The sequence below is a fragment of the Rhinoderma darwinii genome, chromosome 1 (assembly GCF_050947455.1).
Source record: "Rhinoderma darwinii isolate aRhiDar2 chromosome 1, aRhiDar2.hap1, whole genome shotgun sequence".
Lineage (NCBI taxonomy): Eukaryota > Metazoa > Chordata > Amphibia > Anura > Rhinodermatidae > Rhinoderma > Rhinoderma darwinii.
Window position 1 is genome coordinate 201,797,319 of NC_134687.1, and position 72,089 is coordinate 201,869,407.

A 72,089-nucleotide genomic window follows, 5' to 3' on the forward strand; every position below is an offset into this window, starting at 1 on the left:
TGCAGTTTTGAGAAATATCCCACATGTGGCCCTCGGGCGGTAATGGACGGAAGCGCCGGCCTCCGAAGCAAAGGAGCACCTAGTGGATTTTGAAGCCTCTTTTTTATTAGGCACCATGTCCGGTTTGAAGAGGTCTTGTGGTGCCAAAACATTGGGAACCCCCCAAAAGTGACCCCAATTTGGAAACTAGACCCCTTGAGGAATCCATTGTAGTTTTCTTGGGGTGCATGCGGCTTTTTGATCAGTTTTTATTCTATTTTTAGTTGGCGTGGTGACTAAAAAACAGCAATTGTACTATTGTTTTTTTTTTTCGTTTTTTTTTACAGCGTTCACCGTGCGCTATAAATGACTTATTCACTTTATTCTGCGTGGCGATACGATTACGGCGATACCAGATGTTTATAGTTTTTTTTTATGTCTTATGGCGTTTGCACAATAAAATACGTTTTGTAAACAATCATTCACTTTTTGTGTTGACTTATTCTAAGAGGCAGAACTTTTTTATTTTTTAATCAATAAAGCCGTGCGAGGACTTATTTTTTGCGTAACGAACTGTAGTTTCGATCAGCACCATTTTTAGGTACATGCGACTTTTTGATCTCTTTTTATTCCATTTTTTGGGAGGTGAAGTGACCAAAGAATTGTGATTGTGGTTCGGTTTATTATTATTTTATTTTACGGCGTTCACCGTGCGGCATAAATAATGAAATAATTTTGTAGTTCAGGCCGTTACGGACGCGGCGATACCAATTATGTATAGTTTATTTGTTTGTTTATATATTTTTATTAATAATAAAGGACTGATAAGGGAAAAGGGGGGATTTTTACTTTTATTACTTTTAAATCTTTTATTTTCTTATTTTTACACATCTTTTTTTAACTTTTTTTTTACTTTATTACTTTGTCCCACTAGGGGACTTGAGGGCAGGAGGCCCTGATCGCTATTCTAATACACTGCACTACATGCGTAGTGCAGTGTATTAGAACTGTCAGCTACTCACTGACAGCAAGCATAGTGGGTCCTGTCGTTGTCAGGACCCACTAGGCTTCCGTCTATGGCATAGCCGGACGCCATTGTTTGGTGTCCGGTTGCCATAGTCACCATCGCCGGCCGCTATCGCGTAGCAGGCCGGCGATGGCAGCTTAACCCCTAAAAAGCCGCGATCTCTATAGAACGCGGCTTTTAAGGGGTTAATCAGCGGGGACACAGCGATCGGTCCCCGCTGTAGGAGCTGTGACAGCTGCTGAACAAGACAGCAGCGTCACAGCTCCTGTATGTGTCGGGAGGACGGCCGAAACGGCCGTTACTCCCGAGACGTACTATTACGGCATGGAGCGCGAACGATACAGCTGCCATGCCGTAATAGTACGTCAAGGAGCGGGAAGGGGTTAACTGCAGTGCCAGTCTTTTGGCGCTCGGGCCGTCTAATATCCCTGTGGTTATGTTGCAGTGCACCCCTTTGTTATACCTTTTTTCCCGTGAAGAGAACCTTTCACCTGCCCATACATGCAATAGGCACTGCTGCACAAACCTTGTCTCACTTTAATTTTTTTTCTATTCTACTCCGTTATTTGGACATCGGTGCGGTTATATTTGGCGCCCGATATGTAAATAACCCCCTGAACTCTCAATGGGTCGTGTAAATGGCATGGGGGCGTGTTACTTATCGCTGTGACACTGTCCAATCAGCTACGGACAGTGTCACAGCGGCTTGTGCTGAATGATCACTCTCGCGAAATCACACAGTCTTTCCTTCACTGTCTGACAAGAGCTGGGGATACGCTGTGTGCTTTTACGCAGCATATCCATCCTGTGTGAACATAGCTTAACAAGCCATTCACCTGTTGATCATTTTATGACCAGGACAGGTTTTATCCCCTTTAGGATGCCACTAGTTTGGGCCATGAGGACACAGCTATATCTATTTTTTTTTTCACTGTGTTGCGAGGCCATAACTTTTAAATTTTTCCGTATTTTTTTTGGTATGATTGCAGCAATATAAAATATATATATATTTTTTTCATGTTTTACTGCTTTTGCACAATAATAGCACATTTCATTGAAAAAAAAATCATATTTATGTTGCCGGATTCAAAGAGCCATACCTTTCATTTTGCCGTGCATGTAGCCTTATAAGGGCTAGTTTTTAAGGAATGAGACATTTTTTAATAGAACCATTTTGCGGTACATATAAATTATTGATAGACTTTTTAAAAAAAATAAAATAAATGAGTAGGGGAATGGGAAAACGAAGTGATAGCGCCATTGTATTTTGCATTTTTTTATGTCATTCACTGTGCCGTTTAAATAATGTGTTAACTTTATTATACAGGTCGTTAGAATTGCGGTGATACCATATATGTGTATTTTATATAACACATACAGTATATGCTATTGCCGCAATTGTATATAGCACATTTTCAAAATAGTTTCATTTTTTTATTTTTTTTTACGGTAAACACTTTTTTTTAAAAAAACAAAAACTTTATTAAACTGTGTTTAATTTTTTTTTTTTACTCCCACTAGGGGACTTCACATTGCGTTTGATCGCTTTTATAATGTTCTATAAGGTGCTAGTTCCTGCTTCGTGATGGATATATACGTAACTCTGATCTCGTGGGTACTGCCACTGTACCCACGAGATCAGCGGCAGGAGCACGGCTGTTATACACAACCAGATTCCTGCCGCAAAAAAAGAGATCTCCAAGTACGCCAGTTTAACCCCTTAGATGCCGCTGTCAATAGCGACGACGGCATTTAAGGTGTTTGACAGAGGGGAGGAGCTCCCTCTGTCACTCCAATTGTACACCCGTGACGCAATCAGTTTTACGCTGACAGGCAATAATGCTTACTAGTTAATAATGTATACTAGGTATAACAAAGCATTATATCTGCAATCAGAAGATCGCAAAGTGAAGTCCCCTAGTGGGACTAAGAAAAAAAATGTAAAGCAGTTAAAGGGAATGTGTCGCTAGAAAAAAATGTTTTTTTTAAGTTAAACAGTTAGTGTATACATGATTAGACATTGTTATAATTTATTTTTATTTTTTCACAAGTCAGGAAATATTATAAATTAGATTCTAATTTATAACATTTTCCTGTGCTGGTCACTAGAGGGAGCAATTCCCAAAATTGCAGCATTGGCATGTGGTAAAGCAACCACATTGCTTTATGCGGCAAATTTGGTGTAAACACACTCGCTCTAGTGAGCTCACAGAATCCCCCCTCCCTTATCCTGGCTAGTGCCAGGAGAAAGGAGGGGATTGAATGTTCAAGCCTCCTACACTGTGTGCCGCCATTTTTTGAGCGGATACACAGTGTAGTAGGCTTACATACAGTGGTAATCACACACTAAAACACGAACATACACAGACATAACTTACCTGCTCCGTCTGCTCCCTCTGCTCCTAGTGCTTGCTTCAGAACACGTCTGGAAGCCGCGACCGGAAGTAGTCATCTTACTGTCCGGCCGCAGCTTCCGGTCCACAAGAAAATGGCGCCGGATGTCGCTTGGCCGAAGACCTTCCATTTTGACTGTGTGGGAGCGGCGCATGTGCCGTTCCCACACAGACGGCGTACAGCATAGTGAATGGTACCGCTCCCGTTCGCATTCTCTATGGGGCTGTATGTGCCGTATTCCATGTCTGTATGTGTCGTTAATCGACACATACAGAGATGAAAAAAAAATGGCAGCCCCCATAGAGAAGAAAAAGTTTGAAAAAAAAAAAAGTAAAACACAAACACACAAATAAATCATTTTTTAATAAAACACTAAAAGCAAATTTATCTAAAATAATTTTTTTCGCGACACCCGTCCTTTAAATAAAGTTCATGAAAAAAAATAAAAAGATTACAGTAAAAATACAGTAAAACCACTTTTTTCCCATAAAAAGTGGTTTTATTTAGTAAAGTGTAAAAATAAAACATACACATATATGGTATCACCGTAATCGAACGGCTCGAACAATAAAGTTAACACATTAATTAAACCGCTGGGTGAACGGCATAAAAAAACCCTGTAAAAAACAATGGCAGAATTCCTTTTTTTTTCCATTCCCCCCAAAAAAATGAAATAAAAGTTAATCAATAACTCCCATATACCCCAAAACATTACCAATGAAAACGACACCTTCTTCCGCAAAAAACAAGCCCATATATGGCTACATCGACAGAAAAAGAAAAGAAAAGTGACGGCTCTTGGAATGCAGCAATGGAAAATCCAGGATTTTTTTTTGTTTTTTTTTTAAAAAAGGGTTTTTATAATGCAAACGTAGGAAACATATAAAACCTTTACATATGTTATCTACGCTGCATAGTGAACGGCGCAAATTTATAACACGAAAAACAATGCTGGAATAGCTGCTTATTTTCAATTCTCTCCTAAAATAAAGTTAATAAAAGTTCATCAATATATTATATGCGTCCAAAAATGGTGTAATTAAAAAATACAACTCGTTTCGCAAAAAAACAACCCTCATACGGCTATGTCGACGGAATAAAAAAAAAAGTTATGACTCTTCGAATGCGACAGTGAAAAAACAAAAAATAATCCTTGGTCATTAAGGTCAAAAAAGGCTTGATCATTAACCCCTTCCCGCTATTGTGCGTGACTGTACGTCCAGCTTCAAAGTACTTTCCTGCACAAGGGCGTACAGTCACGCCCTGTAGATAAAGCGGGCACAGGAGCTGTGCGCGCTTCATCTTCAGCGGCTGTCAGCTGTAATACACAGCTGACATCCTGCTGCAACGCCAGCAACGGCAGTTAGGGTATGTGCACACACACTAATAACGTCCGTAATTGACGGACGTATTTCGGCCGCAAGTAGTGGACCGAACTCAGTGCAGGGAGCCGGGCTCCTAGCATCATACTTATGTACGATGCTAGGAGTCCCTGCCTCTCCGTGGAACTACTGTCCCGTACTGAAAACATGATTACAGTACGGGACAGTTGTCCTGCAGAGAGGCAGGGACTCCTAGCATCGTATATAACTATGATGCTAGGAGCCCGTCTCCCTGCACTGTGTTCGGTCCGGTACTTGCAGCCGAAATACGTCCGTCAATTACGGACGTAATTAGTGTGTGTGCACATACCCTTACCGCCGATTGCAGCCATTTAACCCCTTCAATGCGGCTTTCAATGGCGTCCGCCGCATTGAAATGGTTGACAGAGGGAGAGGGCTCCCTTCTTAACCCCCCCCCTAGATGGATAGCGGGTGGCGATGGTTGCTATGGCAACCAGGAAGCCGTTGCTAGGCTTCCTGGTTGCCCAGGTACGGAAGCCTAGGGGCAGGACCTAATACGCTAAGGGTATGTTCACACGACAGCGACCGTAACGGCTGAAATTACGGGGCTGTTTCTTCCTCTTTCTTCCACACGCAATGAATGTTCCCTGGTCCTTTGTAGAGTCCTTGGAAAAAACAGATTATGTGTTAGTTCTTTATACTACACTGTGTAGTTCATATGAGGCGTATTATTAGGGTATGTTCACACGCCCTATTTACGGACGTAATTCGGGCATTTTACGCCTCGAATTACATCCGAAAAACGGCTCCAAACCGCTTTTTTTTATGCACGTAAAAAGACGCCTGCTTCAAAGAAGTGCATGTCACTTCTTAGGACGTAATTGGAGCCGTTTTTCATTGACTCCAATGAAAAACAGCGCAAAATTACGTCCGAAAAAGACGCTGCGAAAAACGCGAGTACATGCAATTACGTCAGAAATTCAGCAGCTGTTTTCGCCTGAAAACAGCTCCGCAATTTCAGGCGTAATTGACGTTTCCGTGTGAACATACCCTTACGCTGCTGAATTACAAATACGCCTCGTATAAACAGAAGTGACATGTTACTTCTTTAGAGCATTTTACAAGCTAGTTGATGGACTCACTCACTGGGAGTCCAGTGGCCGGCACATCGCTTCAGATCCTGTGATCCCTTTATGTCATATGTTAACTATTTTAATGGTGGAATTTTCAATTTAGGGGGGGATTTACACGAGCGTGTGCGTTTTTGCGCACGCAAAAAATGCAGCGTTTTGCGTGCGCAAAAGGCACTTAACAGCTCCGTGTGTCATCACATAGCATGTGCGGCTGCGTGATTTTCGCGCAGCCGCCATCATTATGACTCTCTGTTTGGATGTTTGCAAACAGAAAAGCACGTGGTGCTTTTCTGTTTTCATTCTTACTTTTGACTGCTGTTGCGCGAATAACGTGCGTCCCGTGTACTTCCGTGTGGTGCGTGTGATTTTCACACACCCATTGACTTCAATGGGTGCGTGATGCGCGAAAAATGCCGAAATATAGGACCTGTCATGAGTTTTACGCAGCGGACTCCCGCTGCGCAAAAATCACGTACAGTCTGCACTGCCCCATAGACTTGCATAGGTCCGTGCGACACGCGTGAAAAACACGCGGGTGGCACGGACGTATTACACGTTCGTGTAAATCCGCCCTAAAGCCGTGACCGACCCTGTTCACCAAAATAATTCTTAGTATATGTGTATTATTTGCATCTAAGGGAAACAGGAGGTTCAGTATTGGTTTGTGGGCATTTATGGTCTGTGTATTCAATGCCAAAATACTCTGGAAATGCTAACTAAATGGTGTGCTTTGATTTGTTTGATAGATGAACCCTTTGTTATGTGAGGGGTATCCTGCACAGGATGCCATCTGACATAAAGCCAGACCTGTGTAAAAAAATGCAGGATAACTGCTGGGTTCAGTAATTAACCCCTTAACGACAAAGGACGAAAATGAACGTCATGGTCGGCTGCTAGTTCCCGCACCATGACGTTCATTTTCGTCCGCATTTCAAACTGTCACTCTGTGTAAACACAGAGTGACAGACCCGCGCTGACAGTTGTGCCCGACAGCTGAGACATCAGTCTTGCCGGACAGCGGACCATCGCCGCTGATTTCGGCAGTTAACCCCTTAAGTGCGGCGATGGATTGCCGTCGCCGCATTTAAGTGGTTTGAAGCACATCAGCAGCCCCCACTAAGTGATCGTGGGGGCTACCGATGCTTGTCACGGCAATCGGAGGTCAGATAATGACCCCCGGGTTGCCATGCACGGAAGCCTCGGAGGAACAGCCTCCGGCCGGTCCTCCTCTGCTTCCTGTCAGTGTGACAGTCACGTCACAATGACAGTTAGAGTACATTACACTACGTGTGTAGTGTAATGTATTCCAGCAGCGATCAAAGCTGCAAGTCTAAGTGTCCCCTAGTGGGACAAGTAAAAAAAGTAAAAAAAAAGTAATAAAAATGTTTTAAAAAAAGTGTAAAAATAAAAGTTATAAGTTCTATAAACACAAAATGCTTTTTTTCCTATAATAAGACTTTTATTATAGAAAAAAAATGAACACGTTAAAAAAGTACACATATTTGGTATCACCGCGTTCGTAACGAACCCAACTATAAAACTATAATGTTATTTTTCCCGCACGATGAACACCCCAAAAAAAATCAATAAAAAACTACGACAGAATCGCAATTTTATGGGTCACCACCGCTCCCTAAATAAAGAATAAAAAGTGATCAAAAAGTCGCATGTACCCGAAAATAGTACCAATAAAAACTTCTATCTGTCCCGCAAAAAACAAGCCCTTACACAGCTTTTTTGACTAAAAAATTAAAAAATTATGGCTCTCAGAATATGGCGACACAGAATTTTTTTTTTTTATAAATAAGTCATTTTATTTTGCAAACGCTAAAAAAAAGGACCAAACCTATATACATCTGGTATCGCCGTAATCGTACCGACCCGCAGAATAAAGTAAAAATGTCATTTATAGCGTACGGTGAGCGCCGCAAAAAGAAAACCTAAAAAACGGTGTCAGAATTCCGGTTTTTTGCTCAGGATTGCAAAAAAATGGAATAAAAAGTGATCAAAAAAAATCGCATGTACCCCAAAATGGTACCAATGAAAACTACAGATTGTCCCGCCACAAATAAGCCTTCACACCACTCTATTGATGGTAAAATAAAAAAGTTATGGCTCTTGGAAAGCGGGGAGTGAAAATCTAAAATATGAAAGCAAAAAATGGATCAGTCCTGAAAGGGTTAATTCATTTCTAATGAAAAAAACGTATGACAACATGTTGGGTATTTCCGTACTCGGGAGAAATTGCTTTATAAAAAAATGGTTGTTTTTTTCCTCCTTTATCCCTTGTGAAAATGAGAAAATGCAACATTTTAGTGGAAAAAATGTTGATATTAATTTTCGCGCCCTAATTCTAATAAACTCTGCAAAAGACCCGTGGGGTCTAAATGCTCACTATACCCCTAGAAAAATTCCTTGAAGGTTTTTCCAAAATGGGGTCACTTTTGGTGGGTTTCCACTGTTTTGGTCCCTCCAGTGCATTGCAAATGCGACATGGCACCGAAAACCATTCCAGCAAAATCATAAATCCAAATGGCGCTCCTTCCCTTCTGAGCCCTGCTGTGGGTCCAAACAGCAGTTTATTACCACATATGGGGTATTGTCGTAATCGGGAGACATTGCTTTACAAATGTTGGGGTGCATTTTCTTCGTTATTCCTTGTAAATAATAAAAATTTCTATGTTGTTTCAGAAAAAAAGTACATTTTAATTCTTACAGACTAATTTCAATATATTTAGCGAAAAACCTGTGTGGTCAAAATGCTAACTATACCCCTAGATAAATACCTTAAGGGGTCTAGTTTTCGAAATGGGGTCGTTTATGAGGAGTTTCTATCATTCTGGCAGCTCAAAGCTTCTCCAAATGTACATTGGGGCCTAAAACATTTTCAAGCAAAATATGAGTCCTGAAAGCCTCCGGGTGTTCCCTTCCTTTGGGGCCCTGCCGTGTGTCCAAACAACGCATTAGGACCACAATGTGGGTATTTTTGAAAACAGGAGAAAGAGGGTGATAGATTTTGTGGTGTGTTTCTTCATTTTCATGGTCGCTTTACAAAGAAATCGGTCTTCAAACAAATACTTTTATGAAAAAAGTGACATTTTTTTTTTTTTCACCTGATATGCATTAAATTTAGCAAAGAACTGTGGGGTCAAAATAATTACTACACCCCTAAATAAATACCTTATGGGGTCTAGTTTTCTAAATGGGGTCGTTTATGGGGAGTTTCTATCGTTCTGGCAGCGCAAAGCCTCTCCAAATGTACAGTGGGGCATAAAACATTTTCAAGCAAAATATGAGTCCTGAAAGCCTCCGGGTGCTCCCTTCCTTTTGGGTCCTGCCGTGTGTCCAGGCAGCGCATTAGGGCCACAATGTTGGTATTTTTGAAAACAGGAGAAACAGGGTGATAGATTTTGGGGTGTGTTTCTTCATTCTCATGGTCGCTTTACAAAGAAATTGGTCTTCAAACTGATACTTTTATGAAAAAAAGTGAAATTTTTTTTTTTTCACCTGCTATGTATTACATTTAGCAAAAAACTGTGGGGTCAAAATACTTACTATACCCTTAGGTAAATACCTTAAGGGGTCTAGTTTTCTAAATGGGGTCATTTGTGGGGGTTTCCACCATTCTGACACCTATGAGCCTCTGAAAACCTGGCTTGGTGCAGGAAAACAAAATGTACTTCAAAATTTATAAAATTATTATTCAATTTGTAAGTCCTCTAAATTGCTGAAAATTTATTTTATTTTTTCAAAAGTGCTGCCAAAATGGAGTAAAGAGATAGAAATATATATTTAATTAAAAAAATTGTACAGTATGTATGTACATATGTGACATATTGCAGTTAAAAATAGGGGAAAATGGTAATTTTTACAAAATTTCTTCCATTTTTCTATTTTTTAATTAATTTCCGCAAATCGTATCAGTCTACTTTTACCACTAAAATAAAGTACAACATGTGACGAAAAAACAATGTCAGAATTACTTGGATATTCAAAACTTTCACAGAGTTATTCTCTGATAAAGTCAGACATACCAGATTTGACAAATCTGGCTTGGTCATTAAGGTACAAACATGCCCGGTCATTAAGGGGTTAAAGTGGGTCTCCAAGCATTTATCAATAACAGATCGTTGGGGGTCTGACTCTAGGCACCCCCGACAATTAGCTGACTTAGGCCTGATTTACACGAGCGTGTGCGTTTTGCGCACGCAAAAAACGCAGCGTTTTGCGTGCGTAAAAGGCACTTAACAGCTGCGTGTGTCATCAATGTATGATGCGCGGCTGCGTGATTTTCGCGCAGCCGCCATCATTATGACACTCCGTTTGGATGTTTGTAAACAGAAAAGCACGTGGTGCTTTTCTGTTTACATTCAGAGTTTGACAGCTGTTGCGCGAACCACGCAGTTCGCACAGAAGTGCTTCCGTGCGACCTGCATGGTTTTCACGCACCTATTGACTTCAATGGGTGCATGATGCGCGAACAGCGCACAAAGAAAGGACGTCGTGAGTTTTAGCAAACGCACTCGCGCTGCGCAAAACTCATGCACTATATGCACTGCCCCATAGCCTAATATAGGTGCGTACGACACACGTGAAAAGCACACGCGTCGCACGCGCTTATATTACGCTCGTGTAAATGATGCCTAAGGCCTCATTTACACGAGCGTAATATACGCACGTGCGACGCGCGTGCTTTTCACGCGTGTCGTACGCACCTATATTACTCTATGGGGCAGTGCAGACGATGCGTGAAATTTGCGCAGCGCGAGTGCGTTGCGTAAAACTCACGACATGTTCTATAATCGTGCGTTTTTCGCGCATCACGCACCCATTGAAGTCAATGGGTGCGTGAAAACCACGAAGGTCGCACGGAAGCACTTCCGTGCGAACTGCGTGATTCGCGCAAGAGCTGTCAAACTGAATGTAAACAGAAAAGCAACACGTGCTTTTCTGTTTACAAACATCCGAACGGAGTGTCTTAGACATGAGCGAACCGAACTTTACCGGGTTCGGCCGAACTCGTTTTGACCGAACCCGGCAGGAGACAGTCACTGTGCAGGGTGCTGAAAGAGTTAAACTGGTTCAGCACCCTGGACAGTGACTTCCGATTCCAATATACGTGAACGTGTAAAAAAAGTTCTGACTTACCGATAACTCCCGGCTTCTTCCTCCAGTCTGAACTCCCGGGATGACAATTCAGTCCAAGTGACAGCTGCAGCCAATCACAAGCCAAGCACAGGCTGCGGCGGTCACATGGACTGCCGCGTCATCCAGGGAGGTGGGGCCAGATGTCAAGAGAGGCGCGTCACCAAGGACGCGTCACCAAGGCAATGGCCGGGAAGTTCTCGGTAAGTACGAACCTCTTTTTTTTTAAACAGGTTACTCGATATGGTGATCGGAATGCACTGTCGAGGGTGCTGAAAGAGTTACTGCCGATCCGTTAACTCTTTCAGCACCATGGACGTCGACTAGCGTCATCTCTATGATGGCGGCTGCGCGAAAATCACGCAGCCGCGCATCATACACGGATGACACACGGAGCTGTCAAGTGCCTTTTGCGCACGCAAAACGCTGCGTTTTTTGCGCGCGCAAAGCGCACACGCTCGTGTAAATGAGGCCTAAGGGTGATGCGGCGACGAACACTGGGGACTTTTCATAGCTTACCAGGATCAGCTCCATACACATCCATGGCGGCTGTGCCTAGGATTGAAGTTACGGTCCCATTCAAGTGAATGGGACAGGGCTGCAACTTAAGCAGAGTCGCTAAGGATGTATATGGCGTTGTGCCAGGTAAACATTGAAGAGACCGCTATGTTTATCGCCGCAGCCTCTTCAGTCAGCTGATTGGTGAGAATGCCGGGAGTCAGACCCCCACCGATCTGATATTGAGGACTTATCCTAAGAATAAGAGAACCTCTTTAACCATCTGCATTTCCTCACTTATTCTTTCACTTGGCAATTACTTTGCGTTAATAAACTGACAGGAAACCAAAGTTAAACAGTGATACAATGAAACCACCACTGCATTTTCTTTATAGAAGAGTAGAACTATTTCTGAAATGACATTTTACATTGGTTTTCAGGCCCGTAGGTCATGGCTGCCCTGAAGAATTCTAAGGAGGTTGGTGTAGCTTCTGTGGAAGGAAAAGAGGAAAAGAGGAATCAGACCTTGCATGACATTTACTCACTGAGTTCAAACTATTGCGCAACAAATGGTGTGTTGGTGCCCACAATGGACATTTACATGCATTACTTCACACAATTTCACATAGGGTGGTTTAAGGGCTAGTGATACTTTATGCGTGCAGCCTTTGGGACACCAGGACAGGACCCCTGGAGAATGAGCCGCTATGTTCGTTGTGGGAATGAGGCTGGGTGAGTATTCGTTTTATTTTTTTGTTTGGCCATTATTCCTATTCCTGTGCGGGGGAACACTAAGGAAAGGTCATTATTGAGTGGGGACACTTAGGGTATATTCACACGGAGTGTTTTCAGACGTTTTGCGGGCCATAAACTTCCCGAAAAACGGCTGAAAAATCGGAAGCAGAACGCCTCCAAACATCTGCCCATTGATTTCAATGGGAAAAACGGCATTATTTTAAAAACGACCGCGTAAAAAATCGGCCGCGAAAAACGCAGTGAAAATCGCAAGTGGCTTAAAAAACGTCTGAAAATCAGGAGCTGTTTTCCCTTGAAAACAGCTCCGTATTTTCAGACGTTTTTGGTTAAGCGTGTGAACATACCCGAAGGCCGGATTCACACGAGCGTGTGCGTTTTGCGCACGCAAAAAACGCGGCATTTTTCGCGCGCAAAAGGCACTTAACAGCTCCGTGTGTCATCACCATATGATGCGCGGCTGCGTGATTTTCGCGCAGCCGCCATCATTATGACACTCTGTTTGTATGTTTGTAAACAGAAAAGCACGTGGTGCTTTTCTGTTTTCATTCATACTTTTTACTGCCTTGCGCGAATCACGTGCGTCACACGGAATTCCTTCCGTGTGCTGCGCGTGATTTTCACGCACCCATTAACTTCAATGTGTGCGTGATGCGCGAAAAACTGAGAAATATAGGACATGTCGTGAGTTTTACGCTGCGGACTCACGCTGCGCAAAAATCACGGACTGATCAGGAGATCAGAGAATTGATGTCCTCATTTAGACACACAGCGTGGTACGCAAGAGAACACCTTAGTGGTTCCTTGGGAGCATTGGAAATTCCCTAGATGTATTAGGGAGAAGGATACTGGGACAATACCAGGTATAGTTAGACTACTTGCATAGGTGCTTACGGGGGGAACGGAGGGTGGGCTATGTGTCGGAAATAATTGTAACATCTTATTTGTATGGACGTTCTAATGTGTATTATTTTGTGTAGGATAATGATGTCGATACATTTTGGCAAATGTTAATTTGTTGTTCAATGTTCAATGTTGTATTGAATTGTTATTATGTAAAATTGGAAATCACGCTCATGTAATTCTGCCCTAAGAGTGCACCATTAATTGGGGGCACAAAGGGGCATCATTACTGAGTGGGGAGCACAATTACTGCGTGGAGGGCACTAAGGGGCACCAATAGTGGAGGTGGCACTTTTACTCAGTGTGGGGGGCACTATTACAGGGGGGGATTAAAGAGCAAATAATACAGTGTGGGGGGCACACAGGTAACAACATTATTGTGTGGGGGCACCATTACTGTGTGGGGTGCACAAGAGAGGGTTCTTTAATCTATGGCACACTAAAGAGGGCAGAAAACTCGGTAGAGACAAGACAAAATGTATGGCTTCCTGGGTGCAGCCACTGTTCCAGGTATAATCAGGTTAGCACTTTACCTTATGTTGCAGCTAAAAATCCAATTATGCATCCTTGTAGTTTTGGTGAATTTTTTGTGTGGACGTTTGTATAAACATACACATATATTTTATGTATAAACTCCGTGCTGTGAACTTTTTTTTAAAAATGGCTTTTGGGTGCCTACCCACACAGCGCTTTACGGTAACATGTTGACAGAAAAACACTCGGGACAGGTTTTTATGTGGCATTTTTTCTTTTGTATTGCATTTTTTGGGTAGGTGGCAATTTTTTCAATCACACCAAGGTTTTGATTAGGGTTTTTCCATGCAGTTAGTGGCGATTTTCTCCCATAGAATTCCATAGGTTTTTGTTTTTTTGCCTGATCCAAATAAACGCACATGTCAATGTGTGTAGCCTTTTTTAATGGAGTTTTTGAGGCATTTTTTCAAAATCAAGTGTGGAAAAAGGAATCTTTGAATCACATGATTTGCAATGTGATAAACGCCACATAAAAAATACATGTAAAAAAAGCAAGTACTGAAACACGCCAAAAAAATGCTGGAAAAAGCTTAAAATAGCACGTGTATCATAAAAAAATGTTGGCATTTAACATGAGTTTATTTAACGAACAAAAAACTGGACTTATGGCTACTAGTCTAGCTCCACTGGAGTCGTCACTTAGCTTTCTTAGGCCCTGTTCACACAGAGTTTTTTGCAGGCAGAAAGTTCTGCCTCAAAATTCCGTAGATATGGCAGGTCGCTTCTTTTTCCCGCGAGACGGTTTTCCCTCTCGTTGGAAAAAACGCCTCCGCCTCCCATTGAAATCAACCGTTTCTGCTTGTGAGCATTGTTTAGGGGTGGCCGAATAATAGCTTTATGCACACTTGCAAACCTCTGGAGGATCCTACACCTTGAGGTTCGCGGGACTCCAGAGGCACCAGCGGCTTCAAATACCTGTTTGCTGCTTTGAAATGGCATTTTAGCAGCTGCTCTCCTAATCCTATTAATTTGTCTGGCAGAAACCTTCCTTATTATGCCTTTATCTGAACGAACCCGTCTGTGCTCTGAATCAGCCACAAATCTTTTCACAGTAGGATGATCACGCTTAAGTAGAGATGAGCGAACCGGGACAACCGAACCCAGTTTCGGTCCGAACATCCGGAAAAGTTCGGTTCGCAGCGAATCCGAACTTCACCGGGTTCGGCCGAACCCGTTTTGACCGAACCCGGTCAAAAATATTATACAAATCGGCAGCCACTTGTCTCTATCAAATACTGATAGAGAAAAGAGGCTGCTGATTAAAAATAAAATAAAAAGCATTTCATACGTACCCGGTCGTTGTCTTGGTGACGAGTCCCTCTTCTTCCTCCAGTCCGACCTTCTTTTCTGATGCGGCAGCCTGTGATTGGCTGCAGAGGCCTCTGCAGCCTGTGATTGGCTGCAGAGGCCTCTGCAGCCTGTGATTGGCTGCAGAGGCCTCTGCAGCCTGTGATTGGCTGCAGCGATCACATGGGCTGTATCGTCATCCAGGAAGGTCGGGCCGGATGTCGAGAGGGACGCGTCACCAAGGCAACGGCCAGGAGACCGGACTGGAGGAAGCAGAAAGTTCTCGGTAAGTATGAACGTCTTTTTTTTTTACAGGTTACTCTATATTGTGATCGTTAGTCACTGTCCAGGGTGCTGAAACAGTTACTGCCGATCAGTTAACTCTTTCAGCACCCTGGACAGTGACTATTTACTGACGTCGCCTAGCAACGCTGCCGTAATGACGGGTGCACACATGTAGCCACCCGTCATTACGGTAATATATTTTATAATGGGAGCACGGCTCGGAAAAACGACCGGCTGCCCGTGGCCGGCCGTGCTCATCTCCTTAAATACTCTGTACTACCTTAAACTCTGTGGACAGGTCAGGATCCTGTTTCTTTTAAATGCTGCTGGGGAACCCGCTCGATCCACTATATAAGGCTGCGCTACAGTGCAGCATTTAAAAGAAACAGGATCCTGACCTGTCCATAGAGTTTAAGGCAGCACAGAGTATTTCAGGAGATGAGCGTGCAGATTCAGTGCTGCTGTGAACTCTGCTCTTACCATTACGTAGCTCAGTTGTACCTCTCCTCCACTCCTATCCTCAATAACACCTTCACATGATTGGCAAGTCACCACGTAATGGTAAGAGCAGAGTTCACAGCAGCACAGAGTATTTCAGGAGATGAAAGTGCGGCTCTTGTGCGGCGTGGTGACTTGCCAATCATGTGAAGGTGTTATTGAGGACAGGAGTGGAGGAGAGGTAACAGACTGAGAGCTACGTAATGGTAAGAGCAGAGTTCACAGCAGCACAAAATCTGCACGCTCCTCTCCTGAAATACTCTGTGCTGCTGTGAACTCTGCTCTTACCATTACGTAGCTCAGTCTCTTACCTCTCCTCCACTCCTGTCCTCAATAACACCTTCACATGATTGACAAGTCACCACCCCGCACAAGATCCGCACGCTCATCTCCTGAAATACTCTGTGCTGCTGTGAACTGTGTGTGTGTGTGTGTGTGTGTGTGTGTGTGTGTAGATGTTTGTGTGTGTGTGTTTTTGTATATGTGTGTTTGTGTATATGTGTGTATATGGGTGTGTGTTTGTGTGTTTATGTGTGTGTGTTTGTGTATATATGGGTGTGTTTGTGTATATGTGTTTGTGTATATGTTTGTGTGTGTGTGTGTGTGTTTGTGTGTATATGTGTGTGTTTGTGTATATATGGGTCTGTTTGTGTACATGTGTTTGTGTATATGTGTGTGTTTGTGTATATGTGTGTGTTTGGGTATGTGTGTTTTTGTTTGTATATGTGTTTGTGTATATGTGTTAGTTCGTGTATGTGTGTGTGTGTGTGTGTGTGTGTGTGTGTATGTGTGTCTTGTTGTGTTTGTGTATATATGTGTGTGTTTGTGTATGGTTGTTTGTTTGTGTGTGCGTGTATATATGTGTGTAGGTGAGTAGAAGTATTGTTATTGTTCACATTGATAACTGTTTTTTTATGTTGTTGCAGATTTTAATGTACCGATTGGACTACATCTTCGATTCGTTGGACTACTGCGTAGATCTAAGTTTTTTCAAATTTTAATAAAATGGTTAACGAGGGTTTTGTTGGGGATTTCTTATTTCAATAAAAAAGAATTGTCTTTGTGTTTTTTTTTAAACTTTATTAGTGCCTAGATAATGGCAGTTGGCTGATTGACAGCGTCCATTATTAAGGCGGTACTTAGTGTTAGCCGGTGCAGAGGCTAGCACTAACCACCCATTATTACCCCGGTACCCACCACCACCAGGGGTTCCGGGAAGAGCTTGGTACGATCCAGTACCCGACCATCTGTTGTGATGGTCGGGTACTGGGGCGGCCGTAGGCTGGTATTATGAGGCTGGGAAGGGCCAAAAACAGTGGACCTTCCCACCCTTGTAATGCTAGGCTGCTGCTGCTGTGTTGTATCGGGCTGGTTATAAAAATGGGGGGGACCCCCACGTCGGTTTGTTTTTTTAATTTAACAAATTTAACAATAGACGGGTCCCCCACATTTTTAATAACCAGCCATATACAAGGCCGCAGCAGTCTGGCATTACATGGGTGGGAAGGGCCACTGGTTTTGTCCATTCCCAGGCTAATAACACTGTGTTGCATGTGGCTGGTTATGATAAATTGGGTGGAACCCCATGTCTTTTTTTTAAAAAATAAAAAATTAATAAATAAATAATTTAAAAAAATGACGTGGGGTCCCCCCCACTTTTATAACCAGCCAGATACAACACAGCAGCAGCAGCCTAACATTACAAGGGTGGGAAGGTCCACTGTTTTTGGCCCTTCCCAGCCTCATAATACCAACCTGCGGCCGCCCCAGAGCCCGACCATCACAACAGATAGTCGTGTACTGGATCGTACCTGGCTCTTCCCGGCACCCCTGGTGGTGGTGGGTACCAGGGTAATAATGGTGGTTAGTGTTAGCCTCTGCACCGGCTAACACTAAGCCTCGCCTTAGTAATGGATGTTGTCACTCAGACAGCGGCCATTACTAAAGTGGTAGTAATAAAATTTGAAAAGAAAAGACAAAGATATAGATAAAATATTTTATTGAAATAAAGCACCCCTAACACAACCCTCATTAACCATTTTATTGTAGAAAAAAAAAACGTCATCTAAGTAGTCCTCGAAACCGACGTAGTCCAAACACCAAACCTGTAAAAAAATTAATAAAAAAAAAAAATGAAATAAAACATGTCGTAGGCTTAGATTCAGTTTAATGTGTGATACTGACTGTTATACCATGTATAGAAGCCTGCCGCGAAGTTGACTTAGATACAGGGCGCCAGCAGACAGTATCATACATGGCCATACAGACATATATACAAACAAACATACATACATACAAGCATGCACATATATACATGCATGCAAACATACATACATGCAAATATACATACAAACATGCACATATATACATACATGCAAACATACATGCACATATATACAAGCATGCACTTATATACATGCAAATATACACACATATATACATGCAAACTATCATACATACATACATGCATGCATACACACACACATGAAAACATACATACATACATACAAGCAAACATGCAAAGATACATACATACAAGCATGTACAAATATACATGCAAACATAAATACATGCAAACATAATTACATACATGCACATATATATATATAAACATACATGCAAAAATAAAAACATGCAAACATACATACATGCACATATATACATACATGCATGCATACATGCAAACATGCATATATGCAAACATACACACACGCAAACATACATGCAAATATACATACAAACATGCACATATATACACATACATGCCAACATACATGCAAACATACATGCACATATATACATACATACATGACAACATACATACATACATACATACATACAAACATACATACCAACATACATACATGCAAACATACATACATGACAACATACATACATACATACATAAATAAACTCACCTAAGACGTTCCCACGAAGATTTGAACGGTCCTGTCACTTTTCTTCTTACTGCTCATGTAGTAAATTCACTGAAATGATTTATGAGTAAAACGTATAACTTTTATTTCATAACTCTCTAAAAACAGGGGTACAATCACCACTGTGAAAAGCCCCACCGTGTGTATTTAAAAACGTATTAAACAAACACTCCCAGTCCTGATTCATTTGTGAACCCACTATGACTGGCGTTTAAACATTGGTGTAACAGTGGATAAGACCCTAAAGCACACTGGAGCCTGCAGTTACCGCACCTAAATCTCCTAATGCTAAGATACACATAAATACCACTGTCCCCTACGCAAATATTCCTCACTTAAAGGGAATGTGATGCCAGCAAAACATGTATTTTTTTTTTTTAGTTAAACAATTAGTGTGTAGGTGATTAAACATTGTTCTAATTTATTTATTTTTTTTTCACGAGTCAGGAAATATTATAAATTGGATTCAATTTATAATATTTCCCAGCACTGGTCACTAGATGGAGCAATTCCCAAAATTGCAGCATTGCATGTGGCAAAGCAACCACATTGCTTTATGCTGCAAAATTGGGAAAAAATCCCTCACTCTAGTGAGCTCTCAGAATCCCCCCCTCCTTTATCCTGGCTAGTGCCGGGAGAAACGAGGGGTTTGAACGGTCTAACCTCCTACACTGTGTGTCGCCATTTTTTGAGCTAACACACAGTGTAGAAGGTTTACATACACTAGTAAAACACACTGAAACACGAACATACATAGAAATCACTTACCTGCTCCAGTCGCCGCCGCTCCCTCCGGTCCGTCCGCTCTGTCTGCTGCCGCTGCTCCATGTGCACAAGTCCGGAGGCCGCGACCGGAAGTAGTAATCTTACTGCCCGGCCGCCACTTCCGGTCCACAGGAAAATGGCGCCGGACGGCGCGCATTTCAAATCGGACTGTGTGGGAGCGGCGCATGCGCCGTTCCCACACACACGGCGTACACCATAGTGGACGGAACGGGCCCCGTTCGCAGTCCCTATGGGACTGGAGCTGCCGTATTCCATGTCTATATGTGTCGTTAATCGACACATACAGAAATGGAAAAAAAAATGGCAGCCCCCATAGGGAAGAAAAAGTGTAAAAATAGAAAAAAGTAACACACAAACACACAAATAAATATAAACGTTTTGAATAAAACCCTAACATAAAACTGATATATAAAAAAAAATTTTGGTGACACTGTTCCTTTAACCTGACCTTACGCGTTTCTATACTTATCATCAGGGGTCTGTAGCTTGGTCACTCTGGCCAGGATGCCAGCGATATTTCTTCAACAGCAGGTATTCTGCTGTACACCACGGAGGCATGCACGCATAGATGTCAGCGGCATGCTTCACTACGGGACTCTGAGTTACTATAACACATTACTCCTCCCCCTGACCTCGGCGGCGCACTCCGAACCAGCCAATCACACTAACCCACCAGATTCGTGACGTCTGACCATGTGACTCCCGGCCGTCACCTGACATACCCGGAAGCAACATCGACAACATCAAAACGAACGCGCAGCCGCAGTGGGAGGCTGTAGGCGCATCTCCTTGCTGCACAAGAGCTCTTTCTCATTAAGGATAGAGTATAACAATAATAAGTTTGGATAATTATTGCGGATCAGCTCAAAACCGCAACTAGACTGCCATAAATGAAGCACCTTCCCTGTAGATACATATTGTATAAATAAATGAGCGATATAATGTCAGCCACACTTAAGAATTTTGAAACACTACTGAAATAGAAGAACCATGCCTGTTGACATTGAATGGCATACTGCAAGTAGCTGTACAAGGACCGGGTTGAACGGCCATACACCCACCCAGAAAACCAACATGATATATATTCAGTCAGAATGTATATTTAGATAAAACAGGTATAATTTGTTTGCTCGTTTAGACCTTCAGGCTGTACACAAGCCAGTCTATAAATCCATTGGGCCTCTTTGCGCAGAATGAGGTTGTCCCAGCCCCCTCCCGCTTAGGAGGACGCACCAGTTCAATCGCCTGAAATTTTAAACATTCTGCTCTGCCTTGATGTTTAGCATGTACACTTTTGGATATGGAAGTATCTCTCAAATTAATAACATCTCCAACATGTTCTCTAATCCGGCGCCGAAACTGCCGCACCGTTTTGCCCACATAATTCAGGGGGCATGGACATGTTATTAGATAGACCACTCCTCCTGTTTTACAGTTCACAAAGTCTCGAATATCATACTCCACCTTCGTGGTAACACTTTTGAATTTTTTCCCACTCTGGATGAATTCACAAGCTTTACAACTGCCACATCTATGTGTGCCCGGTATCTGCCTGACCAGCCAAGTTCCTTTTTGTGTTATAGGGTCAAAACAACTCTGCATCACCTTATCCCTGATGTTTTTACCTCTACGGAACGTTACTGAAGGCCATTGTGTAATCTGATCCGCCAAGTCCGCATCAGCACCTAGGATACGCCAGTACCTTTTTAAAATTTGCATGATCTCAGATTGTTTGGAGTCATAAGTACCTATGAGTCTCGTGACTCTTTCCTCTTTGCGTTGTCTAGGGACTAGAAGACTCTGCCTGTCTGCAATTCTCGCTCCCTCATAGGCCTTTCTAATTACCCCCTTGGGGAAGCCTCTCTCCTTTAATCTATTTGTGAGGTCTTGCGCCTGTATCTCAAAATCATCTATCGAGCTACAGTTCCGGCGTACTCTCATAAATTGGCCCCTGGGGATCCCTCGTTTGAGGGGATAAGGTTGGCAACTGTTCCATTGAAGGAAGCTATTAGTCGCTGTCTCCTTTCGGTGTACTTTGGTACGTATTGTGCCTTCCTTAGTTTTAATGATCTTAAGATCTAAGAAAGATAATTCCTGATCACTGATTTCACAAGTAAACCTTAGCCCTAGATCGTTTACATTAAGGGCTGCCACAAAAGTATTGAATTCCTCCACCGTGGAGTTCCAAAGCAACAACACGTCATCAATATATCTAATCCAGATGCCTATTGATGAAGTCCACTTAGCGAATTTATCCCCAAACACTACTGTCTCTTCCCACCAACCAAGAAATAAATTTGCATAGGTGGGAGCAGTAGGACTCCCCATTGCTGTACCACGTTGCTGATGAAAAATGCGGTCTTCAAAGATAAATAAATTTTTTTCTAACACAAAATGTAGCAATTGCAAAACAAGTTGGTTATGAGCCACATACTGAGTACCTCTAGATTTTAAAAAATATTCCACTGCTTCACAACCAAGTCTATGTGGAATAGAGGAATACAAAGCCTCTACGTTCAGGCTGGCCAAGAATGTATTTTGTTCCAATGTGATACCCTCAATTTGTTTTAAAACATCCATAGTATCACGTACATATGATGTAAGGCCTAGTACAAACGGACGCAACACCTGGTCTATATATGTGCTCACATTTTGGGTTAGATTGTTGATACCTGATACAATAAGTCTGCCACGTAAGGGGGGATACCCTTTGTGGATTTTAGGCAGGCTATAAAAACATGCCATGATGGGAAATTGTGGAAACAAGAAGTTAAATTCACCAGCACTAATCAAGGACCTACTCTTTGCATCACGCAAAATGCCCAAAAGCTCCTTTTTGAACAGTGCTGTGGGGTTCTCTTTTAAAATGGTATAACAGTCAGGATTGAGCAAAATGTCCTCACACATTTTCTTATAGTCTTCTCTACTCATAACTACGATGTTCCCACCCTTATCGGATGCTTTTAGAATGATATTTTGTCTTTTTTCCAAAGTGGTAAGAGCTAAACGTTCAGACCAAGACAGATTATTGTCAATACCCCTCACATCCTGACTCAAAGCCTTAATCTCATCTCCTACCATGTCCACAAACAGATCCACATTTGTAAAGTCTCCCAATGGCGGCAACTTCCTACTTTTGGTTTTTAGATTGGTAAAAGGACCTAGTCCTGGAGCTCTACCTGATTCCTCAAGCAACCCTTCCAAGGCTTCCAGGCCTTCCAAATCAGATTCTTCTAAACCCATTTCCAGACATTTTTTCCGATTGTGATGTTTAAAAAACTTAATCCATTTTAATTTTCGAGCAAACAAATTCAAATCCTTTATCCAATTAAATGAATCAAATTTCACTGTGGGGACAAATGAGAGCCCCTTCTCTAAAAGCATGATCTCAGATGGACTCAGATTGTATTCAGATAAATTAATAATTTGTAACTTATCCGTTCCTATTCCCTTTATAAATCCTTTTGTCCCCTCAGCATGTAGCGGGAAATGGGGGGATTGTTAGATAAAAAATTACTGCCACTGTTGGAAGAAGCTCTAGCCCGGCCTCTATTCCTGCCTCTGGCACCTCCCCTGTATTTCTGTCTACCACCACCAGTCCCAAAGAATGGGCCTACTCTTTCAGAGTCTGTTGTTTCACTCACAGAAGTAGAGGGGTCAGATTCTCTTAAAGGGAACCTGTCACCAGAATTTCACCTATTGAACTTCACTTATCCCTTGCTGGCCGCTGCTATCAAAAGTTCATTGCCGTTATCACCTCTCCTAAACTCCTCCCCCGACTGTAAATAACGGTCTGCAAACATTTTGCGCTTTTTATCGTAATAATCCGGCGTCCCTTTGTGCGCACACACCAGAAGAGGACTTGAATGCACAAGCGCGGGATTTTGTGTGCTGGGGGAAGGTGACGAGCTGTCAATCAAAAGTAAGGAGGCCGGGGAAACGCGCAAAGACTTGAGGAATGAAGATATTACTTTTTTCAAACGAAGATTTGACTCTTTTCAAGAGAAGATCTGACTCTTTTCTGCTCATTAGCATATGGTGTGGGAACACTAAAAAGCTAAATACTAAAGCTACAGAGCCGACTAAGAAGACAATTATAGGTTATATAGAAATGATCTTACACCCACTACCACCAGGTATTGCTGGTTTAATAGGTGAAATGCTGGTGACAGGTTCCCTTTAAACCCCTATTTAACTGCTGATGCTGTTGTTGTTGATTAACAAATTCATAAGCTTTTTTCTCCCTGAACTCCTGCAGATCTCTCTGGAACTGAAAATGCTTACGTTCTTTAAGATGATTAGTAAACCTCTCTAAGGATTGTTGTAAGATTTTGTCTTTTTTGTCAAAACCTGGGGTATCTACCAGAGTCTTGACTGTCTCAATCTCTTTTTTCAATTCAACACTGATATGATCAAACTGGATTATCTCTTCCTCAACCAAAATTTGCATTAATCTCAGTGAAATCCCTGTGATCTCCTGCTCCCATCTCTCTTTTATATTAGATGTCTTTAATCTGGAGGCTGGGGAAATAGGGATTCTCAGGCCTCTAGGCACTATTTTATTCTTGAGATAGTTCTCCAGACTCTGGATTTCCCACCAACTCCTTGTATAATCCTTATGTAGTCTAGTGAGGTTTTTAAAAGTGGATTTAAGGGACGCACCCTGCGTTGTATATACCAGTTCACACTCAGAGAAGACACTCTTGGCATCACTTATCCATCCTTCTGTACTCAAATCAGAGAGTGCAAAGGCTGCCATACCCAGATATAATATAGTATATAATGAACTGTACTGATTCGTAATAATTCACTGTATTAAACGATACATATGATTTGTGCTCCCACAAAATATGAAACTTGGTAAATTCACTGAAATGATTTATGAGTAAAACGTATAACTTTTATTTCATAACTCTCTAAAAACAGGGGTACAATCACCACTGTGAAAAGCCCCACCGTGTGTATTTAAAAACGTATTAAACAAACACTCCCAGTCCAGATTCATTTGTGAACCCACTATGACTGGGTGTACTTTAAAGATACCGATATGGAATCAGCGTTTAAACATTGGTGTAACAGTGGATAAGACCCTAAAGCACACTGGAGCCTGCAGTTACCGCACCTAAATCTCCTAATGCTAAGGTACACATAAATACCACTGTCCCCTACGCAAATATTCCTCACTTAACCTGACCCTACGCGTTTCTATACTTATCATCAAGGGTCTGTAGCTTGGTCACTCTGGCCAGGATGCCAGCGATATTTCTTCAACAGCAGGTATTCTGCTGTACACCACGGAAGCATGCACGCATAGATGTCAGCGGCATGCTTCACTACGGGACTCTGAGTTACTATAACACATTACTCCTCCCCCTGACCTCGGCGGCGCACTCCGAACCAGCCAACCGTGGAACTACTGTCCCATACTGAAAACATGATTACAGTACGGGACAGTTGTCCTGCAGCTTGGCAGGGACTCCTAGCGTCGTACATAACTATGATGCTAGGAGCCCGGCTCCCTGAAGAGTGTTCGGTCCGGGACTTGCAGCCGAAATACGTTATGGACGTAACATGCTCGTGTGAACCCAGCCTAATGTTCTTGCATGAACACCATTCTTGTAAAAAGTATTTTTAAGGGTATGTTCACACGGCTTATTTTCGGAAGCAGAACACCTCCAAACATCTACCCATTGAAAACGGTGTTCTGTTCCGACGGGGGGCGTTTTTTTTTACGCGGTCGATTTGAAAAAACGGCGCTTAAAAAGACACCCGTAAAAAGAAGTGCATGCCACTTCTTGAGCCGTTTTTTTATTGACTCTATAGAAAAACAGCTCCAAAAACGTCCGTAAAAAACGCGGCGAAAAACGCGAGTTTGCTTATAAAACGGTTTAAAATCAGGAGCCGTTTTGCCTTGGAAACAGCTCCGTATTTTCAGACGTTTTTTTAGTAAGGGTATGTTCATGCGGCTTATTTTCAGCCGTTTTTCAGGTCGTAAACGCCCAAAAAATGGCCGACATTGATATCAATGGGAAAAACGGCGTTCTGTTCCGACGGGGCGTATTTTTACGTGGCCGCTTTTTAAAAAAGGTTGCGTCAAAAAACGCTTGCGAAAAAGAAGTGCATGTCCCTTTTTGAGACGTTTTTCATTGACTCTATAGAAAAACAGCTCCAAAAACTGACTAAAAAACCCTGCGAAAAACGCGAGTTGCTAAAAAAACGGCTGAAAATCAGGAGCTGTTTTCCCTTGAAAACAGCTCCGTATTTTCAGACATTTTTTAGTAAGCGTGTGCACATACTCTAAGGGTATGTGCACTCACAAAATAAAAAAACGCCTCAAAATACAGAGCTGTTTTCAAATGAAAACGGCTCCTGATTTTCAGACGTTTTTTAATCAAACTCGCTATTTTCACTGAGTTTTCTTTCTATAGAGTCAATAAAAAACAGCTACAAAAACAGCTCAAGAAGTGACATGCACTTCTTTTCCATGGGCGTTTTTTTACGCAGCCGCGTAAAAAAACGTCCCGTCGGAACAGAACGCCGTATTTCCCATTGAAATCAATGGGCAGATGTTTGAAGGCGTTCTGCCGAAAATAAGCCGTGTGAACATACCCTTAGAGTGTGCAGATACCCTTAGGGTATGTTCATACGGCCTATTTTCAGACGTAATTCGGGTGTTTTACGCCTCGAATTACGCCTGAAAAAACGCCCCTATTACGCCCACAAACATCTGCCCATTGCTTTCAATAGGAATTACGATGTTCTGTTCCCACAAACCTTTATTTTACGTGTCGCTGTCAAAATATGGTCCGTAAAATGATGGCTCGTCAAAAGAAGTGCAGGACACTTCTTGGGACGTTTTTGGAGGCGTTTTTCATTGACTCCATTGAAAAACAGCTACAAAAATGGCCGTAAAAAACGCCACCAAAAACGCAAGTTGTTAAAAAAAAGTCTGAAAATCAGGAGCTGTTTTCGCTTGAAAATAGCTCCGTATTTTCAGACGTTTTTGCTCACTGCGTGTGAACATACCCTTATAGTGGACACATGAACAGGGGTTTTGCAGTTTGTAGAGTCTTCAATAGGATTTTTCTGGAGCCCGTTGTGCTCTCAGGGTGATCTTAACAGGACGCCCACTTCTAGGAAAAATAGCAACAGTCCAAAATTTTCTCCAATTGTAAACAATTGGTCTAACCGTGGATTGATGTACAGCTAGGTCTTTAGCAATGCTTTTGCAGCCTTTTCCAGCATCATGCAACTCTATAGTACGTCTTCTGAAAGTGCTTTGCCTTTCAAAGTGGTAAGGCATCCTTACCACTAAACAATCTTTTTTGAGAAGAACGGATTTATCAATAACCAGGTTGTGTGCCGTTATTTAATGGGTAAAGCACCTGTGAAACCCACACTTCTGTGTATTAGATAACAATCAAACCACATTTTGTTAGTAATTAACACAGAAATCCAGGTAACTCCAAGGGTTCATTTACTTTTTCTTGCAATCCATTATCTGCATGATTGTTCCTTTTCTGATAACATCTATCTTTTCAAGAAAATGAGAACTTAACAATGTCAGAAAGTCCCAGTTAGTAAGATCAGTCTATGGGATTTTCCCATGGTGATTTCTGAATTCAGTAGGAGGGAATACAGGATATCTATAAAAGGATCCATTCTCTAGACGGTTACAAATCCCTTTTTTGTTGTGCAGCTTTAGGGGAATCTTTTTCATATCTCCTTCTACATCCCGTCATCACAATGTACAGACCAATTATTGCTGTCCTCTGTTCCCTGTTCCTATTTCAGTCATGTGTGCAAGGTAAGTCATTTAAAATAGCATTAACTCTCATTTTTCATGTATATGTAGCCTTTGCTCAATTTCTGTTCTTTAGCATCTTCTGATAATGATGAATTGTACATTATATTATCCAATATGTGGTCTTTGCGCCATTGAAATTAGTGCAGATTTTTGCAGTTATTCTGTATTATTAAAATCTATGATGATGCATTTTAGGAGGCAAAGGTACAGTGTTGGCACCCACTGTATCCGTACAGTTTCACAGCCACTGATGTTCAAAGCATTTTATTATTGCTAGGGCTTTCTTACTCTTTATTGTTACCATACATTGGGGGAGATTTACTTTGCAAAATCTGTTTAAAAAGTTTCAGAATTGTTAACCACTTGCACCTTTTTTTGGCGCAAAATATTGATGTAAAGTACGTCAGCCAAGAAGTGGCATGAGAAAGTGTTAACATGTCTAGCAGGATGTGCCAAATTTATAATACAGCGTGCGCCACTGTGATCAATTTGGTACTGCTTCTGCCTGTCTGGTCTAGTTTCACGCTGTCTAACTTTAAAACCGTATTAGTAAACTCCTTCATTGTCTGCTGCGTGTAACATTGGTCAATTGGTGAAATGTCCTAAATTCATTGCAAAATAGGAACAGCTCTTCCAATATGTATTCAAACCAAGCTATAAGTTCGAGCTGGTGGTATAGAAGTAAGGGTCCGAATAGTGTCACTCCCACCCCCTACCTTTAAAGATTTAGAGCAATGTGTCAACCTTCTTTTCTCTATGTACATCTACAGGTCTTGGGCTGTAGTGGGAAGAACTTCAATAGGAAAATCACTTCCATGATACAAAAAAAGCCCACTACTATGTGTATAACAGGGTCTATGATTAAAGGGTTATTCCCAACTTATACTTCAATCCCAAATAGTTCCCTATCTTAAATATATTAATCTTGGTAAATACCTTTAATTTTCTGTAGTGCAGCATTTTTTAGATATCCGATTGCCTTGCGATTTGTTTAGGTGGTCAGTGCTATGGATCCGACCAACACCGCTGTTTAGCCTCTGCTGCCACGCCTGCATAGTTCCTCCGCTGCCAGTCTCAGTAAACTTGGCCGGAGTGCCGGGAGCGCGACGTGGTTGCACATGCGCACAAAGTTTTAGCACAACCATCCCCGTTAGTTTCTTATTCTTTCAAAGAGGCTGCTCCCAGGCATGCACAGTAACCCTAGAGCTGTTTCACTTTCCACGGCACAGCGCTTCATAGGGTTTATCAGTTCAGGCACACAGCACTTGGGGACAGAGATGAGGAAGACAGAGGGCTGAGACAGTAGGCTGGATTCACACGAGCATGTTCGGTCCGTAATGGACGGAATGTATTTCGACCGCAAGTCCCGGACCGAACAAACTGCAGGGAGGAACGCTACTAGCATCATGGTTATATACGACACTAGGAGTCCCTGCCTCGCTGCGGGACAACTGTCCCGTACTGTAATCATGTTTTCAGAACGGGACAGTAGTTCCACGGAGAGGCAGGGACTCCTAGCATTGTACATAACTATGATGCTAGGAGCCCGGCTCCCTGCAGTGTGTTCGGTCCGGGACTTGCGGCCGAAATACGTTCCGTTCATTACGGACCGAACATGCTCGTGTGAATCCAGCCTTAAGGGTATGTTCACACGGCCTATTTACGGACGTAAATCGGGCGTTTTTGCCCCGAATTACGCCCGAAAATAGCGCTGACAAACATCTGCCCATTGAAAGCAATGGGCAGACGTTTGTCTGTTCACACGAGGCGTATATTTACGCGCCGCTGTCAAATGACGGCGCGTAAATAGACGCCCGCGTAGAAGAAGTGACCTGTCACTTCTTTGGCCGTAATTAGAGCCGTTATTCATTGACTCCAATGAATAGCAGTGCTAAATACGGCCGTAATTGACGCGCCGTTCAAGCGCCTGCACATGCCGGTACGGCTGAAATTACGGGGATGTTTTCAGGCTGAAACATCCCCGTAATTTCAGCCGTTACGGACCCCCGCCGTGTGAACATACCCTTAGGGTATGTTCACACGAGGGCGTCCGTTACGGCTGAAATTACGGGGATGTTTCAGCCTGGAAACATCCCTGTAATTTCAGCCGTAACGGCATGTGCAGGCGCTTGAACGCCGCGTCCATTACGGACGTAATTGGCGCTGCTATTCATTGGAGTCAATGAATAACGGCTCCAATTACGGCCAAAGAAGTGACAGGTCACTTCTTTGACGCGGGCGTCTATTTACGCGCCGTCATTTGACAGCGGCGCGTAAATTACGCCTCGTGTGAACAGACAAACGTCTGCCCATTGCTTTCAATGGGCAGATGTTTGTCAGCGCTATTGAGGCGCTATTTTCGGACGTAATTCGGGGCAAAAACACCCGAATTACGTCCGTAAATAGGCCGTGTGAACATACCCTCAGGATGCACTGGGGGATGAACTGGGAGATTAATTGGGGGATGAAAATGCGGAATACTGTATTCAAATTGAACTGGGTAAAACAGGCAAACACTTGGGGGTGGGTTGCCACGACGGATCGCTGCTAGTACACGTTGTTTGGAATCCTCATGCTGCTATCAGAATTTTTACATAGCAGCATCAGGAACACGCACAGCAGTGATTGTCTCACAGCGCCACTTGCTGGTGAAGAGAAAGAAGGGGAGCAGACACGTCCACATTTGTTCAGGACCTGGGAAAAGACACAGGAGGAAAAGAGCAGCGATCCATGTGAAATGTTGGCAGGGAAATTACTGCATGGGGTGCAAAATACCTATTTTTTAATAGCTAAATGATTTGGCATTAAAAAATGTAACATGGGAGTTAGGAAAAACACTTTAAAGAGGCTCTGTCACCAGATTATAAATGCCCTATCTCCTACATAGTCTGATCAGCGCTGTAATGTAGATAACAGTGGTTTTTATTTTGAAAAACGATCATTTTTAAGTTATAAACAATTTTAGATTTATGCAACTTAGTTTCTTTATAGACAACTGGGTGTTGTAAAGAGAAGTGTATGACGCTGACCAATCAGCGTCATACACTTCTCTCCATTCATTTTTAGCTGTACTCGCAGCGCTGTGCAGTCACAAGCTCCCACATTAACTTTACCGAAGTGACTTGAGAGTGAATAGACATCACCTCCAGCCAGGATGCGAGGTCTATTCACACTTCCGACACTTCGATAAAGTTTCTGTGGGACTGTACTCACAGCACAGTGTGATCTCACGAGATCACGCTGTGCTGTGATTAAGTCCCACAGAAACTTTACCGAAGTGTCGGGAGTGTGAATAGACATCGCGTTCTGGCTGAAAGCAATGTCTATTCACTCTCAAGACACTTCGGTAAAGTTAATGTGGAAGTATGTGACAGCACAGTGTGATCTCGCGAGATCACACTGTGCTGTGAATACAGATGGACATGAATAGAGAGAAGTGTATGACGCTGATTGGTCAGCGTCATACACTTCTCTTTACAACGCCCACTTCGTAAAAAATGCCCAGTTGTCTATTAAGAAACTAATTAGCATAAATCTAATATTGTTCATAACTTTCTCAAAAATTATCGCTTTTCAAAATAAAAACCACTGTTATCTACATTACAGCGCCGATCAGATTATGTAGGAGATAGGGCACTTATAATCTGGTGACAGAGCCTCTTTAAAGTAATAAGGGAGATCACCTGAGGATTCTACCGAATGTAGGGGTTTGGTCAAGGGGGCTGAAATAATTTAAGCACCTGGTCTGGGGGTCTGAATTAAATTATGGGTCTGCTCTAGGGTCTTAATTAATTTAGGGGTCTGAATTCATTTTGTCATCTGGCCTTGTGGTCTACAAAGGTCATATGGCTGCTGATTGAAAGGAAAATGCAGCTTACTGGTCCAGGCGTGCCCCAGAAGTGATCTGTCTTCTGTACAGCCAGCAGCTTCAGTGCAATGATTTTTTTTATGTTGCCCCCTTACATCCTTACAGAGCCCATGTACACTTAGACTCTTCCCCTTGCCCCTGCCAGTTTGCATCTTACCCCTGTCCCACCACTTTCCATTGCCCCCCCAATGAGGTGGGCCAGAATCCTTGGCTGTATAGGGCCCACAAATTCTAGGTGGCCGCCTTGCATGTCAGAATATGAAGCACTTCCAGCTATGTACAGGAGTTACACAGACCCTACTGCAGCAAAATGGTAGGACATTTTTAATGAAGACATTTAGGAAGCAAATGAACAACGCAAAAGTGTGAAAGTCTACATATCCTTTAAAGAGGCTCTGTCACCAGATTTTGCAACCCCTATCTGCTATTGCAGCAGATAGGCGCTGCTATGTAGATTACAGTAACGTTTTTATTTTTTTTAAAACTAGCATTTTTGGACAAGTTATGACCATTTTTGTATTTATGCAAATGAGGCTTGCAAAAGTACAACTGGGCGTGTTGAAAAGTAAAAGTACAACTGGGCGTGTATTATGTGCGTACATCGGGGCGTTTTTACTTCTTTTACTAGCTGGGCGTTCTGACGAGAAGTATCATCCACTTCTCTTCAGAACGCCCAGCTTCTGGAAGATCACGCTGTGACGTCACTTCCCCAGGTCCTGCATCGTGTCAGACGAGCGAGGACACATCGGCACCAGAGGCTACAGTTGATTCTGCAGCAGCATCAGCATCAGCATGAGTACAACCCATGAACAATACTCTGCAGTAGTATTGTTTTTTGGGGGACCTCTGCTTTTACTGCCACTCAAACATACTTGTATATTCTCCAGGTTCGTCCAGGAGTCTCCCACTAGCATAGCGCAACCCTTAACACAGCAATAAAATAAATTTGCAGAATTTTGGATGCCCGCCGCCACCACTGGAGGGAGCACATAGTTATACAGCTAGTGGAAGCTGCTAGTAGCCTTTGCGGGATAGTCCTATACAATCCAGGAGAGTAGACCAATATGCCTGATAGGCTTGAATAAAAAATTAAATAAAACCCAGCACTGACGATTTTAAGGGTATGTTCACACGCAGTGTTTTCAGACGTAATTCAGGTGTTTTACGCCTCGAATTACGCCTGAAAAAACGCCCCTAATACGCCTACAAACATCTGCCCATTGCTTTCAATGGGTTTTATGGTGTTCTGTTCCCACGAGCCTTAATTTTATGCGTCGCTGTCAAAATACGGCGCATAAAAAGACGCCCGCGAAAAAGAAGTGCATGTCACTTCTTGGGACGTTTTTGGAGACGTTTTTCATTGACTCCATTGAAAAACAGCTCCAAAAAGGACCGTAAAATATGACGCGAAAAACGCGAGCTGCTACAAAAAACGTCTGAAAATCAGGAGCTTTTTTCAGGCGAAAACAGCTCCTGATTAACAGACGTTTTTGATCACTGTGTGTGAACATACCCTAAAACTTTCGCTTTCGTTTCATTTTTCCCAAAGCTGAACTCGGACTGCTATCAATTACATGACTAGGACCAAAGTGGTGGTGGGAGGTTATTGTATATGTAGCTTTGTATAAGGCAGAAGTGGTTGTCTTCAGGGTAGTCATACAATTTCATTCTGAGTTATTCTTTTATTTATAGGCATGTCCTTATTGGGGAAGAGACGCTGTTTTTGCAGGGAACTTGGTGCCAACCACGTCGACCTTAAGCAGATCAAGAAATTTGAAGTGTTTCCACCAAGTGCCAAGTGCGAGAAAATGGAAGTCATGTATGTTACACTTTATAATATATTAACACTAAGTTTAAGATACATTGTCTGTAAACACAGCTAGTGTTTCACTCCTGTGCTATCATGTGTTTCGCCTGACTATACTAAACACAAATATTTTAGGAATTGCTCGGGACCCCCTAGGAGTCAGAACAGAGAATCTCTTTGTAAGAAGCCAAACCAAAGTGGGCAAAGATGGTGGGCTCTTCGGCCCTGTATCTATGCGGCAGTCCCCCTGGGAGAGTGACAGAACAGCTTTGATATAAAGCATTCTGGTAGCTGAAGGCATTTCAGTTTCTTCAGTTCCCTAATCTAATCTAATCTATGGCCGAATTGCTCCATCAACCTAAATATAAATTGCATTTGCATGGCCGGCTTCTAACAAACCTTAGGCATACCTGTGTACTTTGAAAAAAAAAACTGTTTTAGGCCTCATTTACACGAGCGTGTGCGTTTTGCGCGCGCAAAAAACGCTGCGTTTTGCGCGCGCAAAAGGCACTTGGCAGGTCCGTGTGTCATCCGTGTATGATGCGCGGCTGCGTGATTTTCGCGCAGCCGCCATCATAGAGATGAGGCTAGTCGACGCCCGTCACTGTCCAAGGTGCTGAAAGAGCTAACTGATCGGCAGTAACTCTTTCAGCACCCTCGACAGTGAATGCCGAACACAATATACACCAACCTGTGAATAAAAAAAGACTTTCATACTTACCAAGAACTTCCTGCTTCCCCCAGTCCGGGCTCCCGGCCGTTGCCTTGGTGACGCGTCCCTCTCTTGTCATCCGGCCCCACCTCCCAGGATGACGCCGCAGTCCATGAGACCGCTGCAGCCTGTGATTGGCTGCAGCCTGTGCTTGGCCTGTGATTGGCTGCAGCTGTCACTTGGACTTTACTGTCATCCCGGGAGGTCGGACCGGAGTTATCGGTAAGTCAGAACGTCTTTTTTTTTTTACAGGTTCATGGATTTTCGGAGCGGAAGTCACTGTCCATGGTGCTGAACCAGTTTAACGCTTTCAGCACCGTGGACAGTGACTGTCTCCTGACGTCGCGTACCCGAACATTTTTTACCGGTTTCGGTCAAAACGAGTTTGGCCGAACCCGGTAAAGTTCGGTGCGCTCATCTCGAATTTGACACTCCGTTTGGATGTTTGTAAACAGAAAAGCACGTGGTGCTTTTCTGTTTACATTCAGGAGTTTGACAGCTCTTGCGCGAATCACGCAGTTCGCACGGAAGTGCTTCCGTGCGGCATGCGTGGTTTTCACGCACCCATTGACTTCAATGGGTGCGTGAGTGCGCGAAAAACGCACGATTATAGAACATGTCGTGAGTTTTTTTCTGCGCACACGCGCTGAGCGCAATTCACGCATCGTCTAAACTGCCCCATTGACTAATATAGGTGCGTACGACATGCGTGCAAAGCACGCGCGTCGCACGCGCGTATATTACGTTCGTGTAAATGAGGCCTTAGAGAGACCTGAGTTGTGGCACTCTATGTGCGCAGAAAATATTTACTTTTCTCTATTTTCACCCACATACAGGTATGCTGCCCCTAATGTATTATTGCCAACTCTCCCTGAATGTCCAAGAAACTCCTGGAAAAAGTCACCAATTATTTTTAAAAATGTATTTATCCCGTTCCTGCAGTCCTCTTCCCTCCCAGGCGCAGCTTAACACAACATCATGATGCCAGGGCTGGTGTCTGAACGTTGTCTTTGACGGAGCTCCGGGAATTAGGAGGACTGTAGTAACGGGGAGAGGTGAGTACTGTATGTGCTCGTCTGATCTGGGATCTGTGCCAAGGAGGATTCTGTTCTAAGGTCTATATTGAGGGGGGCCTGGGGTTTCAATTAAGGGGGTCTGGTCTTGGGTCTATATTAAGGGGTGGTCTAGAGTCTGTTTTAACGGGGGCCTGGTCTAAGGTCTCTATTAAAGGGTGGTCGGGTCTGGCGTCTGTATTTGTTTAGGTGTCTGTATTTATTTAGGTGGTTTCGTCTGTATTTGTTTAGAGGGTCTGGTCTGTATATGTTTAGAGGGTCTGTTCTGGATTCTGGATTTGTTTAGGGGGTCTGTATTCATTTTAGAGTGTTATGAAGGGGGCAGATGCAGTATTTGTAAATCAAGGCCATATGTAGGGACAGTCTTATAAAAATAGGTGGGGCAAAATTTTGCACAGTGCGCCTACCGCGCTACTTTATGCACTATTTGTTTGAATCTCCCAGATGTTCCTTCTCAAAAGTTGGCAAGTATGCCCTATTGACAGTCAACGTGCCTCAATTTACACTTCCGGACAGCACACATATGAGAAATACGTTAGTGTGAATAAGGCCTTAGTAGCAATTTAGGATAACGCTGGCCTTTTTTTTTACCCCCTCTAACCATTAATACTGTATTTACCAGCTGTCTGAGAAGACTGTACAAAAGAAGTATTGAGAAATATATACATTTTATCTTGTTATATTTCATTCATATAAATCATTGTCATAAAGGTCAGCTGTATGAAAAATCTCTTTAAAGGCTCATTTAGACGAAGGTAAATATAGTCCATGTTTTTTAATGGCCATCACACGGCTGAATGTATTTCTATTATGGGGCTGTTCAACAGACCGTGTGAAGGGCCCGTGAAAAAATAGGGCATGTCCTATTTTTGTCCGTTTTCGCGGCTCCCTGAACAGACTCAAGTGAAAACAGGTCCCGCGCGAGTGCGACTAGGATGTAAAAAACTGCAGTTTTTCACTTCCGAGTTTGCACTCGTTCGTCTGAATAAGCCCTTATACAAATATTTTTCACCTGAAATTACAGCTAGATAGCATCAAATTTGTATTGTATGTTTTTGATGCATAAAAATGATTACCACATTTATCTTCATCTTTTTAATCTTTATAGTGTTAAATTCAAGTATAAAACAGGAGGAATGTGCCTCAATCCTGATTCCAAATTGGTGAAGTCACTTATTGACTTAGCAAAGAAAAGGTAAGAACCTAACCCAGACATACATTAACAACGTTTTGTCAAAACACATTTTTCCACAAAATCGCAGCAAACTGCACCTTTTTGTCGTGATTTGCTGAAAATAGTGGCAAAAATGCAAATTGACTACAATGTGTGAACACAGACTTTTCCACTGTTCAGCCATAATATTAAGACCACTGACTGGTGAAGTGAATAACGTTAATTATCATTAAATGGTGCTTGTCAAGGGTATATGATATGATATATTAATATGATATATTAGGCAGCAAGTGAACAGCCAGTTGTCTAGCCAAATTGTGACGGCTAGACAATTGGGTCAGAGCATCTCCAAAGACAAGTCTTGTGCCTGTGGCGTGTTTCCCGTATGCAGTGGTTAGTATCTACCAAAAGTGGTCCAAGGAAGGACAAACGGTGAACTAGTGACAAGGGGATTGGCGCCCAAGGCTCATTGATGCGTGAGAGGTGCAAAGGCTAGCCTGTCTGGTTTGATCCCACAGGAGAGCTACTGTAGCACAAATAGCTGAAAAAACTTAAAGGGGTTATCTGGGACTTTGGACTTTTTACAAATGGCAGCAGGGCAGGGGATGACATAACGTAATAAACTTACAGAGCCTCACCCCCTGAAGTGCCCCCTGCTCTAGCGCTGTGGTCTAGTTCTACACTATTCTGGTCCTGGTATCCCCTGCCGCTGTCACGTGTGTTTTTCATCGGTCACGTGTCGCCACAGCCAATCTCTGGTCTAAGCGGTGATGCTGACATGATGGGACACGTGACTACTGAAGCAAGCAATTCGTGACCCTGAGTTATTTCTGGACCGGAGTTGCAAAGAATGAGACCTCTGCACTGGAGCAGGGGGGCATATCAGGGGGTGAGCATCTGCTAGTTTATTGGCCATCCCAAGCCCTGCTGCCGATTGTGAAAAGTCCCGGATAACCCCCTTTAATGCTGGCTATGATATAATCATGTCAAAACACACAGTGCTTAGCAGATTGCTGCATTAGGTGGTGCGCAGCCGCTGACCCCTGTCCACCACTAAAAGCGTCTACAATGGGCAAGTGAGAATCAGAACTGGAACATGGAGCAATGAAAGAAGTTGGCCTGGTCTGATAAGTCATGTTTTTTTTTACATCATATGGGTGGCCGAGTACGAGTAGGTGACACCAGGATGCACTATGGGAAGAAGGCAAGCTGGTGGAGGCAGTGTGATGCTCTGGGCAATGTTCTGCTGGGAAACCTTGGGTACTGGAAATCATCTGGATATTATTTTGGCACATACCCCCTACCTAAACATTATTGCAGAACAAGTCCGATCAATGTAGGTCCCACCTTGCAATTTACAGGACAAAGGATCTGCTTCTAACGTCTTCGTGCCAAATACCTTAGGACACCTTCAAAGATCTTGTGGAGTCCATGCCTCGACAGGTCAGAGCTGTTTTGGCTGCACTATGAGGACCTACACAATATTAGGCTGTTATGGCAGAACAGTGAATCTTACTCTATATGTGTTATGATCTGTAAAGCAGAATTCTTACGGGGCATTGTTACCAAGTTCTCTCATTTTTCCCTAAGGAAACGGCATGTGGCAGACTGTGCCTCATCAGACTGTGTATATCCAGCTTTGGTAGCATATCCAGTACACTAAATTTTCTTCTGGCTTGTTACAGGTCTAAAGTGTCTGGATAGTAAAGAAAAACAAGATGACAACAATGGCTACCCTACTCCATATAATCCAATGCAAATATAGGCTAACATCACCCTGGTTGAACTTAATAGACATATGCCCTTTGTCAACCATACTAACTATATAACAAATAATCCTTGCTTCTAGTTTATTCTAGTTCTACTTCATGTTTAAATTTGCTAAAAACAATATTAAAATTGATTATATACAATAAATGAACACAGCATGATAAAAGGCAACATGGTATCTATTGCCATTTTTAAAAATGAAAAACAAAAGCTATGAATTTATATTCAATAGCAGCAACAAATATTTATAAAATAATTAAAAGTGGTTAAAGGGAGAAAAACCACTGATAGCCTATCCTTAGTATAAGCCAATAATGTGTGAATGGTGGGGTTTCGACCCTCGGATCAGCAGAATGAACGAGGCTAATCTACAGTACCAGGAATAGCTACATGTACATAAACAAAGAAAGTTCCATGGCATTTACCAGAGTGCCGCAACCCCTTTTCACTACTGGATTTGGAGACACATTAATGGCCTATCAGTATTTTTTCCCCAAAAACTCCTTTATTAATAATTTATATTTGCCTATTTTTTATTTTTCTTTATATGCATAGTTGTCAAGTTATCTAAAATGAGGATTTAGTGTGGAATAAACAGACAATTACATTGTCCTATTTTGAAATATATTATTCATTGACATTAAGTACTTTTCCAATGATCTAGACCAAAGAAAAACAAAAACATTCTGAACATATGTCGACTATAATAAAATTGTTATAGTATTTTTTTTTCGAATCTTTTTTCAAGTTCTATTACATGAGGCTGTATATAAGCTGCACACTCCATTGACGTCTGTGAAAGGAAGAGTCTAAATCATCGGCCTGCCTTGATGATGTCATCACTAATTCACATTTACTATCATACATATCTAAATGCAGCATTTCTTAAACAATGCAAGCAAGTATTGGAAGCATATTTGATGTGTTAGTATATTTTATACCATTCATGGGTTATATGTTGGGCTTGTTTACAGCAAGAGAAAATAAAAACTTGCACTATACTATCTGTTGAATGAATACCAAGGATTTCATACTGTAGAAACAGCTCTGAGCTGGTGTTTGTCCAGCGGATAGGATTTACAAAGTGATGTTGCAACCTTTGACAATACAACAATTGGATTACTCTGTAATCAGGTTGTGGCACAGTCCTAAATATAAGTGAATCCTGAAACTGAAAAAGTGATCCTAAATATTGTCGCAGATGGCATGCTTATATATTTATTAAAAATCTTCGAATGGGGCATTACTGAGAAGTGATAGGGATTTAGCGTGTTAATTTACAACTTTGTAAAATATTTATTAATGCCTAACAATAAAAGTGGAGTAAATATACAACAGGTCATTAAAGGGTTTATCCAATTTTGAGAACCATTCTTCTGAGATGTCCCCTGAAGATAAGTTGATCCAAAGCGGACAATCTTTGTAGGGCTGAATTCATACATGAAGTTTTTGAGACATTGTTGTAGCCAAACACAGGAGTGGATACAAAAGAGAGGAGAAGTATATGTCTTTCCTTTATATTTTTCCTTAGTCTTGGATCCACTCCTGGATTTGGCTAAAAAAAAAACCTGCATCAAATATTTCATTTGTAAATTTAGCCTAAGGGTATGTTCACCTGGCTTATTTTCAGGCTGATTTTGGAGCATACACTAGAATATACACTTGAAACACACCTGCAAACAGTTTACAATTGATTTCAATAGGAAATACACTGTGCTGTTCATATGAAGCATATTGTTAAGCTGCTGAATTAAAAAAAAAAATGGCTCCTAAAAAGAAGCCTCGTGAAAAGTAGCATCTCACGTCTTGAGGCTTTTTTGGAGCTGATTTTCCATTGACACTATGAAAAACGCCTAATTTTCAGCTTCAAAAATGCCTTAAAATCAGATTCTGTTTTGCTTTAAAAACAGCTCCGGAATTTTCAGCCGCTTCTTTTTGTACGTATGTTCACACACGGAGTAAAAAACAGCTCAGAGAAAACCGGCTCTGATTTTCAGCTTCAAAAAGTTTTAAAGCTGAAATCTTTTTGAAGCGTTTTTCCTAGATGTTTTTGGGGCCGTTTTTGGAGCTGGTTTTCCATTGCCACAATTAAAAATAGCTCCAAAAATGGCTCAAGAAGTGACATGCTCCTTCTTTTTACGCCCGGTCTGAACGAAACGCTGTTTTTCCCATTGAATTCAATGGCCAGATGTTTGTAGGTATTCAGCTACCATTATTTTCAGTTGTATTTCAAGAAAACACAGCGTGTGAACATACCCTAAGGGCACATGCTCGGATGTAAAGGCCCAGTTGGGCTCTGTATGTACAATAGACCAATGGCACAATCTTTTTTTTTTTATCGGATTCAAATGGACGTAGAAACGTCATACATTCAGAGATTGAAGGGATCCATAGTACAGCCATGTGCATGAACCCTTAGGGTATGTTCACACACACTAATTACGGACGTAATTCGGGCGTTTTTGCCCCGAATTACGTCCGAAAAATGCGCCTCAATAGCGTTGACAAACATCTGCCCATTGAAAGCAATGGGCTGACGTTTGTCTGTTCACACGAGGCGTATATTTACGCGTCGCTGTCAAATAACGGAGCATAAATAGACGCCCGCGTCAAAGAAGTGACCTGTCACTTCTTGGGGCGTAATTAGAGCCGTTATTCATTGACTCCAATGAAAAGCAGCGCCAATTACGTCCGTAATGGACGCTGCGTTCAAGCGCCTGCACATGCCGTTACGGCTGAAATTACGGGGATGTTTTCTCCTGAAAATATCCCCGTAATTTCAGCCGTTACGGACGCTGCCGTATGAACATACCCTAAGAGATTATTTTTCACGAGCAAAGATTTTAAAATGTTGTAGACACTGTTTATCATCAATCCTATATAACAGCTTACTGTACAGTATGTGTCAGCTTTATGTCAATGTTCAAATTATTTGTAAATGATTTTAAATATAGAAATGGGAAATAAAGTTGAGCTATATTTGGTTAAAAACCTTGACTTTATATTTTCTTTTTTAATTTGGGCAAAACCTGACTTTGGAATTTACGTTGTGAAATCTACAATTGCTGATTTTATAAAATCTCATCCACATTGTGCATTATGATAACATCCGGGTATTGAGGGTTTGCTACTATGTGTTGCATTTTGTATGAGGTAAAAAGCAGTGTTGGAATCCACCGATAAAAAAAGCAATCACAGTTTTTACACGCAGCAATGCGATGCAGTTTTCCAAAGAAGTAGTTCAGTTTTCCCAGAATTGTTTCTTTAAAGAAGAGGCTGGACGCAGCTGCAGGCTTGAGGGAAGCCGACATGACCGTCCTGGTAGGGAAAGGGTTAATGTTAAGAGGTGAGGGAAAGGTGAAGAAGCTGAAGGAGGGACGGGGAGGAGCTAGGGGGGACGGGGGGGCCGTTACTGCGCTTCCCGCTGTTTCTCGGCATTGAGCCGGAAGCAGCGGGAGGAGTAGTACACAAGAAGCAAAGCTCCCCGTTGCCCGGCTTTTTAGTATGGCAGAGGCCCTGATTTTAGAGCGGCTGCGTGCCGCTGCTGTGCACCACGGTCCCGGATGGCTGGAGGAGACCGTGGCTGCATTAACGCGGATCCCGGACGCCGTTTCGCCACGTCGGGCACGGCGTTCGGGGTCTGTTGTAAGGGACAGGCTCCCCTCCCCCGGCCCCCCTACGAGCATGGCTATGGCGGCGGGGGGGGAGTCGGCAACAACCGCTCCTGCGCTGGGCAGGCAGAGAGCGGTAGCAGGGGTGACGGCGATGCAGGCTGTGTCGACCCGTCCCTCTCGGCGGTCCCGACCTCCAGAGCGCCTGAGTCCGGAGGTAGTCCCGCGGACACGGCGTCGCAGAGGGAGCCCGATCCCGGACGCTGCAGGCCAGGCAGCTGGGAGGACCGCCCCTTCCCAGGCCCTGCGTCCTGGCAGGAATCCCAGGCCGCGACGGGGTCCGGCGGTAAGCAGGGAGTCGCAGGCCGGGCTCCCTGTCACCCCTCCCCCATCAGATGGAAGATGTCAAGAGCAAGGTACGGCCGCCCCGCATGGTGATGTTCCGGCCAGGGGGCAGGCTTCGTCAGGATCGTCTAGACGGACGACTAGATCTGCAGCGACGTCGAGGCAACAGGTCCGGTCGGAAGTCTGGGTCCCGGCGGTCGGGCGGCAGGTTGCCGGCCCATCGGTCAGCGCGTCCTCATCCCCTTTCCGAAGAGGTCGTTGGGAGGGACAGTCGTCGGCGAGAGAAGAACTGGAGGAAGGTGAACTGGACGTCTATCGTCGAGGTCAGGATGGTCCGGCTGACGGGAACACAGCGCCTGTGCAGCCCGGTGAGTGTATAACTCCTTTATTGACTTATCCAGCGATTTTTATGTCGGGTGTCGGCGGGGGGGCTGCTAGCATAGCATCGGGGGCCGGTAGTGGCGCGGGCGGACGCGACGGAGCGGGTTTGGCAGATTTAGTGGGTTGCTTACGGGAGCTGGTGGGGCGCCTGGATAGGGCCGCGGCGCCGGTAGTAACGGAAGTGTCCCCTGCGGTAGTTTGGGAAGGCCCCAGGGAAGTGGGATCGTTGCAGGCGCGTCCTGTGGTGGCGGTTAGAGAGGCGGTCGCGGTGTCGGTGCAGACTGAGGCACAGAAGGACGGCGATCGAGTGCGCATGGACGATCGTGCTCGGGGGGAGGTGTATGTTTGTTTTGAGGGTCCGTTGGGGGCGCATTTAAAGCAGGAGGTGCGTGATCGGATCTGGAAAGATGAATATGTTGAAATTTTTTCTCTCTTGCCGCTGGCTAAATTCAATTTGGATAAGAGCAAGCGGGATGAGAGTAAAAAGGACGAGGAGGAACGGCGGCGGTATAGGCTTATCCCGCAGACGTTCGTTAATTGGTCGCAGGCGTTCGCCATATTGGCTAGTGTGATAGGGGAAAAGGCGCCGGAAAATTGTTCGGCGTTATTTTGTTATTTTGATGCTATTGGGGAGGCTCATAGGGCGTATGGGGGTCAGGCGTGGCTGCGATATGATGAGCAATTCCGTCAGCGGAAGGCGGTTCGGCCGGCGATTCGGTGGGACCAGAAGGATATTGCTCTCTGGTTACGGGTTACGGTTCCGGTTAGGCAGCCCTTTCCCGGGAGCGGTGGCCAGGGAGGCCAGACTAGTCAGAGTGGACCAAGCGGCGGGGGAAAGGCGGGGTTTTGCTGGCAATTCAATGAAGGCCAGTGTAAGTTCGGGGCCACGTGCAAGTTCAAGCACGTGTGCTCCGAGTGTAATGGTGCATCACACGGGGCGGCAAAATGTCTGCGTAAAAAGAGGTCCGGGAACCAGCACGGGGCTGGTCAAGGGGGTGTCGCCGGTGAGGGTGGAAAGGATGGCCCCTTATCTAAATGAGTATCCGGATAGGGCGGCGGCTAAGTTGCTTTATGAAGGGTTTAGTGTTGGTTTTGTTATTACTCCGCCTCCTTATGAGGTTCCGGTTACGCGGAGAAATTTAAAATCGGCTTACGTGCATGCGGAAGTCGTGTCGGAAAAGTTGTTAAAAGAAGTTTCGTTGGGGCGCATGTCGGGGCCATTTGTGGAGTCGCCGGTGAAAGATTTAGTTGTGTCCCCTTTGGGTATTGTCCCGAAACGCGAGCCCGGAAAGTTTCGTTTGATTCAACATTTATCGTATCCCAAAGGTTCGTCGGTAAACGACGGGATTGATCACGAGTTGTGTTCCGTAGTTTATACCTCATTCGATAAGGCGGTGGGGTTAGTGCGGGCTGCGGGTCCGGGGGCGCTGCTAGCAAAAACCGACATCGAGGCGGCGTTCAGGTTGTTGCCGGTGCATCCAGAAAGCCAACGGCTGTTGGGCTGTTTTTGGAATGGGGCCTTTTACGTGGATCGGTGCCTTCCGATGGGGTGTTCTCTTTCTTGTGCATACTTCGAGGCGTTTAGTAGCTTCGTGGAGTGGGTAACGAGGGGAGTATCCGGGGTCGATTCGTTGATCCATTACTTAGATGATTTTTTGTGCGTTGGCCCGGGGGGTTCGCCGGTTTGCGGTAACTTGCTTCATGCCCTGCAGAAGGTGGCGAGGGATTTTGGGATCCCTTTGGCGCCGGAAAAAACGGAGGGCCCGGTAGCGACGATTTGTTTCTTGGGAATCGAAATTGACTCGGTGGCAATGGAGTGTCGGCTCCCGGCGGATAAGCTGGGTGCTTTGAGGCTGGAGGTGCGACGGGCTTGTAGAAGGAAGAAAATGTCGTTGAGGGAGCTTCAGTCGCTGCTGGGGAAGTTGAATTTCGCCTGCCGGATTATGCCGATGGGGAGGGTGTTTGGTAGAAGGTTGGCGGCGGCAACGGCGGGAGTGCGGGCGCCGCATCATTTTGTGAGGCTCAAGGAGGAGCACCGAGCTGATCTTCAGGTTTGGGATGACTTCTTGGGCCAGTACAATGGTCGCTCGCTATGGATGGCCCCAGCGCAGGATACGAGTGATCTGAATATTTTCACGGATGCGGCTGGGGCGGGTGGCTTTGGAGCTTACGGGGGAGGTCCGTGGTGCGCAGGTCAATGGCCGGCTAGCTGGGTGTCCAGTGGATTGACGCGGAATCTGGCCCTGCTCGAGCTGTTTCCCATCGTGGTGGCGGCTACCATTTGGGGGGACAGGCTCAGGGATAAGAAGGTCCGTTTTTACTGCGACAACATGGGTGTGGTGCTTGCCATTAATAACATCACGGCGTCCTCTCCTCCGGTAGTTCAATTGTTGCGACATTTAGTGTTGGTGTGTTTGTCGCTGAACGCGTGGGTGGTGGCGGTGCATGTCCCGGGTGTACGGAATTGTGTTGCTGATGCTCTTTCTCGCTCGCAGTGGGACCGGTTTCGGCAATTGGCTCCGGGAGCGGAACGTATTGGTTTGGCGTGTCCGGATCATCTATGGGATCTGGTATCGGTCCCGTAGAGCAGCTGTTACAAAGGTCTTTGGCGGGCACGACGTGGAGGGCTTATGCTGCTTGTTGGAGGCAGTGGGAGGAGTGGGTAAGAGAGTTGGGTGATGTCAATACGGATAGAGACAGGTTGGTGGCACTTTTGTATTGGTTAGGGGATGCCTGGGAGGCGGGGTTTTTCAGTAGCGAAGGTGAACCGGTTTATATCCGCGGTGGCGTTTGGGCTTAAGTTGCGGGGCTTGCGGGATGTATCGAAGGAATTTCTGGTATCGCAGGCTTTGAAGGGGTTGCGCAGAGGTAGGGTGGAGGCGGATAGTAGAAGGCCGGTGTCGTTTGCTTTGCTGGGCTTGTTGGGTGGTTCATTGGCATCGGTATGTCGTTCTTCAGATGAAATGGATTTGTTTCGGTTGGCTTTCTCGTTGGCGTTCTTCGGAGCATTTAGAATAGGTGAGTTGGTGTCGCCAAGTACTAAACAGGCAGGGGGGCTGAGATCTGGGGAGGTGAGCCTTTTTGCAGATCGGTTGGAGGTATGGTTGCGTAGATCAAAAACTGACCAATTAGGGAAGGGAAAACTGATAGTTTTGTTCGCTCTCCCGGGGTCGGTCATGTGCCCAGTAGAGTGCATGCGTGGTTTTACAAAAAACAGGGGGTCTCCAGATTTGCCTTTGTTATGTCATGTGGACGGGTCGTTCTTGTCCAGGTTTCAGTTTGGAGCTGTTTTTAAAAAATGTTTGACGGCGGTTGGGGTTGCGGCAGGCTCATATTCATCTCATTCCTTCCGGATTGGCGCAGCAACGGAAGCAGGGCGCTGGGGGTTGGATGATGAGGGGGTGAGGCGTATTGGTCGTTGGGAGTCTAAAAGGTTTAAGTCCTATGTCCGCCCCCATATGTTGTAATTTTGTTGTTTATGCTTGAAAATGTATATGGTGGTGCCTAACTGTGTTTTCCGTTTCAGATTCGCCTCCTTGTCTGGTGTGGTTGATGGGTCATTCGTACGTGCACTGGGGGGCTTTGAGGGCGGACGTCCGCCCGGATGGTCGCCAGTTGCGCATTCCGCGACAGGATGCGGTTGTGCATTGGCTGGGGTTTAGAGGTATGTCGTGGAACAGGGTGTTGGCGGAATTCCAGACATATGTGCGGCTTGATAGGGTTCCGGAGGTTTTAGTGTTGCACGTGGGTGGGAATGACTTAGGAGTCCGCCCTTTTCGTGAGTTGGTGCGGGATATCAAACATGATTTGTTGTGTTTGTGGGTATCTTATCCCAAGTTGGTGGTAGTGTGGTCGGACATAGTCCCAAGGAAGCATTGGCGGTTAGCTAGATCGGTGGAGAGAGTCAATAAGGCTCGGATAAAAGTTAACCGGGCGGTGTCCCGTTTTGTGGCAAAGAACGGGGGCATTTGCGTGAGGCATAGGGATTTGGAGTCAGGATTGGGGAATTTCTGGAGGAGTGACGGGGTTCATCTGACCGAGGTTGGCATTGATATTTGGAGCTTGGCTATAGCAGAAGGCATAGAAAGGGCGGTGGTGGTGTGGAGGAACTCACAGGCTTAAGGTGGTCAAGGCCTGTTTCGCGGTGGCGGGGGGAGTCCTTGAGGCCAGTCAGTACAAAATGGTGGGGGGGTCGCATCGGGGGTATGCGTCCCCCAAAAAAGGTACATGGTTGAAGACTTCATCGGGTGTTATCCCTTTGAAGTGGTCTTCTGGTAGAAGGTATGTCACTTGAAGGCTTCATCGGGTGTTATCCCTTTGAAGTGGACTTCTAGTGGTCGGTATATCACTTGAGGGCTTCAACGGGTGTTATCCCCTTGAAGTGGACTTCTAGTGGGTGGAGCCATCTGCAGAGGTGAACGGTGCTTCCGAGCTGGTTTACGGCTGGAGGTAATTAGTGGTTTGCAGATGGCTAATTCGGTGTGTTCTTGAAAGGAACATCTGAAGGGGCTTCAAGGACTTCCTCTGCTCGGGTTAATGTTAACGTTTAATGGTTATTTATGATTCTGACCCATGTTGGGTCATGTGAATTATTAGGAGGAATTCTCTGGTGGATTCCTAACTAGTTATCCGAATGTTTCGGATTTAAATTGTTTTTATAAAACTGTGAAATTAATAAACGGCTGCTGTGGCCATTTCACATCCAACCTCGGTGTCATGTGTCGTTACTAAATGGGGGTGGGGGATAGTATGGTTTAAGGTTAACACACGACTCTACCTAGGCAGGTCAAGAAGAGGCTGGACGCAGCTGCAGGCTTGAGGGAAGCCGACATGACCGTCCTGGTAGGGAAAGGGTTAATGTTAAGAGGTGAGGGAAAGGTGAAGAAGCTGAAGGAGGGACGGGGAGGAGCTAGGGGGGACGGGGGGGCCGTTACTGCGCTTCCCGCTGTTTCTCGGCATTGAGCCGGAAGCAGCGGGAGGAGTAGTACACAAGAAGCAAAGCTCCCACCCTCCCACCCTTGTTTTGTTACTCCTTAGGTCTTCTGTACGTCCGTATATGAGCGTTGTGTTTTATTTTGTGTGTTTATTTAACATGTTTTTCTTTTTTCCGGAGTAGGTTCTGTTGTCATGGCAGCTGGCGGGGGGAGTCCTTGAGGCCAGTCAGTACAAAATGGTGGGGGGGTCGCATCGGGGGTATGCGTCCCCCAAAAAAGGTACATGGTTGAAGACTTCATCGGGTGTTATCCCTTTGAAGTGGTCTTCTGGTAGAAGGTATGTCACTTGAAGGCTTCATCGGGTGTTATCCCTTTGAAGTGGACTTCTAGTGGTCGGTATATCACTTGAGGGCTTCAACGGGTGTTATCCCCTTGAAGTGGACTTCTAGTGGGTGGAGCCATCTGCAGAGGTGAACGGTGCTTCCGAGCTGGTTTACGGCTGGAGGTAATTAGTGGTTTGCAGATGGCTAATTCGGTGTGTTCTTGAAAGGAACATCTGAAGGGGCTTCAAGGACTTCCTCTGCTCGGGTTAATGTTAACGTTTAATGGTTATTTATGATTCTGACCCATGTTGGGTCATGTGAATTATTAGGAGGAATTCTCTGGTGGATTCCTAACTAGTTATCCGAATGTTTCGGATTTAAATTGTTTTTATAAAACTGTGAAATTAATAAACGGCTGCTGTGGCCATTTCACATCCAACCTCGGTGTCATGTGTCGTTACTAAATGGGGGTGGGGGATAGTATGGTTTAAGGTTAACACACGACTCTACCTAGGCAGGTCAAGGGAACCTGCCATTAGCTGTGAAGTCACTAAGCTACCAGCTTGCTGTTATGCAGATGGGGTTTAGTATTCCAAACCTGCGCACATCAAAAACTCACCTTCCGGGAATACTTAGTAAAATACATGACAAGTTACTGAGTGGATTCCGGCGGCATCAGGCGCATGCACGTTCAGCACACGAAGCCTGAGGACAGTACACCTCACTTCACTGTGCATGCGCAGTGTATTATCCTCTGCTTCATCTGCGCAAATCACATACACCCGATGCCACTCCGGGCTCATCTCTGGAAATTGTAAGTTACTTTACTAACTATTCCCTAAACATCTGGTTTCGACACAGTCAAGTTTGGAACAATAAACACAGCTGCATAATGACACAGTGGTTTATGTGTCCATCATATGACTATGGTCAGAATTTTATACTTTGAGAGTAAACAATGAGTGTAATGCCGGGGTAGGGAGACAGACAGGTGAGCCCTAATCTACCCGCCACTCAGTTCCTGCCTACTTGCAACGGCCCGTCCTAGGCGACGGCGTACAACTGGGCGACGGTCCCTACGCTCAATAAGTGCACGACAGATAAACAGACAAGGGTACACAGAAGCTAGGGAAATGGGGCAGTTGCCCACGGCAGCACCGTGAGCAACGAGAGTAGTGAACGAGCCGAGTCAAACCAGGAGTGTACGAGGTACCAAAGGCAGAACAGGAGAGTAGTGAACGAGCCGAGTCAAACCAGGAGTGTACGAGGTACCAAAGGCAGAACAGGAGAGTAGTGAACGAGCCGAGTCAAACCAGGAGTGTACGAGGTACCAAACGCAGAGCAGGAGAGTAGTCAGTACGCCAGGGTCAAAATGAAGCAGAGGCCAAATAGTTCAAGCAGCAGCAGCAGAACGAGGAAACAGGCAGAATCACAGGCACTGGAGGAGCAGGAAGTGAAGGTATAAATAGACAGAGGGCGGGAGCTAGCTCCGTCTGGCCAGGCTGTGATAGGCTCTCCCACTCCTAAGCCTCCCAGCCTGACTGGTAGAAGATGGAGTCACTCTCTCAGACTTAGGAGCAGGTGCAGACTGATTACCCACGGGCGTCGACACAGAAGCTGTGTCTGGCAGATCCTTTACAGTATCCCCCCTTTTAAGAGGGGCCACTGGACCCTTTCTAGTTGGAACTGGCTTATTGGGGAAGCGAAGATGGAACCTCCTGAGCAATACCCCAGCGTGAACATCCCGGGTGGGTACCCAAGTCCTCTCCTCAGGCCCGTATCCTCTCCAATGGACCAGGTACTGGAGGAAGCCTTGGAGCATCCTACTGTCCACAATCTTGGCCACCTCGAATTCTACCCCTTCAGGGGTGAGAACAGGGACCGGAGGTTTCCTCGAGGGAGCCAAGGACGGGGAGCAGCGTTTAAGGAGGGAGGCATAAAACACGTCGTGTACTCGAAAAGACAGGGGTAACTCCAGTCGGAAGGAGACAGGGCTAAGGACTTCAATGACCTTGTACGGCCCTATATATCGGGGAGCAAATTTTTTGGACGGGACTTTAAGGCGCAAATTTTTAGAAGATAGCCACACCAGATCCCCGACCACAAACAAAGGGTTAGCAGAACGTCTTCTATCAGCCTGAGTCTTTTGTATGCTCTGGGACGCCTCTAGGTTCTTCTGAACCTGGGCCCAGACTGTGCACAGTTCCCGATGAACGACATCTACCTCGGGATTGTTGGAACTACCAGGTGAAATGGAGGAGAACCGTGGATTAAACCCAAAATTACAGAAAAAGGGGGAGACCCCTAACGAGTTACTGACCCGGTTATTAAGGGAAAATCCGGCGAGGGGAATGAAGGAGACCCAATCATATTGACAGTCAGAGATAAAACACCTTAAATATTGTTCTAGAGACTGATTAGTCCTCTCGGTTTGGCCATTAGTTTCAGGATGGAAGGCCGAGGAGAAGGACATATCAATCTCCAACATTTTACAGAAGGCTCTCCAAAACAATGAAACAAATTGTACCCCTCTGTCATTAACAATATTGACAGGAACCCCATGGAGACGCAGGATGTGTTTGACAAACAAGGTAGCTAACGTTTTAGCATTGGGTAGTTTCTTGAGGGGCACAAAGTGGCACATCTTACTGAAACGGTCTACTACAACCCACACCACCGACTTGCCTTGAGATGGAGGCAAATCGGTGATAAAATCCATGAAGATATGGGTCCAAGGTCTCTGGGGAATGGGCAAAGAACATAGTAAGACCGCTGGTCGCGACCTGGGAGTCTTGGACCTAGCACAAATTTCACAAGCGGCGACGTAGGCCTTAACGTCTTTAAGCAACCCAGGACACCAATAGTTTCTGGCAATGAGATGCTTGGTACCCAGGATGCCTGGATGGCAAGATAGTGCAGAGTCATGATTTTCCCTGAGTACCCTTAGCCGGAATTGCAGGGGAACAAACAGCTTGTTCTCAGGAAGGTTCCCGGGAGCTGAACCTTGATCAACAGAGGAAATTATTATACCTGGAGGCAAAACACAAGCGGGATCTTCCTCCGAAGGAGGGCTGGCCATGAAGCTACGCGACAGTGCATCAGCCTTAATATTTTTAGACCCAGCCCTAAAGGTGACCAAAAAGTTGAATCTGGTAAAAAATAACGCCCTTCGAGCTTGTCGCGGTTTTAGCCTCCGGGCAGATTCTAGGAAAACCAGATTCTTGTGGTCGGTAAGGACCGTTACCTGGTGCCTAGCCCCCTCCAGGAAGTGGCGCCACTCTTCAAATGGCCATTTAATGGCTAAGAGTTCACGGTTGCCAATATCATAGTTACTCTCAGTGGGCGAGAACTTCCTGGAGAAGTAGGCACAGGGACGGAGATGGGTGAGGGACCTGGTACCCTGGGACAAGACAGCCCCCACTCCCACCTCGGAGGCGTCAACCTCCACGATGAATGGCTCCATTTGGTTAGGCTGAATCAGCACTGGGGCCGAGATAAAGCACTTCTTAAGGACCTCAAAAGCCTGGACCGCCTCTGGAGGCCAGTGGAGGAGATCAGCACCTTTGCGATTAAGTTCCGTAAGAGGCTTAGCGATGACCGAGAAGTTAGCAATAAATCTCCTGTAATAATTAGCAAACCCCAGGAAGGACTGTAACGCCTTCAGGGAGGCAGGTTGGACCCATTCAGCCACAGCCTGAACCTTGGCAGGGTCCATGCGGAATTAATGAGGAGTGAGAACTTTGACCCAAAAATGGTATCTCCTGCACCCCAAACACAAATTTTTCGGTTTTAGCAAACAGTTTGTTTTCCCGAAGGTCCTGGAGCACCTTCCTGACATGCTCAATGTGGGAGGACCAGTCCTTGAAAAACACCAGTATGTCATCAATGTACACTACAAGAAATACCCCCAGGTAGTCTCTTAAAATCTAATTTATAAAATACTGGAAGACCGCGGGAGCATTACACAACCCAAAGGGCATGACGAGGTATTCGAAATGACCTTCGGGTGTGTTAAACGCAGTCTTCCACTCATCCCCCTCTTTGATGCGGATAAGGTTATAAGCCCCCCGTAAATCAAACGTAGAGAACCATTGGGCCCCCTGAACCTGATTGAAGAGATCAGGAATCAAAGGAAGGGGATACTGGTTCCTTACAGTGACCTTATTCAAGTTTCGGTAGTCAATGCACGGCCTAAGACCACCATCCTTCTTCCCTACGAAGAAGAAGCCAGCCCCTACCGGAGAAGTAGAGGGGCGAATGTAACCCTTGGCCAGGCATTCCTGGATATACTCTCTCATGGCCTCACGTTCGGGACAAGAGAGATTAAATATCCTACCCTTAGGGAGCTTAGCTCCTGGTACCAAATCGATTGCGCAATCGTATTCTCTATGAGGAGGTAACACTTCGGAGGCCTTTTTACAAAAAAAAAGTCCTGAATAAACTCAGGTAGAGTGTTCACCTCTTCAGGGAGAGAAATTAAATTAACAGAAAAACATGACGTCATGCATTCATTACCCCATTTGGTAAGATCCCCAGTATTCAAGTTAAACGTGGGATTATGCATCTGCAACCAGGGAAGGCCTAAAACCAAATCGGACGATAATCCCTGCATCACCAGTACAGAGCACTGCTCCAAATGTATGGAGCCAACAAGGAGTTCAAAAACAGGGGTATGCTGCGTAAAATAACCATTAGCAAGAGGAGTGGAGTCGATACCCACTATCGGGACAGGTTTAGGCAAGTCAATCAATGGCATAGCTATAGACATAGCAAATTCCACAGACATAATATTAACAGAAGACCCTGAATCCACGAAGGCACTGCCGGTAGCAGACCTACCCTCAAAAGAGACCTGAAAGGGAAGCAAGATCTTATTAGGTTTCATATTTACGGGAAATACCTGTGCGCCCAAGTGACCTCCCCGATGATCACTTAGGCACGGAAGTTTTCCGGCTGCTTATTCTTACGCCTAGGACAGTTGTTCACTTGATGCTTGTCATCCCCACAGTAGAAGCAGAGACCATTCTTCCTGCGGAACTCTCTACGTTTTTGGGGAGACACGGAGGCCCCGAGTTGCATAGGTTCATCCGAGTCTTCCGTGGAAGAACGAAGCAACGGAACCTCGGGAGCCATCATGGGGGAGTCAGAGGAGAAGGCACAAAAACGTTCAAGTCGTCGTTCCCTGAGACGTCGGTCAAGACGTACCGCTAAAGCCATAACCTGATCTAGGGAGTCAGAAGAGGGATAGCTAACTAATAGGTCTTTCAGGGCGTTCGACAGACCCAATCTAAACTGGCACCTTAAGGCAGGGTCATTCCACCGAGAAGCTACACACCACTTCCTAAAGTCAGAACAGTACTCCTCAACAGGTCTCTTACCCTGACGTAAGGTCACCAGCTGACTCTCTGCAAAGGCAGTCTTATCAGTCTCGTCATATAGGAGCCCGAGAGCAGAAAAGAAAAGATCAACAGAGGAAAGTTCTGGGGCATCAGGAGCCAAGGAGAAGGCCCATTCTTGGGGTCCGTCCTGGAGCCGGGACATAATTATACCCACTCGCTGGCTCTCAGAACCTGAGGAGTGGGGCTTTAAGCGGAAATAGAGCCTACAACTCTCCCGAAAGGAGAAAAAAGTCTTCCGGTCCCCTGAGAACCGGTCAGGCAACTTGAGGTGGGGTTCAAGAGGTGAGGTGGGGGCCACTACGTGGGTAGCATCATGCTGGTTGCCCCTCTGGGCTTGGACCTGTAGGGAGAGGCCCTGCATTTGCTAAGCCAGGGTCTCAAGGGGGTCCATAGTTGTGTCAGGGACCAGGGTAGAAAAGGTATATGGGCCTGTGATTATGTAATGCCAGGGTAGGGAGACAGACAGGTGAGCCCTAATCTACCCGCCACTCAGTCCCTGCCTACTTGCAACGGCCCGTCCTAGGCGATGGCGTACAACTGGGCGACGGTCCCTACGCTCAATAAGTGCACGACAAACAGACAAGGGTACACAGAAGCTAGGGAAATGGGGCAGTTGCCCACGGCAGCACCGTGAGCAACGAGAGTAGTGAACAAGCCGAGTCAAACCAGGAGTGTACGAGGTACCAAACGCAGAGCAGGAGAGTAGTGAACGAGCCGAGTCAAACCAGGAGTGTACGAGGTACCAAACGCAAAGCAGGAGAGTAGTCAGTAAGCCAGGGTCAAAATGAAGCAGAGGACAAATAGTTCAAGCAGCAGCAGCAGAGCCAGGAAACAGGCAGAATCACAGGCACTGGAGGAGCAGGAAGTGAAGGTATAAATAGACAGAGGGCGGGAGCTAGCTCCGTCTGGCCAGGCTGTGATAGGCTCTCCCACTCCTAAGCCTCCCAGCCTGACTGGTAGAAAATGGAGTCACTCTCTCAGACTTAGGAACAGGTGCAAACTGATTACCCACTGGCGTCGACACAGAAGCTGTGTCTGGCAGATCTTTTACAATGAGATTTCCTGTTGAATGACTGCAAGCAGAGATCCTATAAACTGTAAGGAATCAATACAGAAATCATAATGGAAAATTGTATGACTTTTTATTATACAACAAATAACATTTATTTGCATATGAATAATATATATTTGTGGTCCCATCTAACAACAAACCATTGAAGGATCGGGACCCTTCTAACCGTGGGTGGACTTTAAATAAAGGGGTTTTCTCATCTTAGACATTTATGGCACAAGATATGCCATAACCTCTGAGACCTGTACCTATATCGAGAACAGGGGTAACCCAACCCCTGATGTGTGTTACGGGCTGGTTCTTCAATAATCATAGAGAACAGCAGTTTAAATGGGTTTTATCTAAACAAGTGGCCTACTATCTACCCACAACCTGCCCTGCTATACGCCTAGGGTGCACCAGTCACTTTGGAGGAGGAATGCTTTGCGGCTCTGTGGGTCACGGTGGCCGCTACGCCACTACCTTCAAGGATCCAGACCCCATCGGCTGCATATGTGCAACGTGCACTGTTCACAGAACACTCAGAGGACGGCGTGACATGCTCACACGGTTCTAAGTCCAAGTCTTTCAACAGGGTACCGCCTTCCTCTCTTGTAGGAAGCACCTTGATCCTGCAGCTTCTTGCCAGGCTCAGGAGCTGGGAGGCCATACTATCTCCCTACAAAGCTGCAGCAGTTCTCTCTGACTCCCATGTGTGAGACACACACACAGCTCTATATCTAAAAGTTGCTCATACTGCAGTGACACCTAATGGCTGCAGATAACATGGCAGGCATATAACAGATAACACATAGATGCAAACATCACTTCACACATGAGGGAACACAGAACACAGGTACCAGCAAACATGGAGGTCGCATAGGGCAGACAGTTCAGTTTAGAGGGGCAGCATAAGCCCCATACATGTGCCTGTTTCGTCGGCCGCGACGTTGTTGTATGGTTGTTACGGAAACAGCCGAGCAGTTCTTGCAGGGCTGTTTACCTACAGGGGTGGATTGGCCATGTACTTTGCTGGGAATTTGCCCGGTGGGCCAGCTGCTCCACTGTGCAGGGGCCGCTCTCCAGTACAGTATGTAGGTACTGAACCAGGAGCGGGCTGGGCCAAGGGGGCAGTAAGGCCTCCCATAGCTGTAAAATTAATTAAAAAGCTGGATCAGTGCAGGGGACAGGAGCGGGAGCTGTGTACGTTATGTACTGCGTTCTTCTGCACAGGCAGAGTGTGTGCTCCGGACGACTGCATTATGCATCACTTGTGACGTTAGAATACCATGTTCGGCCCCACCTATTTACATAGCAGACAGGCAGGGAGGAAGAAAAGGCACACAGCTCTCCTCCTGCCTACAACGTGTAATGCTAGGGAGAACTGTAAGGATTGTGTGTGTGTGAATATTTTTTATATATCGTTTTTGTGGGGAGCGGGGACTTTATTGTCTTATATGTGGGGGAGGGGGTTTGTATAGTAGTTTTTGTGGGGAGGGGGGACTTGACTGTAAATGCTATGTGGGGGGTTCTTTATAAATAATTTTTGTGGGGTAGGGGGGGACTTGACTGTAAATATTATGTGTGGGGTGGGGGGATTCTGTATTTTTGTGGGGGGAGGGAGGATTTTACAGTAAATGCTATGTGTTGGGGAGGGGGACTTCTCAATACATTGTTTTTTTGTGGTGATGGGGTGAACACTATCTGTGGGGGGACTTATTTAGCATTTAATCACAGGTTACGGTTATTTCGTAATTTTCTGCACCGATTTTCACAAAACTGTGGCCAATCACATAGTTATAAAGCAATTGCCCAAAAACCGCTGGAAAAATCGTAATGTGTGTGTAATGACGGGGGGTGGGGAGACAGACAAGTGAGCCCTAATCTACCCGCCACTCAGTCCCTGCCTACTTGCAACGACCCGCCCTAGGAGACGGGGTACAACTGGGCGAAGGTCCCTACGCTCAATAAGTGCACGACAGACAACGGTACACAGAGCTAGGGGGAGAAAGGGGCAGTTTCCCACGGCAACACCGTGAGCAACAAGAGAAGTAAACAAGCCGAGTCAAACCAGGAGTGTACGAGGTACCAAACGCAGAGCAGGAGAGTAGTCAGCAAGCCGGGGTCAATATGAAGCAAGGACAATAGTACAAGAAGCTGCAGCAAGGCCAGGAAACCAAATGAAAAGAATCACAAGCAAAGGAGGAACAGGAAAGGCAGGTATAAATAGACAGAGGGCGGGAGTTAGCTCTGTCTGGCCAGGCTGTGATAGGTTCTCCCACTCCTAAGCCTGCCAACCTGAGTGGTGGAAGATGGAGTAAGTCTCACAGACATAGAAGCAGGTGCAGACTGATTATCTATGGGCGTTAACCCCGAAGCTGTGCCTGGCAGATCCTTTACAGTGTGGCGTAAGAAGAGATCCTTTTAGTTCATTCGTTTGGGGTGAGGCAGCTTTTCTGTAAATATTATGTGTTGGGGATTTTTCTTTCTAGTTTTTGTGTGCGGAAAGGAGGCGTGACTATATCCCTTAGGGTATATTTACACGTAGCGGTTGAGGTGCAGTTAAAAAAACAAGCACACCGTTTTAACATGATTTGTTGTGGTTTTGTGATGCAGTAATTGGCCAAAATTTGCATAGGTAAAACATATAAAATAAATGTGTTTCACCCGGGAAAAAAAATTGGCAACCGTTTAATGCATCGCAAAACTGCAGTAAAACCGCATGTGTTTTTTCAAATACGGTTTTCAATCACAACTCAACCGCTACGTGTGAAGAAAGAGAGAGAGAACTAGTCCTTCTCAATTAATTAGAATATCATCAAAAAGTTAATTTATTTCAGTAATTTTATTCAAAAAGGGAAACTTGATGATTATGGATAACCGTTAATGCAAACACAAAATTTAGTCTCTCAGAAAATTTGAATATTGGTGTTAAGGATCTGCCAGGCACAGCTTCTGTATCCACGCCCATAGGTAATCAGTCTGCACCTGCTTCTATGTCTGTGAGACTGACTCCATCTTCCACCACTCAGGATGGCAGGCTTAGGAGTGGGAGAGCCTATCACAGCCTGGCCAGACGGAGCTAGCTCCCGCCCTCTGTCTATTTATACCTGCCTTTCCTGTTCCTCCTTGCTTGTGATTCTTCTCTGTTGGTTTCCTGGCCCTGCTGCAGCTTCTTGAACTACTTGTCCCTGCTTCGTATTGACCCTGGCTTACTGACTACTCTTCTGCTCTGCGTTTGGTACCTCGTACACTCCTGGTTTGACTCGGCTTGTTCACTACTCTCCTGCTCTGCGTTTGGCAACTCGTACTCTCCTGGTTTGACTCGGCTCGTTTACTACTCTTGTTGCTCACTGTGTTGCCGTGGGCAACTGCCCCGTTTCCCTTTGTTCTGTGTTTCCTTGTCTGGTTGTCTGTCGTGCACTTATTGAGTGTAGGGACCGTCGCCCAGTTGTACCCCGTCGCCTAGGGCGGGTCATTGCAAGTAGGCAGGGACTGAGTGGCGGGTAGATTAGGGCTCACTTGTCTGTTTCCCTATCCCTGTCATTACATAATCACAAGCCCATATACCTACTCTACCCTGGTCCCTCACACCACTATGGACCCCCTTGAGACCCTGGTTCAGCAAATGCAGGGTCTCTCCCTACAGGTCCAGGCCCTGGCTCAGAGGGTCAACCAGCCTGATGCTACCATGGTAGTGCCCCTCACCTCACCTCTTGAACCCCACCTCAAGTTGCCTGACCGGTTCTCAGGGGACCGGAAGACTTTTCTCTCCTTTCGGGAGAGTTGTAGGCTCTATTTTCGTTTAAAGCCCCACTCCTCAGGTTCTGAGAGCCAGCGGGTGGGTATAATTATGTCCCGGCTCCAGGAAAGGCCCCAAGAATGGGCCTTCTCCTTGGCTCCTGACCCCCTGAACTTTCCTCCGTTGATCTTTTCTTTTCTGCTCTCTGACTCATTTATGACGAGACTGACAGGACTGCCTTTGCCGAGAGTCAGCTGATGACCTTACGTCAGGGTAAGACCTGTTGAGGAGTATTGCTCTGACGTTAGGAAGTGGTGCGTAGCTTCTTGGTGGAATGACCCTGCCTTAAGGTGCCAGTTTAGGTTGGGTCTGTCGAACGCCCTGAAAGACCTGCTAGTTAGCTATCCCTCTTCTGACTCCCTAGACCAGGTTATGGCTTTAGCGGTACGACTTGACCGACGTCTCAGGGAACGACAACGTGAACGTTTATGTGATTTCTCCTCTAACTCCCCCATGATACCTCCCGAGGTTCCGTTGCTTCGTTCTTCCACGGAAGACTCGGAGGTACCTATGCAACTCGGGGCATCCGAATCCCCCCAACAACTTAGAGAGTTCCGCAGGAAGAATGGTCTCTGCTTCTATTGTGGGGATGACAAGCATCAAGTGAACACCTGTCCTAGGCGTAAGAATAAGCAGCCGGAAAACTTCCGCGCCTAAGTGATCATCGGGGAGGTCACTTGGGCACACACAGGTATTTCCCGTAAATATGAAACGTAATAAAATCTTGCTTCCCTTTCAGGTCTCTTTTGGTGGTAGGTCTGCTACCGGCAGTGCCTTCGTGGATTCAGGGTCGTCTGCTAATATCATGTCTGTGGAATTTGCTATGTCTCTAGCTATGCCTTTGATTGATTTGCCTAAACCTGTCCCGGTAGTGGGTATCGACTCCACTCCTCTTGCTAATGGTTATTTTACACAGCATACCTGTAATGACAGGGATAGGGAAACAGACAAGTAAGCCCTAATCTACCCGCCACTCAGGCCCTGCCTACTTGCAACGACCCGCCCTAGGCGACGAGGTACAACTGGGCGACGGTCCCTACACACAATAAGTGCACGACAGACAACAGACAAGGAAACACAGAACAAAGGGAAACGGGGCAGTTTCCCACGGCAACACCGAGAGCAACAAGAGTAGTAAACAAGCCGAGTCAAACCAGGAGAGTACGAGGTGCCAAACGTAGAGCAGCAGAGTAGTCAGTAAGCCAGGGTCAATACGAAGCAGGGACAAGTAGTTCAAGAAGCTGCAGCAGGGCCAGGAAACCAACAGAGAAGAGTCACAAGCAAGGAGGAACAGGAAAGGCAGATATAAATAGACAGAGGGCGGGAGCTAGCTCCGTCTGGCCAGGCTGTGATAGGCTCTCCCACTCCTAAGCCTGCCATCCTGAGTGGTGGAAGATGGAGTCAGTCTCACAGACATAGAAGCAGGTGCAGACTGGTTACCTATGGGCGTGGATACAGAAGCTGTGCCTGGCAGATCCTTAACAATACCCCTGTTTTTTAACTACTTGTTGGCTCCATGCATTTGGAGCAGTGCTCTGTACTGTTGATGCAGGGATTATCGTCCGATTTGGTTTTAGGCCTTCCCTGGTTGCAGTTGCATAATCCCACGTTTGACTGGAATACTGGGGATCTTACCAAATGGGGTAATGAATGCTTGACGTCATGTTTTTCTGTCAATTCTATTTCTCCCCCTGAGGAGGTGAACACGCTACCTGAGTTTGTTCAGGACTTCGCTGATGTTTTCTCTAAGGAGGCCTCCGAAGTGTTACCTCCTCATAGAGAATACGATTGCGCTATCGATTTGGTACCAGGAGCTAAGCTCCCTAAGGGTAGGATATTTAATCTCTCTTGTCCCGAACGTGAATCCATGAGAGAGTATATCCAGGAATGCCTGGCCAAGGGTTACATTCGCCCCTCTACTTCTCCGGTAGGTGCTGGCTTCTTCTTCGTAGGGAAGAAGGATGGTGGTCTTAGGCCATGCATTGACTACCGTAACTTGAATAAGGTCACTGTAAGGAACCAGTATCCCCTTCCTTTGATTCCTGATCTCTTTAATCAGGTTCAGGGGGCCCAATGGTTCTCTAAGTTTGATCTACGGGGGGCGTATAACCTTATCCGCATCAAAGAGGGGGATGAGTGGAACACTGCGTTTAACACGCCCGAAGGTCATTTCGAATACCTCATCATGCCCTTTGGGTTGTGTAATGCTCCCGCGGTCTTCCAGAATTTCATAAATGAGATTTTAAGAGATTACCTGGGGGTATTTCTTGTAGTGTACCTTAATGACATACTTGTGTTTTCCAAGGACTGGTCCTCCCACATTGAGCATGTCAGGAAGGTGCTCCAGGTCCTTCGGGAAAACAAACTGTTTGCGAAGACCGAAAAATGTGTGTTTGGGGTGCAGGAGATACCATTTTTGGGTCAAATCCTCACTCCTCATGAATTCTGCATGGACCCCGCCAAGGTCCAGGCTGTGGCGGAATGGGTCCAACCTGCCTCCCTGAAGGCGTTACAGTGCTTCTTGGGGTTCGCTAAATATTACAGGAGATTTATTGCTAACTTCTCGGTCATCGCTAAGCCTCTTACGGACCTCACTCGCAAGGGTGCTGATCTCCTCCGCTGGCCTCCTGAGGCTGTCCAGGCTTTTGAGGTCCTTAAGAAGTGCTTTATCTCAGCCCCGGTGTTTGTTCAGCCCAACCAAATGGAGCCATTTATCGTGGAGGTTGACGTGTCCGAGGTGGGAGTGGGGGCTGTCTTGTCCCAGGGTACCAGGTCCCTCACCCATCTCCGTCCATGTGCCTACTTCTTCAGGAAGTTTTCGCCCACTGAGAGTAACTATGATATTGGCAACCGCGAACTCTTAGCCATTAAATGGGCATTTGAAGAGTGGCGCCACTTCCTGGAGGGGGCTAGGCACCAGGTAACGGTCCTTACCGACCACAAGAATCTGGTTTTCCTAGAATCTGCCCGGAGGCTAAACCCGAGACAAGCTCGAAGGGCGTTATTTTTTACCAGATTTAATTTTTGGGTTACCTATAGGGCTGGGTCTAAAAATATTAAGGCTGATACACTGTCGCGTAGCTTCATGGCCAGCCCTCCTTCAGAGGAAGATACTGCTTGTATTTTGCCTCCAGGTATAATCATTTCCTCTATTGATTCTGATTTAGTCTCTGAAATTGCTGCTGATCAAGGTTCAGCTCCCGGGAACCTTCCTGAGAACAAGCGGTTTGTTCCCCTGCAATTCCGGCTAAGGGTACTTAGGGAAAATCATGACTCCGCACTATCTGGTCATCCAGGCATCCTGGGTACCAAGCACCTCATTGCCAGAAACTATTGGTGGCCTGGGTTGCCTAAAGACGTTAAGGCCTACGTTGCCGCTTGTGAGATTTGTGCTAGGTCCAAGACTCCTAGGTCCCGACCAGCAAGCTTACTACGTTCTTTGCCCATTCCCCAGAGACCTTGGACCCGTATCTCCATGAATTTTATCACCGATTTGCCTCCATCTCAAGGCAAGTCGGTGGTGTGGGTTGTAGTAGACCGCTTCAGTAAGATGTGCCACTTTGTGCCCCTCAAAAAACTACCCAATGCGAAGACGTTAGCTACCTTGTTTGTCAAACACATCCTGCGTCTCCATGGGGTCCCTGTCAATATTGTTTCTGACAGAGGGGTACAATTTGTTTCTTTGTTTTGGAGAGCCTTCTGTAAAAAGTTGGAGATTGATCTGTCCTTCTCCTCTGCCTTCCATCCTGAAACTAATGGCCAAACCGAGAGGACTAATCAGTCTCTAGAACAATATTTAAGGTGTTTTATCTCTGACTGTCAATATGATTTGGTCTCATTCATTCCCCTCGCTGAATTTTCCCTTAATAACCGGGTCAGTAACTCGTCAGGGGTCTCCCCCTTTTTCTGTAATTTTGGGTTTAATCCACGGTTCTCCTCCATTTCACCTGGTAGTTCCAACAATCCCGAGGTAGAGGTCGTTCATCAGGAACTGTGCACAGTCTGGGCCCAGGTTCAGAAGAACCTAGAGGCGTCCCAGAGCATACAAAAAACTCAGGCAGATAGAAGACGTTCTGCTAACCCCTTGTTTATGGTCGGGGATCTGGTGTGGCTATCGTCAAAGAACTTGCGCCTTAAAGTCCCGTCCAAGAAGTTTGCTCCCCGGTTTATAGGGCCGTACAAGGTCATTGAAGTCCTCAATCCTGTCTCCTTCCGACTGGAGTTGCCCCCATCTTTTCGAGTACACGACGTGTTTCATGCCTCCCTCCTTAAACGCTGCTCCCCGTCCTTGGCTCCCTCGAGGAAACCTCCTGTCCCCGTTCTCACCCCTGAGGGGGTAGAATTCGAGGTGGCCAAGATTGTGGACAGCAAGATGGTCCAAGGCTCCCTCCAGTACCTGGCCCATTGGAGAGGATACGGGCCTGAGGAGAGGACTTGGGTACCCGCCCGGGATGTTCACGCTGGGGTATTGGTCAGGAGGTTCCACCTTCGTTTCCCCAATAAACCAGGTCCATCTAGAAAGGGTCCGGTGGCCCCTCATAAAAGGGGGGGTACTGTTAAGGATCTGCCAGGCACAGCTTCTGTATCCACGCCCATAGGTAATCAGTCTGCACCTGCTTCTATGTCTGTGAGACTGACTCCATCTTCCACCACTCAGGATGGCAGGCTTAGGAGTGGGAGAGCCTATCACAGCCTGGCCAGACGGAGCTAGCTCCCGCCCTCTGTCTATTTATACCTGCCTTTCCTGTTCGTCCTTGCTTGTGATTCTTCTCTGTTGGTTTCCTGGCCCTGCTGCAGCTTCTTGAACTACTTGTCCCTGCTTCGTATTGACCCTGGCTTACTGACTACTCTTCTGCTCTGCGTTTGGTACCTCATACACTCCTGGTTTGACTCGGCTTGTTCACTACTCTCCTGCTCTGCGTTTGGCACCTCGTACTCTCCTGGTTTGACTCGGCTCGTTTACTACTCTTGTTGCTCACGGTGTTGCCGTGGGCAACTGCCCCGTTTCCCTTTGTTCTGTGTTTCCTTGTCTGGTTGTCTGTCGTGCACTTATTGAGTGTAGGGACCGTCGCCCAGTTGTAACCCGTCGCCTAGGGCGGGTCGTTGCAAGTAGGCAGGGACTGAGTGGCGGGTAGATTAGGGCTCACTTGTCTGTTTCCCTATCCCTGGCATTACAATTGGGTAAAAGTTCACGATAGTAGACTCATGGTGTCACACTAATCAGCTAATCAACACAAAACATTTGCAAAGGTTTCGTAAGCCTTTATCCCCTTCCCGCACCTTGTCGTTAATGCACGTCAAGGTGTGCAGTAACTTCGCGCACCTTGACGTGCAGTTACGTCTGTAATTTGACAGTTAACCACCGCGCGTCGCTACACCGCAGGGGCGGTTAACTGTGCAGGGTGTCTGCCCTGCATTCCCTGTAGCTGATCAGCGGCCCATCGCCGCTGATTTTGGCAGTTAACCCGTTAAATGCGGCAGTCGAGCATTAGTATTGCAGTGTATTGTACCAGCTATCTACTGATTGCTGGTTCAAGTCTCCTAGGGGGACTAATAAAATGTGTAAAAACAAAGTAAATAATTATTATTAGTGAAAAAAATTAAATAAATATTTAAAGTCCAAAAAAAAAACTTTTCCCATTTTTTTGTAAAAAAATTTAAAAAACACACAGAATTGGTATCGCTGTGTCTGTAAAAGTCCAAACTATTACATTATATCATTATTTAACTCGCATGGTGAACGCAGTGAAAAATAAATAATTTAAAGCAGAAAAATTGCTGTTTTTTGGTCCCCTTGGCTCTACCAAAAAAAATTTATAAAATGTGCTCAAAAAGTTGTATGTACAAAAAATGGTACCAATAAAAACTACAGCTCGTCCCGCAAGAAATATTGACGGAAAAATAAAAAAGTTATGGCTCTTGGAAAGCGGGGAGGGAAAAACGAAATAGAAAAAATAGATTAGTCCAGAAAGGGTTAATTAATTTCTAATGAAAAAAACATTTATGACCACGTGGGGTATTGCGTGCTCAGGAGAAATTGCTTTACAACTGTTTGGGTGCTTTTTCCTCCTTTATCCATTGTGAAATTGAAAAAATTCAACATTTTAGTGGAAATAATGTTGATATTAATTTTCACGGCCTAATTCTAATAAATTCTGCAAAAGACCTGTAGGGTCTAAATGCTCACTATACCGCTAGATAGATTCCTTAAGTGGTAGTTTCCCAAATGGGGTCACTTTTTGGGGTATCCACTGTTTTGGCCTCTCAGGTGCTTTGCAAATTCGACATGGAACCCGAAAACCATTTCAGTTAAATTTGAGCTCCAAAAGCCAAATAGCGCTCCTTCCCTTCTAAGCCCCGCTGTGTGTCCAAACAGCAGCTTATTACCACATATGGCGTATTTCCGTAATCGTAAGAACTTGTTTTACAAATGTTGGGGTGTTTTTCTCCTTTATTCCTTGTAAAAATTAAAACTGTCTAAGTTTTTTCAGAAAAAAAAGTAGATTTTTACCTTTACTGTGGGGTCAAAATGATAACTTTACCCCTAGAAAAATTCCTTGAGGGGTGTGGTTTCCAAAATGGGGTCACTTTCGGGGGGTTTCCAGTGTTTTTGGTCCCTCCAGTGCATTGCAAAAGCGACATGGCACTGAAAACTATTCCAGCAAAATCAGAAATCCAAATGGTGCTCCTTCTCTTCTGAGCCCTGCTGTTGGTCAAAACAGCCGTTTATTACCACATATGGGGTATTGCTATAATCGGGAGAAATTGCTTTACATATGTTGGGGTGTTTTTTCTCCTTTATTCCTTGTAAAATGTATATGTTTTTTCAGAAACAAAGTAGATTTTCATCTTCACATACTAATTCAAAAAAATTTAGCAAAAAAACTGTTTGTTCAAAATGCTAACTATACCCCTAGATAAATTCCTTGAGGGGTGTAGTTTCCAAAGTGCGTCAAGACCTCTTTAAACCTGATATGGTGCCCAAAATATACTCTAAAAAAAGGAGGCCCCAAAATAATTTGGCAAAAATTAGCAGGACTATAATATCACTGGCATGTTCTCCTGTACATCCTCCAATGTAGTGTACATGATACTGTGTACAAGGTGCATCAATAAAGGAATCTACATTGGTGAAACAATACAAAAGTTACAACCCAGGATGAATCTTCACAGACATACAATAAAACAGGAGGTGGATACACCCGTGGGAAAACACTTCTCTGGACCTGATCACAGTTTGGCAGATTTCAAGGTACTAATTCTGAAGGGTCATTTTAAAAACAACAGAGAAAGAAAAATTTGGGAATATAAGATGATGATAAAATTCCAGTTATTGACACAAGGCCTCAATCTAACACCTGGATTTATGAGCCACTACATGGACACACGTCACATCCCCCATCAGACTGACTCCGGATGCCTTAAAGAGGCTCTGTCACAACATTATAAGTGCCCTATCTCCGACATAAGGAGATGGGCGCTATAATGTAGGAGACAGCAGTGCTTTTTATTTAGAAAAACTATCTATTTCTACCACGTTATTAGCGATTTTATGTTTATGCTAATTACTTTCTTAATGGACAACTGGGCGTGTTTTTACTATTGACCAAGTGGGTGTTGTACAGAGGAGTATATGACGCTGACCAATCAGTGTCATACACTTCTCTCCATTCATTTACTCAGGGCACAGTGACACTGCGTTGTTCACGCTGTGCAGTCTTATACTGACACATTAACATTACTGAAGTGTCTATTCACAATCCTGACACTTCGGTAACGTTTGTGTGAGACTTACAGCAGAGCAAGCGTAATCTCGCAAGATCTCGCTGTAAATAACAGGAGATAGGGCACTTATAATGTGGTGACAGAGCCTCTTTAACTCCTAAGTCATCACCCCTATAACCTCAGTTTTATTGCCCCGGCTTATCTTAATGATGTATCACGTCATGTACTAATTGTCTTTGTGTAACATCTTAAATGTTGTGCTTTTTTATATCAGTCATTCATTTGTAAATTGCCTGACGAAGGGGCCAGTGTGCTCTGAAAGCTGCATATAAAACTTTTATGGTTAGCCAATAAAGGTATCATACCTACTATATTTTTGTCTTTTTTGACACAACAGTATTTGACATGGCAAAAAAAATGACATTTGTAAATTTCACCTCCACTTTGCTTTAAAGGGGTTGTCCCAAGTTGACTCAAATTTTTTTTTTTAAACATTCTAAGCAGGAAATGAATTTTAAAACATTTGCTGTTAAAAAAAATTTAAAATTCATTTCCTAAGTGCCTTTTTTTTACACTTGATAACTCAGCAAGTGCTGGTTATCTTTTCTAAAAAGGGGCGTGAGCGGCTCGATGTCAATCAAGCCGCTCCGCTCTGCAGTGTGCGCGCTCCCGATGTTGCTAGATACTGTAGTTCTAGCAGCATCGGGAGAATGTTCGTCTCAAGCGGGCATGGTAAGCCCGATTGAGACGAACTTACCGTGAATGTGCAGCAACCACGAGGAAGAGCTTCCCAGGAGGATGGGAGCAGTAGTGAAGTGCACGGTGTATGGCCTGAGGTATCTGTAGGAATCTCTACCTCTCCTCCCTCGCTCCTTCTCGGGCTGGCACAGTGACAGGGGGGCTGCACTATGGATGATGGTGGTGATAGTCTTTTCCCCCGTAGCAACTCCCGTGATGGTGGTAGTAGTATGTGTGCGCCTGGCAAGGTGGTATGTGGGGTGCCCTTGATGTTATGCAGTGCAGGGACCAGACGACACAGGGGATTTGAATAACTCACGTTTACTGAAGAACTTTATACAGTCTTCCAAAATGGAGGCACGTTATCTTCTGTCCACTTCAACAGTTGAGGGGAAGAAGGGACCAGTGGGTGACCAATGAGGGTTTCAATTGTCCAGCTATATCTAGAAATCATTCACTTTTCCAGCAGCGTGTGTAATAAATGAACTCACTTTTCTCAGTGATGAGGGTTGTAGTTGAGTGACTTGATAGACACTTCTTATATTAATTGTGGCGTGCGGCAGAACCGGTAACAGCGCCAGCAGGAGTTCTGAGGCCCAATATTATATAGACTTCTCCTCAGAAACAGACAGACAGCTTTTCAGCTAAATAATACTTGCTGTGGTGATGATAGAGATGATATGCTGGTTACAATCTCCTTACTGTTCCCCCTCTTGCATTGGGCTGCAGGTGCTGAGACCTGTTGCCAGTTGAAAGGATTGTATTAATCTGCTGTGTCAGAGCAGCTAGCAGACATGTCTGTCTCCTCACAGACACGACCCGACTCCTCCGTGCAGACTGTGAGACAGCGTCAGAGTGAGGCTCTCGGGCTGTAGCCAGGCTCCACCCCCTTTTCAAACAATGCACCCTCTAGTGGCTCCCCACTGATACCTTCATCCTTCTCTTCAGCTGGTGAACAGCACACTGTGTGAAAAATAATAAAGACATGTAAAACACATACAATGCATGACATACAAATAACAGGGAACCAGAAGGGTATCTTCTGGGATGCTGCATACTCCCGGACTTAAGACAAGACGTCCTCGTCGTTTTCTTGGATATGAACAGCCTAAAAGATGTAAAAAGGGTTAACATGAAATGCAAACATCTTAATAACATTGTATTCCTGTATTCTTGACTCTCGAAGGGGGAATAGGGGCGAAGATTTCTTCTGTAACAGTTGGAAGATGAGGGGCAGAAGTCTCAAGTCAAGATGAGCGGCAGTGTCCAACAGTTTATGGCACTTAGGATATGAGGGGCTCTGGTACGTCAGAGTCTATGGGGATATTCCCTCTTGAACGTAACAAGGGTTGGTAGGCTTCGGCCTAACTTGGATAGGAATAAATGAAGAAGGGGCTCTAGAACATAAGAGTCTTTCTTGTTCCCTACTTGCAATTATATTCAATCCCTAAAGCGAACTGGTTTCACTCCTTTAGTGGTTCTCTCTGATCTCCTGACAGGTTCAGGTACAACAACAGCAGGTACATGATGTGATCTGTCCTCTGTGTGAGTTGTAAACACTGTAGGTGTAGGATCAGGTGCAAGGAATGACAAAATTGGGGTAAACCACCAACTCAGTGGGTTCTTTATGTCCAAGTGTTGCTCTTGAGTTGAGGACTCAGTAGTTGTTGCTTCAATAGCTTCAGTTACTTCTGGTAGATCAATTGCAACTGGTTCTTCAATTGATATTTCCTGTTCAATGGTAGGCAACTGTTGATCTTGTAGGCACAGTTTAAGCCTGTTACGGTGGACAATTTGCGGTTGTTTACCATCTCTTTGGATCTCATAGATATCTGTTCCTTGGTATGGGACAGCCTTGATGGTATAAGGGATTCTTTCCCACTTAGTGTCCAATTTGCTGGTTCTTTGAAAGTTTTTCAACCAGACAAGGTCTCCAACTTGAAAGGGTTTAGCATTAGCATGTTGGTCATAATCATGTTGTTGCTTCTTTCTCGCTTCTTCCATCCTAGCTTCAACAATTTCATTTGCATCAGCCATGCGTCTTTGGTGTTCACTCACCCACTCTGTGGTTGGTAGAGGGTTCAAGTCATCTGGAACGGACACATTCAATGAAATGTCTGAAGGCAGCTTTCCTTGTCTTCCGAACAATAGGAAGTATGGGGTGTAACCTGTGGAGGCTTGCATAGTGTTGTTATAGATGTACACCAACTCAGGCAAATAATTTGGCCAGACAGCTCTCTGATGAGGCGGTAAAGTTCTGAGCATCTCAATCAGAATCTGGTTCATCTTCTCACACAACCCATTTCCTTGGGGATGGTAAGCGGTTGTTCTTAGTTTCTTACAGTTGTACAGCTGACAAAGTTCCTGAAATAGTTGGGATTCAAATGCAGAACCTCTATCTGTCAAGATCTTCTCAGGACAGCCATAGGGTAGAAGGAAAGTTTTTAGGAAGACTGCAGCGGTGGTCTTTGCTGTCAAGTCCTTTACTGGTACTGCGACTGTGAATTTGGTGTAATGGTCGATGATGGTCATGGCATAGGTGTATCCTGTTCTACTTGGCTCCATTTTCACATGGTCGATGGCCACGATCTCCAGCGGTCGATGACTCACGATAGGATGCAGAGGGGCCTTTTGGTTTGGCTTCTCTCCTCTTGCTAAGGCACAAGCAGTACATTCTTGACACCATTTCTCGACATCACCTCTAATTCCGATCCAATAGAATCTTCTGCGAATTGTAGCTTCTGTCTTTTGAACTCCAAAGTGTCCAGACTTGTTGTGGTATGCCTCAAGGACAACTTTGGCATCTCTCCTTGGGATGACAATTTGGTGTAGCCGATTACTGGTGATGGGATCCAGCACTCTCCTCAGCAGCAGACCATTCTCTTCAAAGAGACGTTTCCTTTGTCTCCAAAGGCGAAGTAGTTCTGGGTCTGTGTTGCCTCGGCGGATTCTAATGGGTATTTTTTTGGTATCCAGGTAGTCTAGGATATCTCCAATCACTCTGCTCTCAGCTTGCAACAGGGCCCATTGTTCTTGTTCTGGTGACTGCTTCTTGGCCTGTTGGGAAGAACAATGTACCTGGGTTTTGTTGTTGATAGCATCAGGATCTGCAAAGCGGTTGTAGAATGCAGGCATCTCTACTTCCTCTTTGTGGTTGTCATCATCAGGATTCTCCGGGTCTTCTCCTGTAGGCAGGCGGGACAAGGCATCCGCATTGATGTTGGACTTGCCTGTTCTGTATTTGACCACAAAGTTGTAATTTGCTAATCGTGAAGCCCATCTCTGTTCTAAGGCTCCCAGCCTTGCGGTGTTCAGGTGTGCTAGCGGGTTGTTATCTGTGAAGACAGTGAAGGAAGAAGCGGCAAGGTAGTCCTTAAACTTCTCTGTGACGGCCCAGACCAATGCAAGGAACTCCAGCTTGAAGGAACTATAGTTCTGATCGTTTCTTTCAGCTCCTTTGAGTGCTCTACTTGCATAGGCGATCACTCTTTCTTTGTCTCCTTGTTGTTGGGCCAGCACTGCACCAAGTCCTTGGTTGCTTGCATCTGTGTAAAGATGGAAGGGCAGGCTGTAATCTGGGTAGCCCAGAATGGGTGGTTCAGTCAATAATCTTTTTAGTAACTGGAAGGCAATTTCTTGTTCTTCTTTCCAGTTAATGGGAATTCTCCTCTTCAAGTGTTCTTTAGAGTGCCCCCTCAAGAGTTCTTGTAGCGGTTCAGCGATGCGGGCAAAATGAGGAATGAATCTCCGGTAGTACCCGGCAAATCCGAGAAAGCTTCTTACTTCCTTCACAGTGGTAGGTGTAGGCCAACTGTGGACAGCAGCTATCTTCTCAGGATCTGGCTTTATGCCTTCTGCGCTCACTATATGTCCCAAGTACTGGACTTGAGGTTGGAGGAGGTGACACTTGGAGGGTTTGATTTTTAAGCCATTTTTGGTTAGGACCTGGAACACTTCAGCTAGATGCTTGAGATGATCTTCATAGGACTTGGAGTAGACTATGACGTCATCCAGGTATAGGAGCACAGTCTCAAAGTTCCTGTGACCTAGGCATCTTTCCATCAGCCTTTGGAATGTTCCAGGAGCATTGCACAGTCCGAAGGGCATGCAATTGAACTCGAATAAGCCCATTGAGGTGGTGAAGGCTGTCTTCTCCCTATCAGCTGGAGACATTGGTACTTGCCAGTAACCACTTGTGAGATCCAGTGTAGAGAAGTAGGCAGCTGATCCCAGGGCTGTCAGAGATTCTTCAATCCTTGGAAGAGGATAGGCATCCTTGTGGGTAATGTTATTAATTTTTCTGTAATCCACACAGAAGCGAAGGTTGCCATCTTTCTTCCTGACAAGAACTAGTGGTGCAGCCCAGGGGCTGTGACTTTCTTGGATGACTTTAGCCTCTTTCATGTCGTGGACCATCTGCTTCACGTCTTGGTATAGGGCAGGTGGTATAGGCCTGTGTCTTTCCTTAATGGGAGGATGAGTACCAGTGGGAATAGTGTGCTCAATGTCTTTTGCTCTCCCATGGTCCAGAGGATGCTTACTGAAGGCTTCATGGTTATCCTGAGCCACTTCAAGTACTCCTTGGATCTGGTAGGCAGGTATTGTTGCAGTTCCCACATGGATTTCTCCCCACCAGGGTGTTACTGGTGCTTCTTCTGACGTCTTTAGTTGCTGTGCAGCCTGTTTAGCAGTGACAGTTGGAATGTCCACCAGGTCTTGCACACTGAGTTGGGACAGCTGTGCTACAGGGTAGTACTTCCTCAGGGTTACTGAATGGTCTCCTAAGTTGAGAAGACGGATGGGTACTTTCCCTTCGACCACAGTCACTAAACTTCGGGCAGCCATAACCATTGGATGTTCATCTAGTGGTATTGGTTCCACTAGGGCTTGGTAGTCAAGTCCTTGTAGGCCTGAACGGGCCCGACACCATAGCAGTGTTTCTGTGCCAGGTTTTAGGGTTACTGGATGGTGGTCCTTGATGCGAGCTCTGCAGATCTCTCCTCTGGCGTTGGTGAATCGCTGTTGGGCAGCCAGTACACGGATGGTCTTGTGTATTACCTTCTGGGCAGCCTGGGAAGCCGTGGGGATGGATTGTCGTAGGGCCTCTAGCATTTCTCCATAGCAGTGCTTTAGGATGTTCATTCCCAGAATTACTGTGGGTTGTCCTTGATCTTTAACTTTGATCACGAGGACTCCTTGCTGAGGTAAGTGCACTCCTCCCACTTGGACAGTAGGCTCCCAGTACCCGTGCAGAGGTAGGGACTGGCCGTTGGTAGCGATGACGTCTAACCAGGCTTCTGGAGGTTGCATCAGGATCTCGCTACTCCAGTGTTGTTCAAAGGCGGCCTGCTGGATGGTTGTCACTTGGGATCCCGTATCCAGGAGGGCAGCAAATGGTACTCCATTGATGCGGATGGTAACTTCTGGACGAGGTCCGACAAACCGTGGCAGCCATTTTGGATCTTTGGGACCTATTATTTCTCCTCCCGAGGAATGGTCCTCTGCCTCGGGAGACGTCCGTTTAACGCCCAGCATTGACGTTCTTGGTGACCTATCTTATGGCAGTGTCTGCAGGCAGGTCTCCCATGTTCATCAAAGCGATCTGTCGACGTTTTGTTGGGACTATTGCGGTAGCCCTTGCTAGGACTATTTGGATAACTGTCTCTAGATGTTGGCAGCTCACATTTTACTGGAGAGCTAGCTTCTAGATTCTCCAGTCGTTGGCAGACTTGCTCCAGGCTTTTGGCAATGAGTTTCAGTTGATCTTGGTACTGATCTCCTCCAGCTGTGATTTGAGCCTGTGTAGCCTGGTAGGTGATGGGCTTGCAAGGTGTTGGATATGGTGCTACCGGGGCAGGTTCCTCTTCTGCCTCTTTAAGAGGGGTGGCAGCCCTGACTGTTCTTCTTCTGGGCCTTCTTTCTAGTACCTCTATGGCCAGTTCTTTAAACTCATGGAAGGTGCTGTCAGGGTTCTGGACGGACATCATTTGTAGTTGATGACTCATGGAATCTGAGGCGACTCCTTCAATGAACTGCTCCCTCAGGATTCTGTCTGCTTTTTCAGCCTC

The 72,089-nt window shown here is 45.2% G+C and overlaps 1 protein-coding gene across 1 annotated transcript; it reads left to right on the plus strand.

Moving 5' to 3' along the window:
* The first annotated feature begins 27,247 nt into the window (after positions 1-27,247).
* Positions 27,248-37,764, plus strand: LOC142739263 (C-X-C motif chemokine 11-6-like). The gene is made up of 4 exons (XM_075849805.1): positions 27,248-27,308; positions 32,869-32,995; positions 35,877-35,963; positions 37,628-37,764. Exons 1-4 carry the CDS (start codon positions 27,248-27,250, stop codon positions 37,644-37,646), a joined length of 294 nt encoding a protein of 97 aa, XP_075705920.1. The 3' UTR covers positions 37,647-37,764.
* The last annotated feature ends 34,325 nt before the right edge of the window (positions 37,765-72,089 follow it).

Coding starts and splice junctions, on each gene's coding strand:
- LOC142739263 (XM_075849805.1), top strand. CDS start 27,248: ATGTACAGACCAATTATTGCTGTCCTCTGTTCCCTGTTCCTATTTCAG. Junction 27,309..32,868: donor ATTTCAGTCATGTGTGCAAG/GTAAGTCATTTA, acceptor TTTTATTTATAG/GCATGTCCTTATTGGGGAAG. Junction 32,996..35,876: donor TGCGAGAAAATGGAAGTCAT/GTATGTTACACT, acceptor TAATCTTTATAG/TGTTAAATTCAAGTATAAAA.